A 72,089-nucleotide genomic window follows, 5' to 3' on the forward strand; every position below is an offset into this window, starting at 1 on the left:
ATCCTGCCCCTCTACTCTGCTCTCGTGAGACCTCACTTGGAGTACTGTGTACAGTTCTGGCGTCCTCAACATAAAAAGGACATGGAGTTGTTGGAGCACGTCCAGAGGAGGGCCACAAGGATGATAAGAGGGCTGGAGTACCTCCTGTATGAAGACAGGCTGAGAAAGTTGGGGCTGTTCAGCCTGGAGAAGAGAAGGCTGCTTGGAGACCTCATAGCATCCTTCCAGTATCTGAAGGGGGCTTATAAGGATGCTGGGGAGGGACTCTTCATTAGGGACTGCAGTGGTAGGACAAGGGGTAATGGCTTCAAATTTAATCAGGGGAAGTTTAGATTAGATATAAGGAAGAAGTTCTTTACAGTGAGGGTGGTGAGGCACTAGAATGGGTTGACCAAGGAAGTTGTGAATGCTCCATCCCTGGCAGTGTTCAAGGCCAGGTTGGACAGAGCCTTAGGCAACATGGTTTAGTGTGAGGTGTCCCTGTCCATGGCAGGGGGGTTGGAACTAGATGATCTTAAGGTCCTTTCTAACCCTAACTATTCTATGATTCTATGATTCTACAGCAGGTTCTCTGAAGCAAACCCCAGCTGCAAAAACAAACAGTACAAAATAAACAGTTCAGAGAATCCTCACTGAATATAATCACTGAGAACATTCCCCAGAGAGTGCTAAAGGACCATCAGATGTGTGAGTGGGGGGAAGTCTACCCCAAAGCCCAGTTTGAAGAACTCTGAGCCCCGGAGTTGTACCTTTCAGCTGGAGCCAGGTCTTGGCAGTACTGAAAATTAGCCCACCACATTTCTCTAACAATGCTACTAACACTACTGACGTTTGTCAAATCCAGTAAAACTCTTAAATCCAACTTTGCATGATTTTCTAGGCTTGTGGTCAGCAAGAAAACCATATTGAGAAATGAGAGGAAACAACCTTGAAGGACAAGTGCATCCAGTGCCTCGAAGAGCAGCAAACAGCTCCCCCACCAGTCCTTACCAGCCCAATGCTTGCTTTCCAATTCATCCAAAACCAGCTCCTCACGGATGTCCTGAGTTCAGCTGTAGCAGTCATTTTTCTCCTTCTTAGTAGCTGGTGCGGTGCTGTGTTTTCGACTTTAGCCTGAGAACAACACTGATAACACACCCATGTTTTTAGTTCTTGCTAAATAATGTTTACTCCGATCAAGAACTTCTTCAGTCTCATGCTCTGCCAGTGAGGAGGGGCACAGGAAGCCAGGAGGAAGGGGAGATAAGACACCTGACCCAAACTAGCCAAAGGGGTATTCCATACCACAGCACATCATGCCCAGTATATAAACTGGGGGGAGTTACCCGGAAGGCCCAGATCACTGCTCAGGTCAGGCTGGGTATCGGTCGGTGGGTGGTGAGCAATTGTATCCTCTCCCCTTGCTATTTCCCTTATTACTATCAGTGGTAGTAGTAGTAATGGTTTTGTATTATACCTCAGTTACTGGACTGTTCTTATCTCAACCTGTGGGAGTTACATTCTTTTGATTCTCCTCCCCATCCCTTTGGGAGGAGGGGGAGGAAGAAGGGGGGGAGTGAGCAAGCGGCTGCGTGGTTCTGAGTTACCAGCTGGGCTCAAACCACGACACTTCTTTTTGGCACCCATCGTAGGGCACAAAGGGTTGAGATAACGACAGATCTGACCAGAGTGTGTCTAATTGTATTTGTGATAAGCATTTATTCTTTCGGATTGATAGTCACTTGTCACAATGTTGATTTATTTGCTCTTGGAGTTGTTGCGCTTGATCTCAGAGTATCAGCATGTCATACCTTACTTGCAGCCAGTATTTGCTGTTTTAGTGTTTATCGGCTGGGGGGCCTGGGCTAAGGTTCTTGTTTCGCTGTACTTCATGGTAATGACTTGCAATACAATAGACTCATTGATCATGAAACTGGGCTGATATGCATCCTCAGCATGGTCATCACCTCTATACCATGGGAGGCATGTAATGGGAATTTTTAACAATTACACATCTTTCTTTTTTCTTCCCTTGTGGGGTCAACCTATGGAGGCGATATTCTCTCACAACCTCCACTCCCCCACCAGGCTATTTACAGGAGGAATAGATTCTGTAAAAGTTAAAGATCTTGAATATCCTTTCAATGCCCTTGAAAGCATCCTGCTCTTTTTGCTGGGAACCTGCTTGTTGCTATATATGCTCTCTAAGTTTTGCCTACGGCATGACCACCCTGAGAACGCCTGTCCGATCTCGGAACCTAAGCAGAGTCAGGCTCAGATCTTGTCTAATGTTAAACGACTATTTAAGAATACTACCAAGAGATCTTCCCCGAGGCTGGACAGTTATGAGTGGCAGGGTGTATGGGATCGTATGGGCAAGCACTTAAGCAAGTTGGACCCTCCAGTGCTTTGGAATTTCATTCCTGAACAAATGCAGAATCCAGAAAAATTAGCAGAACACGTAGACGAGGTGTGCTGTCATCCTGGCAATACCAGAGAGACACAACTCACTGCAGTGTGCTGGGGCTTGGCCTACACCTATAGGGACCTGTTCAATAAGGAGCAGGAAAAAGATATCCCTGGATGTGATGGCAAAGCAACAGACAACGCAGCTACTCAACCCCCAGGCACAGCAGCTACACCAACCCCGGCAATAGACACTGCAGCCACTCCAAGCCCGGTAACAGACACCACAGAAAAAACAAAGGACCAATCCGTGCCAATATCAGTTGCCCCTATAAGCAAAGGGAAAAGCAAACGAGAGCCATAAAGGGCAACTTGTGCAGTGAAGAAAGATGAAGACCCAATGCACGTACTACAGGGGAGGGCATCTGAACAAGAGTTATTAATAGAGGAATCAGAGGAAGAGGTAACTTCTTGACCCCAGACCTCAACCGAGCTGCGGAATATGCGAAAAGATTTCACCCGTCTTCCAGGGGAGCACATCGTCACCTGGTTTCTCCGATGCTGGGACAATGGGGCCAACGGTCATGAACTAGAAGGTAGGGAAGCCAAGCAGCTGGGATCACATGCTAGGGGAGAGGAAATTGACAAAGCAATTGCAAAAGAGAAACGAGCCCTCAGCCATTGGAGGCAGCTCTTGGCAGCTGTAAAAGAAAGGTTTCCCTACAAGGACAATGTTATATGTTGCTCAACCAAGTGGACCACGATAGAGAAAGGCATCCAGTCCCTGAGGGAATCAGCCATTCTAGAGATGATCTATCGTAGGCCATATGAAGGGAATGCACATGTAGATCCAGATGAAGTTGAATGTACATGACCCACGTGGCAGAAACTTACATGGAGTGCACCATCATCATATGCCCACTCATTGGCATCAATGACCTGGAGTGAGGCAGCACCACCAACAGTGGATGAAGTGACTCGTCAACTCTGAGAGTTCGAAGACAATCTCACCCCTTCCATCATTTCAGATGTGGAAAAACTCCTGACCGAGGAGTTCAAACAATTGAGAGATGATCTATCTGATCTATCCAGCTCCCCATGTGTACCAACCTGTGTCTCAACTATTAACAGAAGGTACCCTACTGCCTGAGAGAGAAGATATAGGAGGCACATGCCACGGGCCACCCTATGGTTTTACCTGCAGGATCAGTGAGAAGATATGAGATAGTGGGATGGAAAACCTACCTCAATTCTGAAGGAATGGGTGCGTGAACTGAAGAGGAGAACAATGGTCAAGGATGATCCTCCCAAGAAAGTTGCTGCTCCAGTCTCTGGTGAGCAGCTTCCCAGATGGAGTGGAAGAGCTGCTTTACTCCTACTCCTATGAAGAGGAATTCTAATCCCTTTCTACAAGACATAAGAGGACAATCTTATGATCACTATTAGAGGGTCCCTGCCTCCAGCCAGGTGGAGGAGAGGGACAATCAGGTTTACTGGACTGTGTGGATCAGATGGCCTGGCACACTAGTCCCACAGGAGTATAAAGCTCTAGTAGACACCGGTGCACAGTGTACCCTGATGCCATCAAGCTATCAAGGGGTGGAACCGATTTGTATTTCTGGAGTGACAGGAGGATCCCAAGAGCTGACTGTACTGGAGGCTGAAATTAGCCTAAATGAGAAGGAATGGCAAAAGCACCCTCTTGTGACTGGTCCAGGGGCTCCATGCATCCTTGGCATAGACTGTCTCAGGAGAGGGTACTTCAAAGACCCAAAAGGGTACCGATGGGCTTTTGGTATTGCTGCCTTGGAGAAAATTAAGCAGCTGTACACCTTTCCTGGTCTCTCAGAGGATCCTTCTGTTGTGGGGTTGCTGAAGGTCGAAGAACAACAAGTGCCAATCGCGACCACAACAGTGCACCGGTGGCAATATAGCACCAACTGAGACTCCCTGATTCCCATCTGTGGGATAATTACTGAATATGATTTAGAAATTAAACTTATATTTAAAAATGTAGCATTGCTCACACATAAAGGAAAAACGGACTTTCAGGGTAAGATGCAGCTGCACGTGGTATGCCAGGAATTCAGTCCACAGCGGTTCCCGTGGCAACATTGCTTGATGGAGGATGGAGCAGAGTGAGGATTCTGTGGCCAAACTCTGCCATAACACCAGCAGAGATGGGAACTAGGTGGTACTTAAAACTGATAAGCTGCATACTTGCTGCCCTGAGCCAACGGCCTGTCATCTTTTGACAAAATGCTGTCCTTTGTGTGAACTTTGCTTCATTATAATGCATTTTAATACGAAAACACACCTCCACCTCCAATGCTACCCGCCTCCAAAGTGAGACCACCCCTCTTTGAGCATGCTCTTTGAATTTTTTGTGGCATATACCTTTAAAAGCGAAGCGAGGAAAATTTACACCAATAACAATAAAGGTATGTATGACTAGAGTCACTCAAGTTCCACCTTGAAAGTGAAAAATAGTATAAAAAAGACCCAAAAAGTGGGGGGCATTAGGGAAGACATCATCGTGGATGAGCGGAGGAAGACCCCATCAGCAGACTACTCTCGACTCCTGGGACAAGTCGACAGGCTGGACCTTTCTTCCCCCCCTGTCGTGGTTTGAGCCCAGCCGGTAACTCAGAACCACACAGCCGCTTGCTCACTCCCCCCCTTCCTCCCCCCGCTCCCGGAGGGATGGGGAGGAGAATCGGAAGAATGTAACTCCCACGGGTTGAGATAAGAGCAGTCCCACAACTAAGGTATAATACAAACCACTACTGCTACCACCAATGATAATAATGATTAGTGAAATAACAAGGGGAGAGGATACAATTGCTCACCACCCGCCAACCGATACCCAGCCCGACCCGAGCAGTGATCTGGGCCTTCCGGGTAACTCCCCCCGGTTTATATACTGGGCATGACGTGCTGTGGTATGGAATACCCCTTTGGCTAGTTTGGGTCAGGTGTCCTGTCTCTGCTTCCTCCCGGCTTCCCCTCCTCCCTGGCAAAGCATGAGACTGAGAAAGTCCTTGGTTGGAATAAACATTACTTAGCAACAACTAAAAACATCGGTGTTATCAGCGTTGTTCCCAGGCTGAAAGTTAAAAAACATAGCACTGCACCAGCTACTAAGAAGGAGAAAAATGACTGCTATAGCTGAACCCAGGACACCCCCATAGGGACGCCTTTGGGTAAGACTTGCACTGTATCCAGTGCTTCCCCGGGAAAATTAGGAATCTCTATATAGAGTTAATTTTATTTTTATACTTTAAAGCCAGGCTGTATTATTCATAACTTTGTCACGTGGTTGTATACTTTATTATTTGCACGTGCTTTTGCAGACAGTGTATTTATCACCAGCAATCCACAAGAACCTGTATCTGTTGCTTTAATAAACTGCACTGTTTAAGTAGCTAATCGTAAATCTCTCATTGAATGCGACCAGCTCCCTCAGTGTGGCCCTGCTAGTTCATGAGCACGATTAGAATGAAGGTGCAGTGCACTATTAGTGCATCTGGAATCGTGATTATTCAATATATTGAATGCGACCGGACTGATAGTGGCAAATTGGGCATCACTCAGAATCTAAGCCTAGCCGCACCCAGCCCCTCTAATATCTGAGGACCAGCTGGAAAGCAAGGGGGTTTATTTTCTGCCAAATTATTTTACCCTTTCATGCAACACCATCCATAAGCGGATCCGTAGACTAGAGAGCCAAGGAGTGATCAGCAGGACCCGCTCACCCTTTAATAGCCCCATATGGCCAGTGCAAAAGTCTAACAGAGAGTGGAGATTAACAGTAGACTATCGTGGCCTGAACGAAGTCACACCACCATTGAGTGCTGCTGTACCAGACATGCTAGAACTTCAATATGAACTGGAGTCAAAGGCAGCCAAGGGGGATGCCACAAGTGATATTGACAATGCATTTTTCTCAATCCCTTTGGCAGCAGAATGCAGGCCACAGTTTGCTTTTACTTGGAGGGGCGTCCAGTACACTTGGAACCGACTGCCCCAGGGGTGGAAACACAGCACTACCATCTGCCATGGACCGATCCAGACTGCACTGGAACAGGGACAACCTCCAGAACACCTGCAATACATTGAAGACATCATCTAGTGGGGCGATATAGTGGAAAAAGTTTTTGAGAAAGTGAGGAAGATAATCCAAATCCTGCTGAAGGCTGGTTTTGCCATAAAACGGAGTAAGGTCAAGGGACCTGCACAGGAGATTCAATTTTTGGGAATAAAATGGCAAGATGGATATTGCCAGATTCCCACAGATGTGATCAAGAAGATAACAGCAATGTCTCCACCAACTAACAAGAAAGCAAGCCCTCTCTATCATGTGACCCGGAAGAAGAATAATTTCAAATGGGGCCCTGAGCAACAACAAGCCTTTCAACAAATTAAATGAGAAATAGTTCATGCAGCAGACATTGGACCAGTCTGGGCCGGGCCAGATGTGAAAAATGTGCTCTATACCACAGCCAGGGAGAATGGTCCCACCTGGAGCCTCTGGCAGAAAGCTCCAGGGGAGACTCGAAGTCGACCCCTCGGCTTTTGGAGTCGGGGATATAAAGGATCCGAGGCCAGCTATGCTCCCACTGAAAAAGAGATACTGGCAGCCTATGAAGGGGTTCGAGCTGCCTCAGAAGTGATTGGAACTGAAGCGCAGCTCCTCCTGGCACCCCGGTTGCCTGTGCTGGGCTGGATGTTCAAAGGCAGGGTCTCCTCTACACATCATGCAACTGATGCTACATGGAGTAAATGGGCTGCACTAATTACACAACGAGCTCGAATAGGAAATCCCAGTCGTCCAGGAATTCTAGAAGTCATCATGGACTGGCCAGAGGGCAAAGATTTTGGGATGTCACCAGACGAGGAGGTGACGCGTGCTGAAGAGGCCCCACCATATAATGAACTGTCAGAGAGTGAAAAGCAATATGCCTTGTTTACTGATGGGTCCTGCCATATTGTGGGAAAGCATTGGAGATGGAAGGCAGCTGTATGGAGTCCCCTGGGACAAGTTGCAGAAAGTGCTGAAGGAGAGGGTGAATCGAGTCAGTTTGCAGAGGTGAAAGCCATCCAGCTGGCCTTGGACATTGCTGAACGAGAAAAATGGCCAGTACTTTATCTCTATACTGACTCATGGATGGTGGCAAATGCCCTGTGGGGGTGGTTGCAGCAATGGAAGCAGAGCAACTGGCAACGCAGAAGTAAACCCATCTGGGCTGCTGCACTGTGGCAAGGTATCGCTGCCTGGGTGCAGAACCTGGTGGTGAAGGTACGCCACGTAGGTGCTCATGTACCCAAGAGTCGGGCCACTGAGGAACACCGGAACAACCAATAGGTGAATAAAGCTGCTGAGACTGAAGTGGCTCAGATGATTTTAGATTGGCAACAAAAGGGTGAAATATTTTTAGCCCGGTGGGCCCATGACACCTCAGGCCATCAAGGCAGAGATGCAACATATAGATGGGCTCGTCATCAAGGGGTGGACGTAACAATGGACACTATTGCCCAGGTTATTCATCTATGTGAAACGTGCTGCAATTAAGCAAGCCAAGTGGTTAAAGCCTCTCTGGTATGGAGGATGATGGCTGAAGTACAAATATCAGGAGGCCTGGGAGATTGACTATATCACACTCCCACCAACCCGCCAAGGCAAGTGCCATGTGCTCACCATGGTGGAAGCAACCACTGGCTGGAAACATATGCTGTGCCCCACGCCACTGCCCGGAACACTATCCTGGGCCTTGAGAAACAAGTCTTGTGGCATCACAACACCCCAGAGAGAATTGAGTCAGACAATGGGACTCATTTCCGGAACAACCTCATAGACACTTGGGCCAAAGAGCATGGCATTGAGTGGGTATATCACATCCCCTACCATGCACCAGCCTCTGGGAAATTGCAATGGTACAATGGGCTATTAAAAACTACACTGAGAGCAATGGGTGGTGGGACTTTCAAACACTGGGATACACATTTACCAAAAGCCACCTGGTTGGTCAACACTAGGGGATCTGCCAACAGGGCTGGCCCAGCCCAATCAGAACTTTTATGTACTGTAGAGGGGGATAAAGTTCCTGTGGTGCACATAAAGAATTTGCTGGGGAAGATAGTCTGTGTTATTCCTGCTTCAGGTAAAGTTAAACCCATTCGTAGGATTGCTTTTGCTCAGGAACCTGGATATAGTTGAGGAGTTATGCGGGAAGAAGGGGAAGTCCAGTGTGTACCTCAAAGGGATTTAATTTTGGGGGAAAACAGCCAATGAACTCAATTGTATGCTGTTGCCTGCTGTATAACACTTCTATAGCCCCTCAGCTGGATGCCCATCTCCACCACTCTGGGCTTTGAAAAGATATTTGCTGTCATGATCATCATCAGAGAAAAAAGTCATGGGAAAAACCGGCAGCAGCAGAACTGTCCTCAGGTCACCATCGACCGACTCTGACTTCCCTCCGATCATCACCCCAACAAAGAATGAACTTTGATGAAACCAGACGAGCTCAGCAGTGACCAGATGAGTTTGGTGGTGTCATCAGCAGACAACAATCCAGCACTACACACCATCCCTCCTGCCCTTAGAGATTGTTACTAGAGATGGAGCCTGACATCATGGACTGAATGAATTCAGCAAACTTAATAGTGCTGGTCCATGGACTAAGGAATGATATGTCTCTGTGCATATATATATCTAAAAAAGACAAAAGCGATGGTACATTGAAAAAATGTGGGATCTGCGCATGACGTGAATGGTATGGAATAAGGGTGGCTATTTTCCTGGTGTCCTGGGTTCAGCTGTAGCAGTCATTTTTCTCCTTCTTAGTAGCTGGCGCAGTGCTGTGTTTTCCACTTTAGCCTGAGAATAACACTGATAACACACCCATGTTTTTAGTTGTTGCTAAGTAATGTTTACTCCCATCAAGGACTTTTTCAGTCTCATGCTCTGCCAGTGAGGAGGGGAAGCCAGGAGGAAGCAGAGACAGGACACATGACCCAAACTAGCCAAAGGGGTATTCCATACCACTGCACGTTATGCCCAGTATATAAACTGGGGGCAGTTACCTGGAAGGCCAGATCGCTGCTTGGGTCGAGCTGGGTATCAGTCAGCAGGTGGTGAGCAATTGTATCCTCTCCCCTTGTTATTTCCCTTATCATTATTATTATTGGTGATAGCAGTAGTAGTGTTTTTTTATTATATTTAATTACTGGACTGTTCTTATCTCAACCTGTGGGAGTTACATTCTTTTGATTCTCCTCCCCATCCCTCTGGGAGCGGGGGAAGGAAGAAGCAGGGAAGTAAGCAAAGGGCTGCATGGTTCTGAGTTACCAGCTGGGCTTAATCCATGACAACAGATCTTGTCTCTCCTCCTCCATATCCCAGCCCATCCACTGACAATCCCCATGCTGAGACCAGAGAAAAATAAAACAACACAGGTCTGCAGTGACTGCCTTGTCCCTAGGGGTCTGAGTGAGCTGGGCAAGAATAAAGGCATGATATTAAGGCAAACACTCTCTACAGTGACAGATGCAGTAGAAAAGTGTGAAATAATCTTAGTAACATCCATACTTGTGGATGCAACCGAACTCCCCTGAGAGGACCAGGGTAAACTCGGGATTTCAGGGATTTGGTTTGTCTAACGGATACAAACAGAGGTGAAAAGGGAATGCAGTGATTCAGGCTGTTTTGATTACTTAGTTGATTAGGCTGCACATTGCATAATCATGCAGGGATTTTTTGGTGACTGGTATTTAAACTAAACATTTATCTGAAAGATATTAATACTAGAATCAAACTTAGGCACTAAGTGGAATATGTAGCATAGGTGTGAAACATTAAGGTACTTAAAAAACAGCTTCTGAAATTGCAAGAGGCAGTTGTAACTAGTAACATTTAAAGGGGAATTAATTATGGTATGAAAGAGAAAAGGTTATGTTAAATCACTGCAGCCTAGTCCAGAACAAGTTACTGCTATAATGGTATCTTACACCCCAGTAATGAGCTACTCTGCAAACTCCAGCTTACCTTTCCTGCTGTTTCAAGCAGTCAGCGCTCCCAGATCATGAAAAGGAATGATTTTTTCCTGCTGGAAAAATATACATCCCCACAAACAAGAGCCTTGGATGTAAGGTTTGGCAGATAAAGTCACTGTTTAAATGTCTTATTAGTTACAGCTAAAATTCACATAGGTAGAGAATATGGTGTTTAAGTTTCACCTGATCCCTCCAAGTAACAGATACATTCCCTGCAAAAACAAATCCTTTCTCAGGTGGGGTTTTCACTTGATGAACTGGTTATACCCTGGCCTTGAACAAATCCTCCTGCTTCATTAACTCCTGATCCTATTTCTAATGCTCAAGAGTCACATCTTCAGTAAGCTCCATTTTTAATTTCCCCTTATTTTGCTTCAACCTTACCTTATCTCTGAAACATCCTGGGCCATGTCTTACATGAAAAGAAACAACTAATTTGTATTTTAACTCTTCAAACACAGTGATATATTTATTTGGCTACACATGAGCATCGGGTTATGTCTGACAGGTTCAACCAGAGAGGAGAGTGCTTTGTGTTGGGGTAATCAAGATAAAGGAGGTCCAATTAAAAACACCTTGGTCCTTGTCCGAATACTCTGAAGGAAGTAAATCACTGCAGCTTGGACATCACATTTCTTTCAAAGAGCCACACAGCTTCACAAACGCAGATTTACTCTCATATCCATTTGGAGCTGTCAAACAAAACCTAACAGAAATTCAGCTCAGCAGGGTTCTTAAGTGACTAAAAGTGACTAACAGGCTCTAACAACATGGAGAAAGTCACTGCGAAGTGGGCACCAACACCCTCAGTTTCCCCCTTTGGAAAACACCAGCTGGAACCTAACCTCCAGCCAGCCCCTGGTACTGATTAATCGCTATCTTGCTGCAACTGAGCTGTAGGGAAGATTTGTTTTAAACAGATCTGATGAGAGTTCTGGAATGTGAATGATCATGAGTATATGAATCAGTTCTCACACACCACCTGATTACCATTTCAGAAAAAAAAATAAAAATAATAAAAAAAAAAACCAACCCAAAAAACTAGTGTTACACAGCAGCGCTGATCTGTGCAGCACTGCCCATAATATTCACAGGATCCCAGGGACTGCATGCAGGCCTAAGGAATACAGGATGAAATGTCAGCTTCACCTCCCAAAGAAGGGCACAACCATCAGTTTTATTTGGTGTAAACAAATGAAACACTGTGGCAAATACGGCAATATTCAAGTTAAGCAGACACACACACACTCTTAATTTCCACACAAAGGAAAAAGGCACACATCAAAATGTGCCACCAGCCTTGTCCCAGCCGTTCCTTCCTGCTAACACTGCCATCCTTGCCTTCTTCCCCAGAGCTCCTCTATCCCTTCCTCTCTTCATTCTGGCAATTCCAAACCACCACAAACCCCCACCCTTCAATCCTAAACTTCTCATGCCAGCAAGTCCTTAAGGCACCACACCAGCTCCCCTAATGCATCAGCACAGGAACAGCTTGGCTTGGTCCAAATAGCAGCAAACAAATCAAAACATCTCAGAGAAGCGAGTTAGGAACAGCTGCAATCACAAAGGAAGGGTTATGACACCAGGAAGAGTTGCCTCCATGTTATCTCCCTGAGCCCTTCTTCAGCTCTGCCTCTCCCAAAAGTCAAATGCTTCATGCTCAGCCCAGCAGCAGTGGCCAAGATGCAAAGTTGCCTTTAATTTTTGTCTGTCACAGAGCAACTTGTCATGATGAAGGGACTGACCTAGAGAAGTACCTGTGCTGTTAAAAGAGCACATTTTATTATCTACACTGTTTTAGTTGCTTTGACTTGCCAGAGCATTACAAGCAAAGATGGGAGTCACTGCAGCTGTTAAATACCTTTGGTTAGCTGCTGACATCCTGCCCTAAGTCTCGAGGTGCATGCTATAGCAGCAGCCCTAACCTCACACTTCTGAAGAATTTCAACTGAACGTGCTCAAGAGCACGATAGTGGTAGCATCTGTGTAGCCATTACTCAAATCATCCCATCAAGAATTTATCTCCTCCTGCAGCTAACCTGGAGCCTTTATTAGAAAAGGAGCAATTAAAGGATTAAAATTACCTGACATTATTAGCAGGATTGCTGTCATATTTTAGTAACAAGCATAAGCATGCATACCATCTCAATTGAGAGGTCATCAAATTCTCCCAGAGCACACTGAGCCAAGCACTATGTGAGGTCATTTTATATTCCAAAACTGAAGAATGCTAGAGGAGGGAGAGCCGAGTGTTTTACCCTACATTACACAGCCACTGCAGGAGAAACACGAATGCAAACAGGAATCCCATCTCGTATGCCCTGCATTAACCTCTAATCTATTTCAGGGTAAGCAGACTTCAATGCTTTGCTGTTGAAGTACCTTAGGGCACAAGAAAGCAGTGTGAGAATTCATGTTTGCTTCTTTTACTGCAGGCATGTCTTTCATTCTGCTGTGAAATATTTGAAGTCTTTGAAGCCTGATCCATTTTCATGCTACCTAAAGGCTGACATGAGTATAGCAATTGCATTTTTGAACCCAATACAGAAGCCACAGTGTTATTTACCACAGTTTAAAGACTTTCCTTCTCCACTTCAGGGCATAAAATAATAATACACTAGGAAAGAGACTGCAAGTTATATTGGTTTTTATACTCTTTCTTTGGAGAACATACTGTATGGGCTGTAAAGAAGGAAGACTAGTCAGGTACTTCAAATGTGACATCTCAAAGAGATGTAAAATAAAAAGAACTAATTGATAACAAAAGCAAGACCATCCATGATTTTATTATGAAAACACTCAGCAACTGTATTTAACACAAAACCAGTAACTCTTATTTTTCTTTCCGTGTACATGCTCATTATTATTCCATTTAATTTACAGAAGGGCTATGTAAAATGAAATTAAAATTAGAGAGGAAACAAAAGGGAGGTTGAGGCATAGAATTTTCTTAGCAAGCAATGATCACAGGAGACAGCACAGATTGAACAGGGATTCAACAGGAGTGACACCTAGGGATAAAGGTAAACAGTAACTTTTTCCTTATCCATTAGATTCTCCATGGGGCTTTTTTTTGTTTGTTTTAGCAAAACAGTTTAGAGTATCACAGTATACAGGAAGACTAAATGGTAAAGAATGTTTCACACACCTCCCCCCCCCCCCCCCCATTTATCCCTGCTACTGGTCCAGGATCCAAAACTTCAGTTAACATTCAATTTCCTCTCTCTCATTCATTGATAAACTATACAGGACTATACTGTACATGGAGTTAAAATTACAAAAATGTCATATTTACAAAATCTGTACACATAGTAAAACTCATAAAATCTTCATCTATGTATCACAAGTTGCGACACCAAAATATTAAAAATGGGATAAAATTATACATTTGTCTTGTCCATTTTTAAAAAGGGTTCAATATTTCAAAGACAGACCATCTATTTCCCCCAAATAGGACTGGTAAGAGAACTAGAAACCTAGAATATCCTCCTGGGATAAAATGTCACAAGCAGCATCTCCCAACTAGAAAGAAGCCTATATCCTGTCTGCTGGGGTGGGGTGTGCAGTTAGCATCTATGTACAGAAATAGTGAAACTACAATAAAGGATGTCTTTGGCTAAACCTTTGGCATAAATTAAAGTCATACATCAAAAGTTACAGAAAAGGTTTTCCTGGTGATGGCAGAGCTCGGGAATTTCCTTCTGAGATACCATTATATACAGCTGTTCTTTCTCTAAGGAAACAGAACAGAATAAGGGATTTTGGAACAGGCAACACTTTCTTCATTAAATTTTTCCCTAGTATGAAAAATTGTATTAAATCTTTTCACTAAAACATAATTCAATCATAGAAATAACCTCTTCCAGAATTTATTGTTATTGTTTCTGAAACTGCATATGAAAAAAAATTAGTAAACCAGCCATGGGAGAAAAAAAATTGTTTCAGCATATCAAGTACATATTAGTGCAGGAAGGTGGATAAATTCGATCCACTGTATAAATAAGCTTTATGCGCAGCGTACATTAAATAACCATCACCCCACTTACACCCAGTACACAGATGCTCCTCAGTAAAGATAAAACGTTTATCAAGTAATTAAAGTGTATGTAGTGCAAATATTACAACCAAGTATTATGCACGTGCTACTTGCTTGGTCTAAAGTTACACAAAGATGTGGTGCCTGAAATCATGGACATATATACATTCTTGTCACACTTGGTACAATGTCCTAAGCCACAGAAATACTGATGTGTTTATAGATACACACACACACACACACACACGTTTTCTTAAAATGTAACCACCACATCAATACAATAACACAGACTAAAATCAATACCTGCTTCCAGATGCTCCAAGGCTCAGAAAGTTTGTGCTTTTAACTCTCGCAGTCATTACGTGCCCCTCTTCCATTTCCACCTTCTGCCAGCTGAGAAAGAAGGACAGTCTCTTTGGGTCTGTGCTGCACAGGATGAGGGCAACGGAGAGGAATAAACGACGGCACAGGCACCTAAGCTGCTTTCCTCCATCAACAGTTCCATGCCCCATGATGAATGGTTGAGAGAATTTCCCCTCCACACCGTTCCTGGGTGGAAAGGCTTACTGAAAAAACTAAATCATAACATGCTTTCCATATTATAAGTGGCAGCAAATCAAGGCACGCTGTACTAATTTCGTAGCATTGAGATTAGCTGACTTTGTAGGGGATGCTCACTGGGGAAGGTCCAATGTTCTCAACTGGCTGCTGGGCCGCGTTGGGCCATACAAAGTAACAGAAGCTATGTGATTATTCTGCATCACCTGCAAAAGGACAGCAGGGAAAAAGGGAAATTAGAAGAATTGCACACCAAACAGGAACTCTAAAGAGTGAAAATAGTGAATATGGAACTGATCTGCCTGAGGAGGGGGGGGGGGGGGGGAAAAGCAAGCAACAAGCTCTTGGCTAGTTCCTAAAAATGGTCTCTAGATCTAAACATGCTCCACCACTACTCAGAACAGAGTGCATGCATCTCCCGCTAGAACGAGTTCTAGGTGCCAAACTTGAAGTTCCAGCTTTAACATGCAAATATACAACCTCAGAGAAGTTGCCTGTCTCTGCCAGTAAACTCAAAAAGAAAAAAAAAAAGGGGGGGGGGGCCTATAATTGAAATGGGAAATAAGAAGCCAATCATAAGCACAGCAAACTCCTCATCTTCTCTTGCTCAAGCAAATATGAAAAGTTTTTCTCCTAACCTCAAAGATCATTCGTTGCAGTCCAAAGCAAAAGGTTGACCCAAATGGGTTAGTGTTGTTTGGAGATGATGACCTGAACAGAAAAGAGGGGGGGGATAAAGATGGAGGTATGAGTATTGGGAACATTTTAGGGATGAATAACCACTCAGTGATACAGGGTAAATTACAGCATCTTTATCATGGCTTTCATCAAAAGAAAACAAATCTATGTTATGCAACACTACTGCTAGACTCCCAAGTGAGCCAGAGGATACCTCTGCTTCATGTCACAGAGCCATTATTAATACTCAGGGAAAAAGTAATGAACAAGTTACTAACAACCTCAACAGGAAAACTCTCTTTCACTTAACTTGAACAGGAAGAACCCTGAAAATAAACAGATCCATAGGAAGAGAGAAGCACCATGTAACTTACTATAAATTATTTTTGTGCAAGATCCTTTGCCACTCTTAAATCTACTTTGTCTCAGCCTCTACCATATGTATTTACTATATGCTGTCTATTAATCCACTGGTTTTATCATGTTAATTAAATTACCCCGTAAGATGCTGAAATAAAATAATCCAAATTTTATTAAACAGTATTTTTCAATATTAATGTATCTTGGACATATATATGACAATGGCAGACTCCTGCTGACTGCAATGGATTTTAGATTATAGCCAACACCACCACACCCCCCACACCCCCGGAAATATTTATCTTTTGGCCTTTCTTTTAACTGGTCAGTTCCTCAGATTGTATGTCTGAGACATCTGAGATGTGCTCAGTAAAGCAAACTCTGGTTGAACTGCTCTCTACACCACAGATGAAAAATAGAAAGGCTCTAGGGTAATCACTATTTCACCTCAGCTTTACTTCACATAGCTTCTGCTCTAACGATCTCACTGGCATAAAACAAGAATAAAGGGGAAAAAAGAGCACAATGATTTAGGGGAAAAAAGGGAAAAAAACACCCCCAAACCTCAAAGTCATATGAAAGCCTTTTGAAAATACCTTGTTTGCTGTATCTGAAATTGCTGCAGTATTTTCACAGTACCCATGACTTACACTTGTCCTGAGATAAATCATAGTTTCATATCATAGAATGGTAACTCTACAAACAGATAATGCCTATTTAACCCAAGACCCAGCTCAATCCCTGTAGAAACACAGCAACTGTAAGGACTATTCCATCTTCAGTCAGCCCAAAGGAACTGCAGAACCACCATGTACGTTCATAAAAGCAAAACTTCTTCAGACAGACTGCTCTCATACATACTACGCGCTGCTGCAGGATGTCACATTGTTGAAATGCATGTGACTAGTGTAAAAAATAATAATAAAAAAAATTTATTACACAAAAAGAGAGAGTCTACTTTATATGGTGCTTAGCTCTTCTCTGGATTTTACAGTTCAAGGAATGTTGAAAAATTTTTTCATTCTGCATGTCACTATTTCCTCTGAGAGCAGCTATCTAGTCTTGTTAGCAGCCAAAAAGCCTGAAACTTTAACAGCAAAGCAGCCCAAAAGTAACTAGTGCAATAAACACTCTTCCTCTGCCTAAACTCATCCTCTGTTATTAGTTCAATCCCTGCCAAGCAAAATAGAGATCTCTACCTGTGAAGTACCACCGGCTTCTCTACAGGGTGCCCCAGAAGATCCTGAATACTGTCCCACTGTAAATACATGAAAGACTTTGTGTTAAAATGAGACACAGAAAAAACTCTTTTGATCCAGGAAAAGTGTCATAATGTTTGTCTGTGGCATGCTCATTTGCCAAATAACACAGAGGTTTTATTTACACAAGTATTTTGTGACTGGAGCCGTACTCAGTAGTGGAAACTATCCATTACTAGGAAATCCTCTCAGGGTTTATTCTCGTTTTTGTCTCAAAAAAGTTTTGAATTGGAATCTATGTGTCTTACGGGTAAAATGTAGCTGTAGAGTCTTGTAGCATTTCAGGGACACCTCAGAGAACAAAGCAGCTGTGGGAAACTTCAACAAAATATCCTCTCACATACACTTGCAGAAGGAAAAATAGCATCACTGCTACCTCTCCTGAAAGTCTTTCCTTGATTTAAGTGACAAGTTCGGAAGAGGAAAGCACTATTTAATAATTGGGAATGTCCAGCAGTTTTCATGACTCTAATCAGACTTACTAAGAAGCTGCAGTTTCACACACAAGACTGAAATAAGTCAAAGCACTGAAGGGTGTAAGTAATTCAAATCAAAAAGCAAAGAATGGCAGCTTCAAGGTTGCTGACTTCAATTCTTTCTTCCAAGTATAGGACCCAAAATTCACCAAGGAAAGCCTTCATTTGGCACCCCAGGAGCCAGGAGAGAAGCACTGACCCTGGCTGAATGTTAGCTGTAGAGACTCTGCCTAACAGTTTTTGAGAAGTTTTTCAACTTGATGTAGCTCTCAAAGATGCAGCAGCAACTGCCCAGTGGAGAGGTTCATTTAGGCGGTAAGGCTGTACAGTCTTCAAGGAGCCCACTGTCATCAAGAGGTGTCACACCTGCAGTGACATTTCTCTAAGGCCTGCTGGTGCCTAAGAAACATCCTGTTACTAGCACCCTTCAGAAGAAAGTCGAAGAGCACTGGACCTCTTGTTAAATAATACATGTCTTCAAGAACTACATTAAACAGAAAAGCTCTGTGAAAATTCTGTTTAGAAATATCTCTTCCAGATAACATTCATCTAGCACTGCTATTGCTTTCCCATATCATTTATTTTACTGTTTTATTTCTACCTGCAGCTAGCTTAAAACGCAAAGCATGCAATAATGTAATAATTTAGTTTACTTGAAGTGTGCTACTACAAATGGCTTCAATCCTTAACAAAACTTTTGGCCTTCAACTTTTCTATTTTAAAAAAAGATGATACAACCACTATTATTTCTTCAAAGTGCATTTTAAATTCAGCATAGATCATGTAGATGGTTTAAGAAGGAAAGCACTCAGTTCTGCATGGACTTACCTTGCTGTATGTTGTACATGTTTCTGTCTGTGAATCAGCACCATCTATGAAAGAAAACCAGAAAAGCCTTTATAGTTTGTGCTTAAACAGTCTCCTGTATAATCCTTTATTTTGGGAGATTAGTTCAGATAGCAGGAGACATACAAGCATTAGATCACTTCATATACAAATTTACCAGCACTTACTAGCAACCAGAATTATCAACAACACTGATTAAATGCCAGTTCATAGAATCATAGAATTGTTAGGGTTGGAAAGGACCTTAAGATCATCTAGTTCCAACCCCCCTGCCATGGGCAGGGACACATCACACTAAACCATGTCACCAAAGGCTCTGTCCAACCTGGCCTTGAACACTGCCAGGGATGGAACACTAACAACTTCTTTGGTCAACCCATTCCAGTGCCTCACCACCCTCACTGTAAAGAACTTCTTCCTTATATCTAATCTAAACTTCCCTTGATTAAGTTTGAACCCGTTACCCCTTGTCCTACCACTACAGTCCCTAAGGAAGAGTCCCTCCCCAGCATCCTTGTAGGCCCCCTTCAGATACTGGAAGGCTGCTATGAGGTCTCCATGCAGCCTTCTCTTCTCCAGGCTGAACAGCCCCAACTTTCTCAGCCTGTCTTCATACAGGAGGCACTCCAACACCCTTATCCTTGTGGCCCTCCTCTGGACATGCTCCAACAGCTCCATGTCCTTCTTATGTTGAGGAGACCAGAACTGTACACAGTACTCCAAGTGAGGTCTCACGAGAGCAGAGTAGAGGGGCAGGATCACCTCCTTTGACCTGCTGGTCACACTTCTCCTGATGCAGCTCAGGATACGGTTGGCTTTCTGGGCTGCAAGCGCACACTGCCAGCTCATGTTAAGCTTCTCATCAACCAACACCCCCAAGTCCTTCTCCTCAGGGCTGCTCTGAATCTCTTCTCCACCCAACCTGTAGCTGTGCCTGGGATTGCCCCAACCCAGGTGTAGAACCTTGCACTTGGCTTGGTTAAACTTCATAAGGTTGGCATTGGCCCACCTCACAAGCATGTCAAGGTCCCTCTGGATGGCATCCCTTCCCTCCAGCATATCAACCAAACCACACAGCTTGGTGTCATCAGCAAACTTGCTGAGGGCACACTCAATCCTACTGTCCATGTCGCCGACAAAGATGTTGAACAAGACAGGTCCCAACACCGATCCCTGAGGGACACCACTCGTTACTGTTCTCCAACTGGACATTGAGCCATTGACCACAACTCTTAGTGTGCAGCCATCTGGCCAGTTCTTTATCCACCGAGTGGTCCATCTATCAAATTGATGTCTCTCCAATTTAGAGACAAGGATGTCGTGTGGGACAGTGTCAAACGCTTTGCACAAGTCCAGGTAGATGACATCAACTGCTCTGCCCCTGTCCATCAGTTCCATGGCCCCATCATAGAAGGCCACCAAATTGGTCAGGCAGGATTTCCCCTTAGTGAAGCCATGTTGGTTGTCACCAACCACCTCATTGTTTTTCATGTGCCTTAGCATGCTTTCCAGGAGAATCTGCTCCAAGATTTTGCCAGGCACAGAGGTGAGACTGACTAGTCTGTAGTTCCCTGGGTCTTCTATTTTCCCCTTCTTGAAAATGGGGGTTATATTACCCTTCTTCCAGTCATCAGGAACTTCACCTGACTGCCATGATTTTTCAAATATGATGGACAGTGGCTTAGCAACTTCATTCGCCAGCTCCTTCAGGACCCACAGATGGATTTCATCAGGTCCCATGGACTTGTGCACGTTCAGGTTCTTAAGATGGTCTCGAACCTCATCCTCCCCCACAGTGGGACTAAGGTCTTCATTCTCACAGTCCCCGCATCTGCCTTCCAAGACTTGGGTGGTGTGGTCAGAGCATTTGCTAGTGAAGACTGAGGCAAAGAAGTCATTGAGAACCTCAGCCTTCTCCAAATCCACGGTAGCCAGTTCTCCCAATACCTTCCGGAGAGGGCCCATGTTGTCCCTAGTCTGTCTTTTATTTGCTGCGTTCCTATAGAATCCTTTCCTGTTATCTTTCACATCCCTTGCCAGATTTAATTCTCGTTAAGGTGATTATACAAACCTATTTATAGCAAGTTCCAAGTTCTAACACTTTATATGCTTAAGCTGTAATCTTACATAGAAGAATGCCATCGTAAAAGAAACTGTCACAGAATGGTTTGGGTTGGAAGGGACCTTAAAGCTCATCCAGTTCCAACCCCCTGCCATGGGCAGAGACACCTTCCACTAGACCAGGTTGCTCCAAGCCCCTGTGTCCAACCTGGCCTTGAACACTGCCAGGGATGGGGCAGCCACAGCTTCTCTGGGCAACCTGTGCCAGGGCCTCACCACCCTCATAGTGAAGAATTTCTTCCTATTAGTTAATCTCAATCTCCCCTCTTTCAGTTTAAAGCCATTCCCCCTTGTCCTATCCCTACAGGCCCTTGTCCAAAGTCCCTCTCAGATTTCTTGTTGGCCCCTTTAGGCACTGGAAGCTGCTCTAAGGTATCCCAAAGCCTTCTCTTCTCCAGGCTGAACAAGCCCAGCTCTCTCAGCCTGTCTCCAGAACAGAGGTGCTCCAGCTGTTGGAGCATCTCCGTGGCCTCCTCTGGACTCACTCCAGCAGTTTCACATCCCTCTTGTGTTGTTGCCCCAGAGCTGGATGCAGGACTGCAGGGGGGGCTCCCCAGAGTGCAGTAGAGGGGGAGAATCACCTCCCTTGACCTGCTGCTCACACTGTTGGGGATGCAGCCCAGCACACAGGAGGTTTCTGGGTTGCAAGCGCACACTGATGGGTCATGGGGAGCTTCTCATCAACCAACACCCCCAAGTCCTTCTCCTCAGGGCTGCTCTCAATCCATTCTCTGCCCAGCCTGTAGTTGTGCTTGGGATTGCAAACTACATCTCTTTGCTCTAAGTTAACATGCCTAGCACAGCCACTCATTGAGACCAAACACTCCATCACACTTGGAAGGGAAGCTGGCTAAAACTGACACCTGGAGACTCGGGAGGTGGCAAGGCCTGGAATCAGCTAAAATACCACTCTTTCAAAAACAAAGATAGTTTACTTACTAAATAATAAAAAAAAGCTGCAGGCAAGGACAGCAATGCATTTAAGCTTACAGTCTTAAAAAGAAATTGTTTGCTGATGGTTTCAAGTACTGTTTTGTACATACATTTGGGGACTTCTGAATACTGAGAGCAACTTCCTGAAGCAGTGGAAATGGACCTAGGCACTGAAGTCAACATAGCAAATGGTCTTTAATTTGATTGAAAGCTCCTCTGTATTTTCCACCTGCTAAATAAACATGCTGTCTTTATGCTGAAAGAGTCGAGTGTCTGTGCAACTTGAACTCTAGCTGTCATTTTTTTGTCTGGTTGAACTACACAGAAGGGAGTTAATAAAGCTGCATCAGGCACTGCCACCAGAGGGAAGAAGATGGGTTCTTCATAAATTTTATAACATTTGTTTGCAACCTGTTACATGTCCTGAACATAAGGCAGAGACTAGAAAGGTGAGGTTAAAAAACAAAGTGAAACAGAAAAAACCCAGACACATTCAGAAGAGATTCATGGTACTACTTGAGGTGGGGGGGGGGGAAAGGCAGAAATGAATGCCTTTGAAGTACTGCACAATGACCTTAAGGGAAAACAATGTAAAAAGTGCGAACTTTCATGTTTATTCTCTTGGCTGAAGTACAAATCAACTTTCATATAAGCTTGTATATACAGACATTGTTTTTCCAGGTTTCTTTCCTCTACATGCTCAATCTGCTGTTGACAGCCACAGGAGAATTGCACTTTACACAGGGAAGTGCTTTCAGCAAAAAACAGTCAGAATGAGGAGACCATTCCTGGCCAAAACCTACCCAGCATCCAGTATTCCCTGGATAATCAAAATACTCACTTTTCTAGTACACCAGTTAATTCTACATTGAAAGAAGTCTACCTTGATCACTACAATCTTCAACCAAGGTTCCTCATGCTTTGTTGAGATCACTTACAGACAGCTGGGCACATCTTAGTATCTTGTGGAATCAGCACTACTGATTATATATATATACTTTTTCAAGTAGAGATTTTCAAGTGAACACAACAGACAACTGCACACAGAGCCAACATATTCTGGATGTTTGTTCTCATTCCCAGCTAAACCAGTTTATATTTGTAATGGATGGGAACCTAGCTGAGAGTTGATTCCCTCTCATGACTGAGACACATAACAAAGGATGTTATTTGCCACAGTGTATTTGGTATATATGTTTATGTTCATCGTGACTGTTTGTCAGAAAGAGACAGGAAAACATAGGTGTGCAGCTGTTCTATGATCTTCATACTTGGCTGCACTGGGGCACCTGGCCAACGCTCTCAGAGTGGACAACGGTGAGATCATGAGAAACTGCATGGCCCCACAAGTAAACAATTCGAGATTTGGCATAAAGCCAGTTGTTTTGATAAGGGTATAAAAGCAGGACCCTCTTGTGGCCGAGAGAGAAGCCTCGCCTATGGGTGGACGCACCACGTAGGAATTTTCCCAGTTACCTGAGACTCCCGGCATCGGCTGCAACGGGGCTTCCCAGCTTGAAGTGTGGGCCTGGATGATGATTCGGTGGTAACTGGTGATGTATTTCTTCTTAATCTCTGTTCTTTCTATATGGTAATGATTTAATGCATTTCTAACTCTCTCCGGTACTTTACTTATATACCTATATCTCTGATTTGCTTTATTGTACTTATTCGCTATATAGAGAGAGATATTTACCTAATTCACATCAGTGTGCTTGCTTTAGAGTGCTTATTGGCTTTAGTATGCTTGTTTCATAAACTCTGCATATTATACAGCTAGTGTGTGATCACTTTGTGGCATACCCTGTCTGTCAGAAGAATATTCAATATCATGAATAAGCCTTTCAAGAGCAAGCTCAGCATTAGGAAGTTTACCTGTGGATTGGACAGACCAGATCAGACTAACACTGCCTTACAATTTTTGAGCCTCCAGGTACAAGATAACTGATTTTAGCAGAGTGGCAGCATTACAGAAAGTTAGTGACATTGCAGCTAAATATTCAGATGATCCAAGTAAACAAACAAAGGTATTGTAAGTAAAATCAGAGAACTGCTAACCTGTCCCCTGAAGTAGCTTTTTCACTTAAATAGAAACCTAACCCCAAAATTTCTCCTCCGTCTAAATGACTCGCGCTGTTAGCATCCTCTGATAATGAAGGATGCATTAGAAATGAAAACTGATCATACCTCCCCTTTGAGCATGTTGTGGCATGTGCCCCCTGAAGCAGGACAACAGATGAACTACTCACCTTGCTTAATGACTAGTGGAATCTTGAATTCACAGCGATGGTAACTAGAAAGTGCAAATTGTAAAACTATTAGAAAACAGAAAAACCAACATAAACTGCATAGCACAACTTAGGGCTCTTAACCAGTTTAATGCACAAAAGTCACATGAAGAATAAAATGAAAGTGAGAGTCTCAATGCTAATAGATTAAGAAAAGTTCTCATTTCTATTTTCTACATCAAAAAAGGCAGCAGCCTGGGAATGTCCTAACAATTTTCTAGAGGACACAAAAGGTCCTTCAGCACAAATAACTCTGCTTTTAGACAGAGTGGATAGAGAAATACTCAGCTTAGAAACAGTACTATATATTTCTCTGTCACTAACTGCTTAAATCAGACAATCACTTATTCGTTAACTCATATTCCTCCTCTGAAGAGTTTACATTTAAAAAGTATTAAATATATGTTCGGAAGCATGAGAGAAATTTAATTTTTTTTTAATGACTAACTGAAATAATGTCAGGAAAAAACAGCAGCTTACCTACCGGTAAATGGACACTCTTGCTAATTCAAAGTTTGCCTCTAGCAAGAGAGTTTGTGCATTATAGCTGGACCAAGAACTACCTTACCTCATTTACTGCTTTAAGACACACTTGACAATATAAAGGTGTTTAAAAGTAAAAATAAAAATAAAAGTGCTAATGATGGCTGGAACCTCCACAAGTTACCAGATACGCTAAAAGACACTTGGGAAAAAATACTGGAATTCTATAAAGGGAACATAAAATTTCTGAGTGTTTTTAAAATACTCTTAAAGAGATCAATTCTTTACACTCACATGTTAAAGTTGTAATGACCAGGATAATTTGTATGCAGAACAAATTTCTTCACCTTGTGAGTGTTTGCATCAAAGAGAATATCCTGTTGAAGAAAAAACAGACATGAAACAATTTGGATAGAGGAAGGTGGCTTTTCTCAAACTCACCTGAGATTAGTTACAATAGTACCTCTATACAGTGGTATGTATCTATCTCATTGGAACTGAATGAACTATGAAAAGTAGGTATTTGAAAACGAGACTATTTGTAAATTCAAACAAACACACATCTCCACAGCACTCAATCACAACTGCAGTTTCATTTGCTAATGTTGGCAAATATCCTAGGAAGGTCTTGTTTTTCTGCATGGTCTTTACAGTAATGTAGACTAAAGCAAAACATAAGGAGGGACATGAAGGATGAACTTCATCCACAGCTCAGCAAACTTCCACAATTGGTGTTATGGCAGACCCATCTCAGTTCTGTGGGACAGAGGCATGGGTTTCAGAAACAACAACTAGTATATCTATGCATCAGGCATGGCAGAGGGAAAAAACCTAAGAGAATACAAAAGGCAAACGAAGAGCTCTCCACCCACCGGTGGAGATGATAAAACATTACTGTTTGAATTTGCAAGTGCTAGAGAAAAGTCAGTGTTGGTTTTCATATCCAGAGATTCTTAAGGCAGCAATCAAGAGCTTTGCAGTCTCTCATTTCCCACAGCATTTAGCCTTCTGAAAGGATTGCTGTGTAACTACATCAAAACTTTATATGAACGTGTTTAGGGAAGCTTCCCACTCACCACTCCAAGTGTGCAATAATTGAAGAAGTAGTCATTGCACTTTGATGGGACCTGCTTATGGGGCGAGGGTGAATGGATTTTCATCTGCAAGAAACACATTTTTCAGATGTATTTAATACCTCTCATATATATATTTAATAGCTCTCACAAAGATGAATGCCATTAACAACATCCCTACAGTCAAACAAAATCTCACTTAAAGCCCTTTTTCTAATATGCAAGATATTGTGCTTCATGACAGGTCATCAGCTGTTTGCAGTAGCACAATGACACATCAGCTTTTCTCTTTATGTATCTGAAGTAAAAGGGTTACTCACATGCTGCTCTGTAAAAGCATTAGGAAGGGATCAAAGTATATGCTGAAGTTTTTACATAAAATTTAAAAATTAAACAGTACACACTTGCTAAGACTCATTTGGATTCAAAAGTGCTCCAATTTTTAAACCAGTTAAAATGATGTGTGGTTTGAGTGTTGGGGTTTTTGTTTTTTCTTTTTTTTTTTTTTTGGTAGGGGATTGTTTTTTAATTTAAACAGATTTGCATCAAATTAGCTTAAAGAAGCTTTTTAATAAACAAGTTATACAACTGTTCATCCTGGTCTATTATACGTCAAATGAAGCACTCATCATTTGTGCTGCATGACAGTTTAACTTCACTGGCCTTGCAAAATGCAGGCCCTGTGATTAAACTGAGACAGGGCTGAACAGAGTCCTGCACCTGAATGACTTCCCTCACCTTATCTTCAGACTTGTAGAAGACTTTGTGGGGAGACCCCAAGGTGCTCAGCACGTCCTGGCATGAATCGCCGAAGTACACACAACGCTCAAATACCCGCATCTTGGCATCAGCTAAAACACTCGGGCCACAGCCTGAGGAATGGAAAACAACTCAAAATTCATCCTTCCTGATCAGAGAATACAGCAGCAAATCAATACCAAAAGCTTAGCATTCCTCTATTTATCACAAGCCAAACAGCTGCATTCTTTAGAAAACAGTGCCAAGCTACATTTAACCATTTATTTTTCAACAGGTTAAATGTTTCTTATCAAAATGATGTATGTGCTGACTGTTGGATAGATCCCCATCTTAAGCTCCAGCTTCAGCAGTGCTATCTTCCCTCCCTTGCCATTCACATGAACATCACTCATTTTCTTAGCCCATCTCAATTTGATCAGCTGGTTATTAGTAGTAAGTGCCAGGAATTATTTCTATCCCTAAAAATATTCTACTTCAGCAGCTAGAGATCTATCTCCAGCTAAAAAAAGTAAAGCCCATAAAGTGAAATTCCTCACCCATATTAACTGTATCGGAAAACATACATCCTTTACTCTGGATTCCCATAGCTTATTGAATCAATTGCAAGTATGTTCCTATGCAAACAATGTTAAAAAGGGATCTTACTGAGTAGCCATTACATAGATGAATTACTGAATTATGTTACCAGATGCTAAGAACTTGAAAGATTTTAGTTTGCGATCCCATTTACTTTCAGGAATGCAGCATCTTACATTTACAAGAATGCATGTACACATATGCAGCAGTTACTGCAAAATACAGGATGGGGTCTAAACACACTAAGCTTTTCACACTATGCATTATTTATGTAGCTAGTTACCCAATAAAATAAATCAGAAAAATCCAATGAAGTCATCCTTGATTTCTTAAGAAAGAGTTACTAAAAATTAATATACTTGCAGAGAAACTTGTGCTTGAACAGGCATATGTTTTACAAAGGAGTTTCTGCAAACTTTAGCAAGACAAGAACGTGTTCAGATGTCCTGGGTTCAGCTGTAACAGTTATTTTTCTCCTTCTTAGTAGCACTGGTACAGTGCTGTGTTTTCGACTTTAATCTGAGAACAATGCTGATAACACATCCATGTTTTTAGTTGTCGCTAAGTAATGCTTACCCCAATCAAGGTCTTTTCACTCTCATGCTCTGCCAGGGAGGAGGGGCACAAGAAGCCGGGAGGGGGCAGAGACAGGACACCTGACCCAAACTAGCCAAAGGGGTATTCCATACCACAGCACATCATGCCCAGTATATAAACTGGGAGGAGTTACCCAGAAGGCCCAGATCGCTGCTCAGGTCGGGCTGGGTATTGGTTCGGGGGGTGGTGAGCAATTGTATTGTGCATCACTTGTGTTTATTGGTTTGTTTTTTTTTTTCCTTTCCCCTTTTAGTTTTATATTCTCTCCCCTTGTTATTTCCCTTATCATTATTATTATTAGTGGTAGTAGTAGTAGTGGTTTTGTATTATACTTTAGTTACTGGACTGTTCTTATCTCAACCTGCGGGATTTACATTCTTTCAATTCTCCTCCCCAGCAGGGGGGGAGTGAGCGAGTGGCTGTGTGGTTTTGAGTTACTGGCTGGGCTTAAACCAGGACACCAGACTACCCCTCTGCAAGCTTTAGTCTGAACATTAGTGATATATTTTAATAATTATTTTATTGACATTTCCTTTAAGCTGCATATATATTAACTGAACTTGACACTCTACCTTAGAAATGTCCAATTTCTCAAAATCATTTATATTAATATGATGTTTTAGCCAACTCCTTCCCTAATACACAAGGATATATTCTCCCTGTCCTAGGCAGCTCTCCCTTTGCTTCTCTCTTTACAGAGGAAGATAAGTAACTTGAAAACATCTGCTTCCATTGTAATTCACGATTTTTAATTCTTTAAATTTTCTCCTTTTTAACTTTTGCATATTGCAAAAGTATCCCAAGTGTTTCAACAATATACGTACAGTTAGTAGTCAGAACAGGTCAAAGCTGAGCCTGCTAATGAAAATTTGTAAAGACATCTAATTTTTTCTTAAAAACATTGTCAAGTCTCAAGCTCTGGTGACTGAACGAGGCTCCTTTGAGGTCATTATATCTTTCTCTAATTTCTGAGCACCCCCCACCTCTGAAAGCACACATAAGAAGAAGGTACTCATCAGCCTCTGTCATTTCTACTGCTGTCTCTCACAGCAAATGAAAACAGAATTGAATTTAAAGTGCAGTCAAGGCCGCAGCATTGATGTAGTCTCTTGTTGGTATTTTTAAAAGCCTTCCAGAATTAATCACAAAAATATCAACATCATACAGCTCACTGGAACCTCAGAAAATGCATATGTACCTAAGCTTTCTTGATTTCTCATGGTTTTTTCAGTGGTGTACTTGCATCTGTTTTATTCTACACATACATCTGGAGACAAATTCCATTTCTGCAAACAGACTCTAAGGACTCGGAACTACTGAGGACAGGGCTACAGTCCTCTGTGATTTCTCCAGGGCCAGGGAAACACAGCAGCAAGTAGATTCACCTTCACAGGGGTTTTATTGGGTTTTGTTTCAATAGATCAAAATAAGGTATGTAGAACACTTTGAAGTCACCTGTAAAATCATCACAAATAATTTATACAAGTTTATCCCTCTTTTCCTGAGGGAAGCAACCAATTCCATGTTCTGAGCGTCACCAATACCTGCAGTGAGTAGGTGAAGCCGTAAACCTGAGGGTCCAGTTCCATCTCTCAGAACATCAACGTTCTCAGCATACACATTACCAAGGAAACAGCTGAGAGGCATCAAGGGAGCCCTGAAAGCAATCATAATGAACATGCATAGGATTTGCTTCATCTTCAAATTTCCCATTAACAAGCTGGTACCAGTTCACTGGAACAGAGCATGTTAATTTTGACAAAGCTGCATTTAACTCAGGCTGAAGATTAAAAGATATATCAAACACAAGGATCAGAAAGTCTGGGGAAAAAGGAAGAGAAACAAGACCGCACTCACATGCAGGACCTTTACTGTGGATGAAACAAACAGCAGGTTTCAAAGACTCCAGGAATTACAGAAACTGTATCCAGGCCTTTGGATACCTCCCTATGAGGGCATGTCATCTCAGAATTCTCTCAGGGAAAATGGAAGTTGTACATTTTTTAAGGATACCTACTCCTTGAACTAGGCATATCACCCAAATGCAGCAGAAGAGCCTTCTCTGTTATGCTCTTGGGGAGGTACTCCATAGCCCAGAACATGAAACCAGCTTGTGCAGGTACACTACAAACACTTGTGCTGTTTTACTGGGAAAGTTATGTTTTAATTTGATTACAATAATATTTGAGGAATTAATATCAGCCCCAAGATATTTCCAATGGAAGGGATGCTTTTTTGTATATTAGTTTGTATATGCTCTGCAAGTTTCACCGGAAGTAGTAAATGCTCCATCCCTGGCAGCATTCAAGGCCAGGTTGGACAGAGCCTTGGGCAACATCGTCTAATGGAAGGTGTCCCTGCCCATGGCAGGGGGGTTGGAACTAGATGCTCTTGAGGTCCTTTCCAACTCTAACCATTCTGTGATTCTATGATACTTATGTGAATTTCTCCTGTGTGTGAATGACTTGAGCTAAAAGTAAGGCTTTGAGCTCTCATACACACACCCCCCAGAGCCCCATGCAACAAATAGTGCTTTCACTGAACCCATCATGCCACAGATGGGCAGAGACAACAACATTTTCCTGAAGTGCACTTATTTCTAATTAGGAGACAACATCTACACAAACAAGATTAACTCCCTTCTGAGCAGTAATCCAAGCATGTGTTAATCTACTCCTGGCATTAAAACACAACTGTGTCTGCAAAAACTACCACCTTATCAGTTTGGGTATTTATAAGCTGAAAGGAAGAATTTACAGAAGTCCTTTCAATTTTTCCTTGAGTAGGGAACCCCAGGAACAATGTTTTTAGAAAGAACAAAACATCAGATGTTGTACAATAAATTACTGCTTAAAAGAAGACAGAATACAATACCATAGAAAACATTAGCCATATTAAAATATAACTATTCCATTAGTAATAAGACATGAAGATTAGTTTCCTCAGAACACTAAGTTCAGTCAGGTAACTGAAAATATATTTAATCTGTGGTAGATTAGGCATATGGTTTAAGACTGAAAATAAACTCTCTTGCTATACAAAAATAATAAAATGTGTAAGACCCCTGGTAGGACCCTGCCATGACATAAATAATGCCAATAAACTACAAAATTACTGACTGCCTACACCAAGTTTGATTTGTCTAGGGAGAGGCCATTAGCATGCAAAAAAAACCTAGAGTAATAGTCTAACCACACCTTTTACAAGATTCACTAGTTTCCTCCTTTACTTAATGAATTCATTCTCAGGTCAATTGGATCAGCCTATGACAGCTGAGCCAAGCTGACTTTATAGCAACATAAATCAAACCAACATTTGATTCTAAGGTTTGAAGACAATGCCTATGGAAGTTTGAAAGAGGTTGGTATCTAAAGGCATTCTGCATGCTGCCAAATTCATAAAAGACCCAAACTGAACTAAAAAAGTATATGATTGTATTTAACATTCACAAAACTCTAAATAAATAAGGAAGAAAAAGCATATTCTAACTGATCAAAATGGCACGACCAGCTGTACCTACTTGGTGTCCTGCAGACTGTTTCCATTGTAGATGTACATGCGTTTCACAGTTGCACCATGTGGAATTTGGAGAGAGGCCAGACCATGAGCAAAGTTAGGCTGTAGATATACAAAATCATTCTTGTTATGTGACATGGTAGACACTTGAGTTCAAAGTTATAAATTACATTAGAAATACAGCATATGCTTAGCAATTCAGTTAAGTCTGTAGCCAAAGAACAAGGGGAGAAAAACAACAATAAAACCCCCTTCTCGATGGTGTTTCTTCACATTGCACCACTCCTGGATTCTGAAGCTGGGGTGAAATGCTATGTTTATCCACCAAAAGGTGGCACTATTCTGACAATTAGCCATGGTGTGTACTGAGAATTCAAGTTTGCTTTGGTTTGATCACTGGCAACTAGCAATATAAAAGGATTTGTACTGATATGCTGTATTTAAATTCTAATAAATTTGCTATCTTAAAGGTAGAACTTCTTTTTTTTGTCTCCCACTGCATTAATTTCAGCCTTTTAACATTTTTGCTGATTTGTAAAATGCCTTTATCTGATGAACAGAGGCTCGTTCATTAAATAGATTTTCTGCTCTCCTTATCACCACATTCTTACATGTACTGTTTTGATAGGGATTTTGAGTGTTCTCATCAAATCAAAAGTGAGCTAAGTCAGTTTTATTCTTCTAGTACATTAAGAGCCTATTTCCTTCAACTCTGAAGATTACAGGACCTTCTTCAAGACCATCAATGTATTTTGCTGGCATGGGACAGAAAATAAACTTTGTCACACACAGTCAACAAAACCAAGATGCACAATATGCAAACTATTATCCTGGTCTACTTTAGCAGGACATCACATAAACACAAAAAGTTATTCTTAGAAAAAAACAAAAATTAACCCAGAGCAATGACTTTCACTGGTTTAGGTATTTAGAAGGGAATCTGCACTATTTCACAAATCTAGAGATGCCCCAATTTCAACCCTCAAAATACCCCAAAACATAAAAACCTCAAATACAACCTTCTAAAGTGGTCAGATGCAAGATTATTTTTTAATATACTTATGCTCTAGCAACAAAGAAATCTTCTCTAGAACCATGGAAGCGCCTGGGCCATATATACCTCATTTCTTAACCAAAACAGCATAAGTAGGCTTTCATGTTCTCTTCACCTTCAGTTTGTTACCAGCTATATAAAAACCCCTAAGTTCTCTTCAAAGCTTTTTCATTTCCATTTCCATAAGCAGAGGTTACACTGCTTTGCTAGCGAGCTTAGAACTGCTGTATGATCCTCTCTGAACTTGCAAGATTTTGACATCTTCAAATTTAATTCTGCTCTTCAGTCTTTCCTAACGTTCCTACCTGAAAGGCTCCACAGATAGTCGTTTTCCCTGTGGACTGTTCAATACTACTCTTTTCTAAACTATCCTATTTCTACCTATTTATAATCCTGGGGAGAATTTTGCCTTTTGCTCTGTGCAAACAACATTTTACTAACCTCATTTGATCAACTGGATAAAAAACTTGAAAATGCAAGATTATTTTCTCCACTGTTCTGGCAGCTATGAAGAACTGTATCATCCCCAAGAATCACACTATCTTCCTCTCAAAGCATATTCACACCAAGCATTCTGTAACTATCCTTAATTATTTTCTCAGTTAATTGAACCACACACCAAAACAAAACATGCAGATGCAATGGCTAGAATTGATTCTAGCAGTTTTATTCTAACACCTTTTAGTTTTTAGGCAGTCCTGCAAGGAGCAGGGAGTTGGACTCCATGATCCTTACAAGTCCCTTCCAACTTGAGATATTCTATGATCTTTTCAAATCTTTGGTATAGTGATTGACTTTCTTAGCAGCTCAACCATTTAATTCATAAATGCCCTGGGAACTCTTGCATGAAAGGCAACTACTCTTTGTTGGGACATTCTTTGTTTGGCTTATTAGGTTTCTATTTACCTTCCAATATTCCTGAAAACCAACTGACCTTCACTACTGCTAAATAGTAACTTCCCCTAGTTACCTACCCCCTTGCTCTCTCACATGTCAAAACACAACTACCGAAGTACCAGGCTGTAACATGAAATGTGTCATCATGTTGGTTGATTTCTCCCACTTTGTTTTGGCTCTTTATAGGTGCCTTTTTATTTTAATACAATACAGCACATGTTCTTTTTAACTGATGAGCCTAGATAATACAACTGAGAGCATTTCTATCCTCACGCAAAAGTTATACATACATTTTTGTTAGCATAGGTGGAAATCACAGAAGACCTGATCTTGTTTCCACTAGACAGTGATTTCTAAAGATTTCAGAGAATGCAGCAATATGTTCAATTATTCAGTAACTCATCTGAACATTTGGTGAATATGCAAACAGGCATTACAAATAAAGCTCATTCATCTGGCTTTCTAAAAGCACTCATGCTGAAGGACACTTAAGATGAAAATGTATTTTATGAACTACACCCTATTTTAGTTGCACAATCGCTTTGATGAGATTTAAAAACATCTGATAAAGAACAGCCTTCCAGTAGATTGCTTAATATTTATGTATTTGCATAGACACTTGTATTTTTAGCAGGCTCCTTTCAACAACACAACTGCTAGTCCAAGTTTGTGATGCAAGCAAAGCCTCTAAGCATATGCATTCTGCTAAGAGGAAGAAAATTTTTAACTTCAAAATGATTACATAGCATGAATAAGAGTACAACTGAGGAGTTAAATTCTTTCCAAATTACTGGCTTCTTTTGCTTGCAGGCAAGACATGCAGTAGGTGATACTTTGCAAGTACCATAGAGGCAAAAAGACTATCCATTAACTAAGAAAGATTGCTGACCTCATACTTTGGAGTTTCAGTCCAGGAGTCTAACTGAAAAGAAAACGACAGTCCTCTGAAATTGAGGTGAAAGAGCTGCTCAGCTGAATTATACACTAAAAGGGGAAAGAAAATAAGAACAGAGTTACCAAAAGAACCTAAGAATTTTCCAGATCCAACAGCACTCTCATCACCTCGATGAATTTACTATGTCTCAAAATGCAGGAGGAACACAATTACACATGACAATTAATAGTTTTGCTTTTAATTTCTTGCAGTAGAAACATGGCAATAAGAAAAACCTTAGATTCGTTAGAGTTGCCTAGGCAACATGCCACAAGATGTCTAAACAATGCCAGACCACCCAGGATAGAAAAATAATTAGTTGAGCAATAAGCATTAAGCTTTCAAAAGTAATCATTTGTCTTTTCTGCAGAATGTGCTGGTTAAGAGCATTTTCCCTGCTTGTCACTCAAAGGAAACTGTATGGAGAAGAGGAAATGTTTTGCTCAGCAGGAAAATTACACAAATCTCATGTAATAAATTATGCATCTTTTCCAAAGCCCACAGCCAGCTGGAGAAGTGTTTTTCCCCTAGTCATGCCAAGTGTGATTATCTGATTATACAAATGGCATCAGTTCCCATCCCCTGCAATGTTTGTTGATGCTCAGGCTTAAAGGGCATGGAATGTTTTTATCCTTAAGAAGTTCTCTCATGTCTCCCTCAAGACCATATGTCGCAACCATGTGACTGAACAAGGTACACCTTTTTTGGATTATTTCATTCATTTTTCAATTTATTTATTTACTACACAGATACCCTGCAGAATAATTCCATTCAAAATTGCTGATGGAAGCAAAAAGACTGCTGCTTTGCTGCTGCACTATGGGTGAAAGGGAGAGAGTTTGCCTTCCAGGAAAGCCACCGACACCAGCAAGACTTTTCCAGCACCTCAGGGGAACCTGGGCAACCTCTGAAGTCTCCTAGAGTTAGAGAGGTAGAAGACAGGACCCCCCCATCCTTGCAAAGCCACTGTGGCAGGAGAGAAGGATGTTTTTTTTCTTCTACCTTATGACTTCAGTTCAATCCCACAGCCCTCATATCCATGCTGAATGGCACTTCGGCAAACGGCAACATCCACGAGGACTCATAAGAGGATGTGATTTCAGCAGAACCACTGGCAAGAGCAAATGCTTCCCAGCAGGAGGTCAGGTGAGAGAATTGTGGAAATGTGGGATCGAATCTTGGCTTTGATGATGCTATTGACCTCCAAAGTGGTCATATTTCGATCAGCCCCACAACAAAGATACTACAATGGATCAAACTAATATCAGCCAAAAAGTAATGAAGCTGGTTGCAATTTTCCTAATGACTTCTTTAAAACCACTGATTTGGCAAAACCAAAACTGCTCACTGAAGGCCTGTTTCAACACAAAACCGTTGCTAACCTTTTGAAATACATTTTGAAACTACCGCCGCATCCTGTTGCAGGAAAGTTCTGCTGCAATCACCTTGGTTTTAAGTGAAAGACAACATTTTGTTTGAAGTTCTAGTGGAGGTTTAAACACAGAGATAAACACAACAAAAGACTTATAAGTTTAAATGAGCTTGCATTGGGGTTTTCAAGGAGTATTAGTATGATGGAGAAAATAAGTGGTTATGTCATACTCATTCATGAAAACTGGCATTTGGTACTTTAGTCACATTAAGAGGAAGGTTCCTCTTCCCACCTTTCTCTCCCCACCCTAGCTCAAATTTTTACGGAACATGAAAACACTGTCATCATCCCTCCCACATGCTGAAAACTATTCTGTTTTCTGCCCTTTCTGTTTCAGAAAACACAATAAGCAAATGCACTAGTGAAACGGTATTAGAGGCAACATTTTAATAAATACATTTTCATATCTACATTCCACTGGATGAAAAGATGTTATGAAAAACTATCATCAGATGAAGCAAGTGTACAAGTTTTCTTAGCTGAATGAGACAGGCACACAAGATCTGGCAAATTGAGCATGAGGACATGTGGTGACAATCTATGTTTTAAGTGATTATATACAATTTTATGTAGTAATAAACCATGCTATTCCTATCATAAGCAATGCTTACAGCTGAGTAGGTCTTTTTATCATTCATAATATCACAATTTTTCAAGTGCTTAACCACTAAATACTTGCAAATAAACCATCATCTCTTATAAACTGTCAAGGATATGGAACAACTTTCACCCTTCCTAAGTTCTACATAGTCTGTTGTATGTACTAGTTCCATAATAGATCTAACTATAGACCTCAGAGTTTCTGCCTAAGAGGAAATGTTAACATCATTACCAAAGTGAAGTTTAAAAATGCCAAGTCTGGTCCTTGGAATATTATGGCTAGAAATCCTCCAAGCTTCATTATCTCCATCTGATATTCATCTACTACAGCAGGCTTTTATGTAATGATATTACTTCAGCCACATGACCCTCCACAGTTAATAAATCCTGTTCTGTAATGTGCAAGAGATTGTCTGCAGAAAACAGGGACAAAGACTGGATATGCAGCCACCATTAATCACAAAGAACACTAGCCTATTTGGGATCAGCCTGACTACTGCAAATGGACTGGGTTAAGCTAAAAATAGAAAATAGAAAGTGATGCTCTAAAAAAAGGTATCTTGCCTATACAGAGTTAATCTTCTTTCTTGTTATGCCAGTTTGTGGCTCAAATTCTTGAGGGTTCCTGAGCAGTTTAATTATAAATATCCTCTTCAAAGTTTCACCACTAGCTTATTTTCATCACCTAACAAACCCCTGAAATACACTTTCCATATTCATATATAAACAAGGAGCTTAAAGATAGTATTTTTCCTGCTACAGAGCTGGTGAACAGCCAAGTATCTGTGAAAGAGGCAGAGTGGGTTCAGGCAGGTTAATTAAACTTGTCCTGGGTCTGGTCATGCTGCATGTAGGCTGGCTTCACACCTCCCCAGTAACCCCAGTAAAAGGAAGAAGGCACAGGGAAAGGCAAGCTAGTTATATACAGGCTCAGACTTGATCCTGCCTTAGCAGGGTACAACCACATTCTCAGAGGACAGAGCCTGAGTCCTGGCTGACTCTGCACAAGAGATCAGCGCAAATGTATGTTCATGGTATACTTAATCCCTAAGGACACTTAGAGCTGACCATGCATAAGAACACGTGAAAACAACAACATCAACAACAAAGCTCATTGTTTTCTGGTACTGGCAGTTCAAAACGGATCATTAATGATATCTGAACACACCATTCTGTGCCAGTGACTCTCTGCCTCACTATTGCACTCTAAAAAAGTCACAGTTGAACTTACAGTACATATTACATAATATCTCAGCTATAAGAATACAACCATTCTTGAACACAACTTCAGGTCATTCGACAACAGAAGTGTCTACATGTTTCTCTAGGCAGACATACATACAGGAAAGACTTCCTAGAAAGAAGGCTGTCAATCTAGGTGAGCTTCTTACTTTGGCTTACCTCCTGGATGTGTTGCTCCAAATGACTGATCAATTTGTTCTATGGTTGGAGCAATTGCCTGAGAGTTAAAATGGACACCACTGAAAAAGAAAACAAAATTAATCTGCCTTAAGAATACTGAATGGATGCTCCAAACATTTACTAATGGCAATACCACATTTAAATTGGAAGAAGTCTCCAAAATTGAAGAGTAAACTGGTAATTTAACCAAGTGCTGCATTCACTGTCCTTTTTGATAGTTATTTTGTTTGTTCTGTTGTGTTTTTTTTAAACAAGAATGATTAAAAAAAAAAAAAAAAATGAAGTCGGGATTAATAAAAAGAGAGAAACCAGTCACTAATCAAGAAGAAATCATGGGAGGTCTTAGATGACTTACCAATATTTTAACTTCACCTTAGTCAAGTCGTAAACTTCAATCACCTGAAACACAGGAAACAAACATTACCATACTTCACATATTTGCAAATCATTAAGACTAGCTAGTGCTGCTCACTCCCCTCCTTCGCAGCAGGACCTCCAGATCCTGTGTAAATCAGCACTCACCTGCACAAAGTAATCTTTGCACTAATACATCAGCATCTTGATTTCTGCAAAGATTACTCTTAAGCAAGTTCAAAGGAAGGTAATAGCAAAGGTTAGCTAATTAGGAAATCCTCTAATGAATGTCAATCAGTAAGCCATTCCTTGGGTTACTCTTATTACCTTGAAGAATGCCTGGGCAGGGTAGTGAGTCCTAACACTGACTGCACTGTTCTAACTTTCCAACTCCTTCTGAAGTAAAAGATGAACATGGCAAGACTAAGTATTATTCCATTTCAATACTACATAGAGACACCTAGCAATCTCTCCAAGCATTACAGAAGATAATCAGAAGAGCAACCCACAAATAATCAGAGCAAGCATGTGTTCCTGCGTCAGCAGGAAAAGGAAAACATGTAGAGCACATTGTAACTGCTGTAAAGAAAAGGTAAAGCACTTTTTATTGCTTTGTATAATCCTCCAACAAATCGCTGTCACTCTTCAGCTAGAATAGAAAGAATTCCCTGGGGAACTTGCTACCAAATGTGACTTTAAAGCCTAAAAATATCACCAGCTAAAAAGGAAGTCCTGGTTTGGGGAGATGCCCAGCAAGTAACTCTAAATAAAACAACTTACCATGTTTAAACCCATATATATATATATATAGGGTTTTTATATATATAAAAAATAAAAAAAAAAAAAAAATAAAAATCAACATTTAACAGTATGCCGTTGACTCATAAAAAATTTGGAAGAGTTCTCTGAAGCGCTCTGTTTTCTCAGAAGCCCACACATTTCAGGATATAAGCAACAAGCAAAGCACAAAGCAAGTAACAAATTAACATTCTGGCAGAACATGAAGAGCAACAAACAAATATTTCTTCTTAATAAATATACTTTGAATTATGCTTCTTGGAAAAACCTGGTTATCCAATATTTTCATTCAAATGCAGTTTGACACGTCCAAGTTTCCTTTACTGCGCAGCTTGTTAAAAACAAAGGCTACTTACTTTCATGAAAAGCTAGGAATGATTTTATATTTTTATGTGACCCCACACATCATCTTTTCCCCCCAGAAAACGTTTCTGAAAATAGAGGCATACTGCACACCACCCCCAGCCCCCAAAATTCCCCATCCCTGTCCTGTGCACTCTCCTGAAGTGAGAAGTATTGAAGAAACTGCAACAGACCATAGCACTAGAAAAGGATTTATTTTTTGAACTACAGAAGCTACACTGACAAAAGGATTAATGTGATTCTTGCTATGTGCAGAGAAACAAAACCTGAGAAGACTAAGGATTATTCAGCAATAGGTTTCCTACACAGCCAGAAGGCAGGTGGTTTAAATGAGTAAAACCCGATGTTTTGTCACACTCACTGTTTTGATAATTACTACTAAGACTCAAAAACATTCAGGTGACTACTAACCAGTAATAACAGATCAACACTGTGAAATCTGACTCTCTTTCCACCTCAGAGGGAGCATGCTAGGAGACCTTGTTGCTAAAATTCATAGCAATGCTTTCAGAACCTGGTCCTGGATTTACTACTTCCCGTTAGCTCACATCTCCTGCAGTGCTCTGGCTGCTGAAGGCAAGTAGAGAGACTATACACAAACCTTCCTCCCCTCTCTGAAAAAAGGGCAGAAACTTTTTAGGAATATTGCTGTGGCTTTATTCCTGCACCAGCTTCTTTGGGTCTGTCAAGACTTTACATTTTAGTAGCATGTATTTCAATCTCTTTTCCCTAACCAAATGTAATAGCAAGTGTGTATTAAATAAAAACAAACAAACAAAAAACAAACAAAAAAACCCCACACAAAGCAAAGAAAAATAAGAGGCATCCTGATTTTTCCAGCGCTGCTGAGCAACATCAAAAACAGTCATACAAACTTGAAAACAGGCATTACTTATTCTACAGCTACACTATTCTTTAACAGGTCCTGTTGCTCACTTCTGAACTGATCCTATAAAATTTCTTCCATAACACTATCTGAAAACTATAAAGTTTTCATAGCACTGTATGCATTTGCACAGCTTTACTCTTTATAGTTAAAACACAGGTATCACTAGACCACTGAACCACAACATACCAGAAAAGATTGGTTGGTTTGTTTTAAACAAACCTAAAAACACATACCAGAAGCCGTTGTTTTTTTCTTTCTTAAAAAACCAAACAAACAAACAAACAAAAAAAAATTAAGAAACATTGTGGAGAAAGATGAGAGGAAAAGCTCTAGCATAGTTCTTGGAACACTGGGTGTTGAAATGACAGACCCTCAAACACTGGAGCTGAAGAGACAATGGCATATACTAGTTATAGCGCATCAAAAACACTACAAGACTGAGACACTCCAAAAAGCATCAGTAAGCAAGCCAGGCACTTGATTATGTCAGTTTTGAGTTCAGTCTCTTTAAGAATTAAATGTATTTTATACAGCAGCTTTAGCTTACACTGATAAAGGCTCATCTGACAAAGAATTTTCAACATATTCTCTTAAAAACTGTAAATTCACATATGCAATCTGAATAATTCAGTTCTAAACCCTGATAAAAATAAAAATCCCATTATTACAGGATGATTTCATGAACAGAAACTACCATAAGGCAATTCCAAACTGAAATCTGGCAAAAAAGCATTAGTTATCCCCCCATCTGAACACAATTTGAACTGAAAATTGTTCTTCAAAATGTGTATTTTTATAGTTAACATAGATTTTGAAAAAGAAAAATGCAAACATACCATGGTGTTACAGGTTATTACTAGAGAAAAAAGTACTTCCAACAACTACTAATTTGGGTTGCTAGTCAACAATTTTATACATATATTTAAAGCATAGGAAGAGCTCAAGTTTTAGCTGATAGCACACTGCTACACTCGTACAGTCATTTGGGGGATAAAGCACAGGGCTGACATTTTGCTGCTGGTTTTATTGGAGACATAAGTAAGGGGAACACAGCTCCACCTACCAATGTTCCAAAGCTTGGAAGCATGGATGCAAGCACCATATTCCAGACTTACCCAAAAAACAAGCATTCCATTTTTTAGCATCACATTCAACCCCACACTTCTGCTTTCAGATGTTAAATAGCATGGTTGTTAGAGCAGCACACTCTCACCCAATTAGCCAAATCAACACCTTGGCACACCTCCTCACAGAGTAATTTATGCACACCAGTGAAAACCACAGTGACAATTGTTCAGCACAACTGGTCCTACTCAGGGACCACCCTGAGTAACTAAGACATTACATATAGGTATTTTAAATGTTTCAGTTAAATTCTTTCAAAATGTCAGTCTCCCATTTTGTATGGATGAAACATACCACTTTCATAACAGACTTCTTGTGAACATAAATGCCATGGGAGGTTAGTGACCTGCCTGCCCTTCATTTTGCATCTTAACTACACAAAGCATCCTAGAGAGATGTAGAACATATGGTCACCTAAAAGCACAGAAGCAGGCCAGGTTGGACAGGGCCTTTAATACTGGTGTAGTGGGAGGTATCTCTGCCCATGGCAGAGGGGTTGGAACTAGATGATCTTAAGGTCCTTTCCAACCCTAACCATTCTATGATTCTATGAAGCAGAATCGCTGAGCTGAGGACTTTGATCACAAGAACAAAAACTCATCCAGAACAAACCAAAGTCAGTGCAGGAGGCAGTTGCTCACGACAGGCCTGAATGTGGCTTTCTGGGAGAAAGCATGCACTCACAGCCACACGAGTACTCTGTGAATCTAACTCAACTGAAAACTAAGAATAGGAGGAAGCAGCTTCTGCTCCATCTTGTCTCAAGATGGACAAGTGAGACCACACTGGACCATTATACTCCTATGGCACTCTTACGGTCCCCAGTGCAACGTAAAACATCTTAATCCTATAAACAATGATTTAACCCCCAAACTGACAAAATGCAGTTCATTAACACAAGAGAGCACTATATATAGCAAATTAAATGCCTAAAAGGAACCACATACTCATGCTCTGTTAAGCATCAACATATCCTAGGATTTTGGTTTACATTGTGTGGTTTGCAGGAAGGGTGTTTTACTACCTTAAGTCTCTGATTGAAAGCATCAAACAGCAGTTTGATTCCATCCTGAGTCAGGTTAAGGATCAGGTCATGGCTAAGAGGTGACTGTAAAACAAAAACAAAAAAAGCTGTTAGGCTTTTAATTTCAAGGCTCCTTTGTTAAGATATAGATCATTGTAGGAGTATAAATTGGTTACTTTGGAAAAATAAAATATCCTCAGAAAACAACACTGTTCAATGAATGAGCATAACAAAAATACATTTGGCCAAACCTCTCATCCCCTCAGTTTCCTTATGAAAAGAAAACAAAGTGCCTGCATAAGATCTACAAGAACTCCCAAAAGGGTAGTTGTCCATTGCTTTAACTGGGGACAGGGGGGATGACACCAAACCCACCTTGAAAATTAGCATTCAAAGTTTAGCATCAGAGACATCATGCAGGAACAGTCTGTTGCATTCTTGGCACACAAAAATAACAGCCCATCTCACCAAGTCTCACAGCAGGACCAAGCATACACTTGACAAAAGGATGGTGAGAGGGCTTTCCACTTCAAAAATCAAATACTGTTGCAGCCTTTTTCAGGCCTCAAAAGGAAGCCTTCAGACTCCTCTGTTGGGAATTTATGTTTCCTTAGTTACTGTGAATCGTAACAACCAAAGGCTTAATCTGCAGTCTACTGAGTCAATAGGAGACATTCCACCAGCTTCACTGGTGTCTCTATAGGCTCTGCACCCTCTCAGTCTGTTGTGACGCTGTGGAAGCCACTCAATCCTGTACCGGTACAATCCACGTGTACACAATCAGTTGGCCCTAATTCAGCTATTTGATCATGTGCCATCTAAAGCACATTGCCTTCAAAAAGCTCTACCCTCCATGACTGTCTCCTCAGAGGAGGAAAAAAAAAAAAAAGGAATCGCACCTAGCAGTTACCCAGCAAAAGACAGAATGGGGATGAGACATCTGGGGCATATACAGGCTTCTAATGCCAGCAGCCACACCATACAGCCCTTTTCATGAATTAAGCATAAGCCATCTTAAAAATTGTTCTCTCCCCTTTGCTCTTCTGGGAGAAGGTTTTGGCTGTCAGAAGTCTAATTTTCATCCTACATTCTCTCACCTGTTTATTCTCGCATGATCACTGCCTTCTAGCCTGAATACTTTTTGTGCATTCTCACATGCGTCCTTCCCAAACCATACACTGAAAGTAATCAGATCCTAGACTTCACATTGCTAGGTCAAAACAAACCACGGGCTTTCAATCCCCTGTGATGCAGATTTCCCATTCCCCTTGGTCATCCCAGTAGCTTTTCCTGAAGCAGGTTCAGTTCAAGCTCATCTTTCTTGGAACACCAGTGATCTGGTGTATAAGCTGTCTTCCAAATGAAATCTTCACAGCCCCTTGCACAGTGGCATCAACACTCCACTACTGCCGGCAAACCTTTATGATACTGTGTAGAACTGAAGCAGCACTGCAATATAACCATGAAATAAAAAGGTCTAATGTTGATCCTGATGGTCTTTTTAAAAATCCCTTATAAATCTAATTTAGAAAGACTACAGATAGAGCAGAAAAAAACCCCACTGGTCATATTATATTTAAGTATACCGACAGAGTTGTTCTGATATGGGATATGCTCTGCATTTCACTGGGTTCTAAGCAGAATTTTCTTAAGGTTATTCCAAAATTAATGAGGGCATTACAAGTACTTTTGAGTGGGTGGGAAGAAAAACCCAACAAAAACCAACATCTGAGTAAAAGCTTGATAAGTGGTACAGCAGATAGCTTCTGTTCTATGTTGGCATATTTTCAAATAGAAGAAGAGTTTCAAGGGCACAAATTTAGTTTGTGTGACTTAATACACAAAATAGAACCTCAAGTATGAAAGATGATGCTGGGAAGCAACAAGAGAGTCCTTCCTCAAGGAAGGAACACAGATATGTTGTTACACTGCTAATCTACATAAAGCTGCAAGAAAAACAGTTATCACTGAACAATCCTGACAACACAAATCCAAAGGAACAGGCTTAGGAAAACATATCAAAAAAAAAAAAAAAAAAAAAAAAAAAAATCAATGAAATACCCCACTTAAACTGACCAAAAAGGAGCCAAAATTCTTTAGTCACAGAAAAGGGTTCATCAAGCTTTTTTGGCACAGTTTGGGCATCCAATTTATGTCAAGTTTAAAAGAGCGCTGTGGGCAGATCTAATTGCATTTAATTGTAATATAAATTTTTAAAAGGAAATACTTGCCACTGGAGTTCCAGGATCAGAAATTCAGTGCTTTACATGCAACAACTTTAAATAACATTTGATCACTATGCTCAAAGGTATTCTTTTAGAACGCAGAGAGGAAAGACTTGAAGACTGTTTAGGTATAGTTTAACTACATAAAAGTTATGCATGGCAAAGTTTAAATAAAGATTTGAATCTTCTAAGGTCTGCAGCAGCAGCTCTTTGTGCTCAGCTGCTAATGAAGTGCATGATGTTCTACATGCAGGTGAGGATATAGCCAGACAGTCAACTGCAGGCCCTGAGTGGCATGTGGAAAAAATTGCACTGGTATCAGAAACTGAATCAGAATAATATACAGGAAAAAAATATCATCAGCACAACTATTCCACAAAGTTGAGAACAACTATTTTGTTGGACTAGGCAGATGCTGAAAACATTGTTACACTTAGTACAGTTTGTGGAGAAAAACTCTAACACCCTCCTCAAATAGAATAAAAATGCAGTGTACATGGTCAAGCACAATGCAGCTTTCCAAGAGGCATAAAAATCCAGGCAGCAGTATACCTTGCTTTCTAGCACTGGACCACTAATTCTTCTATGATTCTATATAACTGAGAGGATCATGAATCTCATAATTTATCTAAACAAACCTAGAAATAATTCTGGAATGCACCGTGGTAAGAAAACCTAAAAAACCCCAAAGCATACAAACACCAAGAAATATGTTCACTGCCAGACAGATGCTCCCATGCATTAATCATAGAATCAACGAGGTTGGAAAAGATCTTTAAGATCATCAAGTCCAACCATTACCCCAGGACTGCCAAGACCACCACTAAACCATTACACTGAGGGCCTCATCTACACAGTTTTTGAACACTTCCAGGGACGGTGATTCCACCACTTCCCTGGGAAGCCTGTTCCGATGCCTGATCACCCTCTCTGTGAAGAAATTTTTCCTAATACCCAGTCTAAACCTCCCCTGGTGCAGCTTGAGGCTATTTCCTCTTGTCCTATCACTTGTTACTTGGGAGAAAAGACAGACCCCCACCTCACTACAACCTCCTTTCAGGTAGTTGTAGAGAGCAATAAGATCCCCCTGAGCCTTCTCTTCTCCAGGCTAAACAACTCCAGTTCTCTCAGCTGTTCCTCATTAGACTTGCTCTCCAGACCCTTCACCAGCTTTGTTGCCCTTCTCTGGACCCACTCTAGCACCTCAACGTCTTTCTGGTAGCTAGGGGTCCAGAGCTGAATACAATACTTGAGGTGCAGCCTCACCAGTGCCGAGCACAGGGGGATGACCACTGCCCTGGCCCTGCTAGCTACACTATTTCTGATACAGGCCAGGATGCTGTTGGCCTTCTTGGCTGCCTGGGCACACTGCAGGCTCATGTTCAGCTCCATCAATCAGCACCCCCAGGTCTTTTTCCACCAAGCAGCTTTACAGCCACTCTTCCCCAAGCCTGGAGCATTGCATGGGGTTCTTGTAGCCCAATTACAGGACCCGGCACTTTGCCTTGTTGAACCTCATACCATTGGCCACAGCCCATCGATCCAGCCTGTCCAGATCCCTCTGCAGAGCCTCCCTACCCTCCAGCAGATCAACACTCCCAGCCAGCTTGAGTTGTCCGCAAATTTACTGAGGGTGCACTCAATCCCCTCATCCAGATGATCAATGAAAATATTAAACAACACTGGCCTAACAGCGAGCCCTGAGGGACACCACCAGTGACCAGTCACCAACTAGATGTGATGCCATTTAACACCACTCTTTGGGCTCGGCCATCCAGCCAGTTTCCAACCCAGTGAAGAATCCTCCTTTCCAGGCCATGAGCAGCCAATTTGTCCAGGAGAACGCTGTGGGAAAGACTGTCAAAGACTTTACTTAAATCCAAACAGACAATGTCCACAGCCTTTCCTCATCAACCAGGCAGGTCACCTTATCACAGGAGACCAGGTTTGTCAAGGAGGACCTGCCCTTCATGAACCTGTGCTGACTGGGCCTGATCCCTCTGTTTTCCTGCATGTGCTTTATGATCTCACTTAGGATCAACTGCTCCATGACCTATCCCAGCACTGAGATCAGGCTGACAGGCCTGTAGGTCCCAGGGTCTTCCTTCCTGCCCTTTTTGTAGAAAGGCATCACAGTGGCCAACCTCCAGGCCTCTGGAACCTGCCCACTAGACCAAGACTGCTGACAGATGATGGAAAGTGGCTTAGCAAGCTCCTCTGCCAGCTCCTTCAGCACTCTTGGGTGTAACTCATCTGGCACAATAGACTTGTATACGTCTAAGTAGAGCAGGAGGTCTCTAACCATTTCTTCCTGAATTATAAGGACTTCAATCACCACACCATCTCTGCCATACAACTCAGGGAAATGAGTACCCTGAGGATGGCTGGTGTGACTAGTAAAGACTGAGGCAAAAGCAGCCCTAAGTATCTCAGTGTCGTGGGTACAGCTACAGCAGGCATGTTTTCTCCTTCTTAGTAGCTGGTGCAGTGCTGTGTTTTTGACTTTCAGCCTGGGAACAACACTGATAACACACTGATGTTTTTAGTTGTTGCTAAGTAATGTTTACTCTGACCAAGGACTTTCTCAGTCTCATGCCCTGCCAGGGAGGAGGGGAAGCCAGGAGGAAGCAGAGACAGGACACATGACCCAAACTAGCCAAAGGGGTATTCCATACCACAGCATGTCATGCCCAGTATATAAACCAGGGGGAGTTACCCAGAAGGCCCAGATCACTGCTCAGGTCGGGCTGGGTATCGGTCGGTGGGTGGTGAGCAATTGTATCCTCTCCCCTTGTTATTTCCCTTATCATTATTGTTATTGGTGATAGCAGTAGTGGTTTTGTATTATACCTTAGTTGCAGGACTGCTCTTATCTCAACTCGTGGGAGTTATATTGTTCCGATTCTCCTCCCCATCCCTCTGGGAGCAGGGGGAGGAAGAAGGGGGGGAGTGAATGAGCGGCTGCGTGGTTCCGAGTTACCGGCTGGGCTTAAACCACGAGAGTTCTTTGTGGCGCCCAACGTGGGGCAGGAAGAGTTGAGATAAAGACAGATCTGACCAGAGTGTGTCTAATCATATTTGTGATAAGCACTCATTGTTACTAATCGGTCATGTTGATTTATTGGCTCTCAGAGTTGTTGCGCTTGATCTCAGAGTTTCAGCATGTTGTACCTTACTTACAGCCACTATTTGCTGTTTTAGTGTTTACCGGCTGGGGGGCCTGGGTTAAGGTTCTTGTTTAACTGCACTTCATGGCAATGACTTGTAATACAGTAGACTCACTGATCATGAAACTGGTCTGGCTTGCGTTCCCAGCATGGTCATCACCTCTATACTTTGGGAGGTATATAATGGAATTTTATAGCAATTACATATCTTTTCTTTCTCCTCAGGGGGTCAACCTATGAAGGAGGCATTCCCTTACATCCCCCGCTCCCCCCCCAGCTTATTTGCAACAGCAGTTGAGAGTTCTGAAGGTTTTGGATGGCCTTTGAATACCCTTGAGACCTGCCTGCTGATTGTGCTGGGGATCAGCATGTAGGCACACATATGGAGTGTGTTTTACCCACGGCCATCCCACCCTGGGAACACCCTATTTCATCTGATCTCGAAAGTTAAGCAGTATCGGGTTCAAATCTGGTCTAGGGTTAGACGACGATATAGGAGGACCACCAGGAGATTTTCCCTGAGGCTGGACAGTCATGAGTGGCAGGGTGTGTGGGATAGTATGGGCAAGTATCTAGGCCAGTGGGCCCCTCCAATGCTTTGGAACTTCACCCCTGAACAAGTGCAACAACCAGAAAAACTAGTAAAATGCTTAAATGAGGTGTGCTGTCGTCCTGGTTATACCAGAGAAGGACAAATCATGGCAACGTGCTGGGGCTTGGCCTACACCTACAGAGCCCTGCTCAACACTATCCAGCACCTTCAAAGAGAAAAAATGTCTCTGGATCTGATGGCAAAGCAACAGACAACGCAGCTACTCCAACCCTAGTGACAAGCACAGCAGCTACACCAACCCCAGTGACAAGCACAGCAGCCACTCAAACCCCCACAGCAACAGACAACACAGCTATTGGTGTTACTCAACCACCAAGCACAGCAGCTGCACCAACCTCGGCAATAGACACTGCAGCCACTCCAGCCACAGTGACAGACACTGCAGCTAAAACAAATGGCCAATTTGTGACAATATCTGTTGCCCCTGTAAGCAAAAGCAAACGAGAGGCACAAAGAGCAACCCCTGCAGTGAAGAAAGATCAAGTCCCAATGCACTTCCTACAGGGGACAGCATCTGAACAGGAGTTACTACTACAGGGATCAGAGGAAGAGGAAGAAGAGGTGACTTCTCGACCCCGGACCTCAACCGAGCTGCGGAATATGCGAAAAGATTTCACCCGTCTGCCAGGGAACACATCGTCACCTGGTTGCTCCGATGCTGGGACAATGGGGCCGATGGTCACGAACTAGAAGGTAAGGAAACCAAGCAGCTGGGATCACTTGCTAGGGAAGGAGGAATTGACAAAGCAATTGCAAGAGAGAAATGAGCCCTCAGTCTTTGGAGGTGGCTCTTGGCAGCTGTGAAGGAAAGGTTTCCCTACAAGGATGATGTTATGTGTCGCTCAGCCAACTGGACCACGATAGAGAAAGGCATCCAGTCCCTGAGGGAATCAGCCATTCCAGAGATGACCTATCGTAGGCCGGATGCAGAGAATGCATCCGTAGACTCAGATGAAGTCGAATGTACACGACCCATGTGGCGGAAACTTACAGGGAGTGCACCGTCACCATATGCCCACTCATTGGCATCAATGACCTGGAAAGACGTAGCACCACCAACACTGGATGACGTGATTCATCAATTCTGAGAGTTCAAAGACTATCTCACCCCTTCCATCATTTCAACTGTGGAAAAACTGCCCCAGAAGTTCAAACAACTGAGAGATGATTTATCCGATCTATCCAGCTCCCCACGTGTAACAACCCATGTCTCAACTATTATCAGAAGGCACCCTACTGCTTGAGAGAGAAAACAAAGGAGGTACACGCCACCCTATGGTTTTACCTGCGGGATCACGGAGAAGACATGAGAAAGTGGGATGGAAAACCTACCTCAGTTCTGGAGCAACGGGTGTGTGAACTGAAGAGGAGAACAGCGGTCAAGGATGATCCTCCCAGGAAAGCTACTGCTCCAGTCTCTGGTGAGCAGTTTCCCAGATGGAGTGGAAGAGCTGCTTTACTCCAGCTCCTGTGATAAGGAATACTAATCCCTTTCTACAGGACATAAGTGGAGAATCTTATGATCACTATTAGAGGGGCCCTGCCTCCAGCCAGGTGGAGGAGAGGGACAATTGGGTTTACTGGACTGTGTGGATCAGATGGCCTGGCACATCAGTCCCACAGAAGTATAAGGCTCTAGTACACACTGGTGCACAGTGCACCGATGCCACCGAGGCATCAAGGGGTGGAACCCATTTATATTTCTGGAGTGACAGGAGGACCCCAAGAGTTGACTGTACTGGAGACTGAAATCAGCCTGACTGGAAGTGGCAAAAGCACCCCATTGTGACTGGTCCAGGGGCTCCATGCATCCTTAGCATAGACTGTCTCAGAAGAGGGTACTTCAAAGACCCAAAAGGGTATAGATGGGCTTTTGGTATCGCTGCCTTGGAGACAGAGGAAATTAAGCAGCTGTCCAGCTTTCCTGGTCTCTCAGAGGATCCTTCTGTTGTGGGGTTGCTGAAGGTCAAAGAACAACAAGTGTCAATCATGACCACAACAGTGCACCGGCAGCATTATCACACCAACCAAGACTCCCTGATTCCCATCCATAAGCTGATCCGCAGACTGGAGAGCCAAGGAGTGATCAGCAGGACCCGCTCACCCTTTAATAGCCCCATATGGCCAGTGCAAAAGTCTCATGGAGAGTGGAGACTAACAGTAGACTATCGTGGCCTGAACCAAGTCACACCACCATTGAGTGCTGCCGTACCAGACATGCTAGAACTTCAATATGAACTGGAGTCAAAGGCAGCCAAGTGGTATGCCACAAGTGATAATGCCAATGCATTTTTCTCAATCCCTTTGGCAGCAGAATGCAGGCCACAGTTTGCTTTCACTTGGAGGGGCGTCCAGTACACTTGGAACCGACTGCCCCAGGGGTGGAAACACAGCCCTACCATGTGCCATGGATTGATCCAGACTGCACTGGAACAGGGGCAAGCTCCAGAACATCTGCAATACATTGATGACATCATCGTGTGGGGTGATACAGCAGAAGAAGTTTTTGAGAAAGGGAGGAAGATAATCCAAATCCTGCTGAAGGCCGGTTTTGCCATAAAACAGAATAAGGTCAAGGGACCTGCACAGGAGATTCAATTTTTGGGAATAAAATGGCAAGATGGATGTCGCCAGATCCCCACAGATGTGATCAACAAGATAACAGCAATGTCTCCACCAACTAACAAGAAAAAAACACAAGCTTTCTTAGGTGTTGTGGGGTTCTGGAGAATGCACATCCCAAATTACAGTCTGATTGTAAGCCCTCTCTACCACGTGACCCTGAAGAAGAATAATTTCAAATGGGGCCCTGAGCAACAACAAGCCTTTGAACCAATTAAATGAGAAATAGTTCATGCAGCAGCCATTGGACCAGTCTGGGCCGGGCCAGATGTGAAAAATGTGCTCTATACCGCAGCTGGGGAGAATGGTCCTACCTGGAGCCTCTGGCAGAAAGCTCCAGGGGAGACTTGATTCGACCCCTCAGCTTTTGGAGTCAGGGATACAGAGGATCCGAGGCCAGCTACACTCCCACTGAAAAAGAGATACTGGCAGCCCATGAAGGGGTTCAAGCTGCTTCAGAAGTGATCGGAACTGAAGCGCAGCTCCTCCTGGCACCCCGGTTGCCTGTGCTGGGCTGGATGTTCAAAGGCAGGGTCTCCTCTACACATCATGCAACTGATGCTACATGGAGTAAGTGGGCTGCACTAATTACACAACGAGCTCGAATAGGAAATCCCAGTCATCCAGGAATTCTAGAAGTCATCATGGACTGGCCAGAGGGCAAACACTTTGGGATGTCACCAGAAGAGGTGGTCATGCGTGCTGAAGAGGCCCCACCATATAATGAACTGTCAGAGAGTGAAAAGCAATATGCCTTGTTTACTGATGGGTCCTGCCATATTGTGGGAAAGCATTGGAGATGGAAGGCAGCTGTATCGAGTCCCCCTGGGACAAGTTGCAGAAACTGCTGAAGGAGAGAGTGAATCGAGTCAGTTTGCAGAGGTGAAAGCCATCCAGCTGGCCTTGGACATTGCTGAATGAGAAAAATGGCCAGTAATTTATCTCTCTACTGACTCATGGATGGTGGCAAATGCCCTGTGGGCAGTAGTGATTTTGTATTATACTGGACTCTTATTATCTCAGTCCATGGGAGTTACATTCTTTTGATTCTCCTCCCCATCCCTCCTGGAGCAGCGGGAGGCAGAAGGAGGGGGAGTGAGCGAGCAGCTGTGGGGTTCCAAGTTACCGGCTGGGCTTAAACTACAACACTCAGCCTTTTCCTCATCCTCAGTCACTAGGTTTCCCCTTGTATCCAGAAGAGGATGGAGGCTCTCCTTGGCCCTCCTTTTATTGGTCATAGATTTGAACAAGTACTTTATTAACTACAAGAAACTAGGTTTTCAATTTGCAATTCAGTCATTGTAAACCCCATAAATCTGTGTCATGTTAAACAAAAAATGATTATTCAATTACATCAACTATGTACCCAGCATTAAACACCAGTCTAGCTTGTTCCTTAGCCACTCAGCATTCACTGCAAACACACAGGCCTCAATCAGTCTTTTGGCACAAGCCGACATTCTAGCACTTTGTCTTTTTCCTGATGCAAAGATCTGTAATCTACAACACATGAATATCATCTTCTGATTAATGTGCATTTCATATAATGTACATTTGGAGAATCACAATCCTCCTTTTTCCCATCTCCTCTTCCCTTCCACTTCCTTCATTTTATTTCATCTAGCAGCTAAGTTTCACTTCTATTCCCCTTTCTGAAGAAGTCAAACGTACTAGGAACTTAATGCTTAGTTACGAAGAACAATTAAAACATCTATAGCTGGTTTAAATTATTGCATCCACTTTCTGCAGATCCAGAGACAAAGTATGGAAGCCTTTTCAGGGGATTCATCACCACTGATGAAAACAAAAAGTAGCGAGTTATTCAGTACTTCAAAAATACTGCAATGCTTGACAATGATAATATCAAGACTAGAAATAAATCATCCAGCTACTTACAGAACATTTTCCTTCTTAAAGGAAAAACAATACTATCCCACCACTGCATATACAAAACTGATACCTGTTAAATCACTGCGCTGTGCTGAGTATTGTTACACTTAACATGAAACTTCTAAAAGCTACACCTCTGATGTGGTGGCAGTAATTGGGTAATTCAATTTCAAATAGCTCCACAATTCATACAATATGTATGTTAGCATGACACTACATCAGCATACACCCTTATGCCTTAATTCTGCAACACAAGGAGGTGAGTGACCCGGCCAGACCATGCACTACTCACCTGCTCACTGTAGAGAACCTGGATGTTTTTGATAATGCGACAGTGTTTCTGAAGGATTGCTACAGCCTGAGCCAACGGCATTCCTGTGAATACAAACAGTTGGATTTCCTCAGTTCCAAGACCAGCTAACAGTTCTTTTTAACAGAAAGGTTACAGATGAGTTAACAGCTGCCATCAACAAACAGGACATTACAACAGAAAGGTATGCAACCAACAAATAAGCCTGCCTGACTCACTCCATCTGCGCAGACCTGTTTTTTCCAAACAGAAGTATCATTATTTACCTATCAGTTTGTTAGGCATATATAGAAGTATCTCTAGCCACAAAATTAAACAGCAAAGCTCAGGTATAAAAAGCACAGATCTTTATGCAATCTATGCATGAAATTTTTTAATTTCTGGGGTCAACAATCCAGTAACTGATAAAATAACCAAACTGCACTAGAGGTAGCTAGAACACTGTTACACATTCAATAGGCTCCCAGACCACATTATATGACAGACCCTCTATTAAGCTTGATAAAATACTGAGTAGTCCTGCAGGATAGATACAAATACTAAAGCACAGCAATGATTCCCCCTAGACCTAACAGGCCACATTAGCTGCTGATACAGCTACATTTGTGTCAAGGAAGGAACTTTATCTTCTCAGTTTAGTAAACAATTTGGTTCAATTGAAGTAATACACTTAATAGTCATTCACCCTCTAACACAATTTCAAAGGCTACTTTTTTGGGGTTTTGTTTGGTGGGGTTTTTTTGGGGGGGTGGTGTTTCCCTTCAGCGTGTATCTTATCTTTACGGCTATAAATTTTTGAAAGTGGAATGAAGCAGCTGATTCTGCAGAAAGAATAGCTCCATACCATCTGTCCTGGGTTCAGCTGTAACAGTTATTTTTCTCCTTCCTAATAGCTGGTGCAGTGCTGTGTTTTCAACTTTAGCCTGAGAACAACGCTGATAACACACCGATGTTTTTAGTTGTTGCTAAGTAATGCTTACTCTGATCAAGGACTTTTCAGTCTCATGCTCTGCCAGTGAGGAGGGGAATGGGAAGCCGGGAGGAAGCAGAGACAGGACACCTGACCTAAACTAGCCAAAGGGGTATTCCATACCACAGTACATCATGCCCAGTATAGAAACTGGGAGAAGTTACCCAGAAGGCCCAGATTGCTGCTCAGGTCAGGCTGGGTATTGGTTGGCAGGTGGTGAGCAATTGCATTGTGCATCACTTGTGATTATTGTTTTCTTTTCCTTTTCCCCTTTTAGTTTTATATTCTCTCCCCTTGTTATTTCCCTTATCATTATTATTATTATTGGTGGTAGCAGTAGTGGTTTTGTATTATACCTTAGTTACTGGACTGTTCTTATCTCAACCTACGGGATTTACATTCTTTTGATTCTCCTCCCCATCCCGCTGGGAGCAGGGGGGAAGAAGAGGGGAAGTGAGCAAGCAGCTGCGTGGTTCTGAGTTACCAGCTAGGCTTAAACCACGTCACCATCTCATCCTTTATCACACTTAAATTCTTTGTTGCCTTTCCAAATGAAACCTGAGTGTGTTCCTGGGTTCAAAGCAGGCCTTTATAAAGAGAGGCTGTGAGCTCATAAGTGTGAAGTTTTATTTCCCTACTAATCACTGCAAGTCAATTTAGATTAGTTATCTGACATTTTATTTACATTCCTTGCCCCGTTCTTCTTTATTTCTAGTTTTTAAACATTAAGAAAGATGCCTTGATTAGGAAAAATTTACCACGACACCTATACTTTTATTGAGGTAACAATTCAAGCATTTGAATTTTTAGTTATCAGCTACACCTCTCAAACTCAGACTGTACATCATGTTCCAAAGCAGCTTTCAAGCATTATCTACAGTACCAAAATGAGAAAGTTCCCTTTCTCTCTCCATAGATATATACATGGAGATATATCACATGCACCCCTAGATCACCATAGGTACTGCTTTAACATAATACTAGCACAACACAAAAAAAAATTTAATATTTTCACTGTCACACTAAACTACAAGCCTGTCACACCCATACCTTGTAGCTTTTCTGCAATTATGAAATCAAATTTTAGCAAAACAGGCTTATAGATAAGAGCTACAGTAATTAAATTTGAAAATACCATATACAACTGTTTCTATGAGATTTTTTCACATTAGCCTAGAAATGATTTTTTTTGCAGCTAGAAATTATACACCAGAAGATAATATAATACCAAAAAGAATAGTTATTAGCTTAATAACAGTAATAAAATTAAAATGCACAGAGCCACACAATAAAGCAGCACTGTTTCCTATTATCTAGGAAATAGCAGTTACATTGTAGTCTCAGCAGCTGAGTTTTAAAGAGACAGTTATTATGTATTAGATAATATTTTCAAAATGGAACATAAACAACAGCAGGAAGCTGAGATCAAAAATGCTGTTGTGAAAGTTTCACATTTCTTAACCTAGTAAGCGCTATGATTAAAAAGTAAAGGTAATTTAAAAGTATAAAAACCATTTTCAAAGTCAGTATTTCTAGGAGACTTGTAAGACCATGAGCTCTTTAAAAAAAAAAAAACCCAACAAACAAACCAAACAAAAATAACAAAATGAAAACCACACCACCAACACAAACAAACGGCAAAGGCTCAAGCAAAGCCAGCGAATAAGCTGACAATCTAGATCCAGTGTCAGAAGTAGGTAATGTTTCAGTAAAAAAGCATGTGCTTAAAAAAAGTGCACACAAACATGAAATCCAGTCTGTAGTCTGATGTAAAGTGATGCAATCTTGGGTTGATAAGTGTGCAAACAGATGGCTCATGTGACTCAGAGCTTTCTCAAGCTGCAAGCGAATGGACATGGACTGATTTTGTTCAGTGTTCAGCAACTGAGTATCAAGCAGATTTTGCCACACAACTGCTTAGCAAAGCCGCAATGAGGAGCTTAAGTTCTCCAAGAACAGTTTACAGAACCTAAAACATGTGGAGGAGCCAGTATCCTCCCTTTACCTCCATCAGCAGAGAGCCAAAGGAAGAGTAAAGAAACTGAGTTATTTTTCTCCACCCTTCTCACACGCACACACAACACCCCCTTTTCCTCAACATTCATCAGCCTTTGCAGTCAAGAAGGAAAACAAAGAATTCTTTTTTCCCCTGCTCACCAGGCAGGGGGAACAGGGATGCAGTTTCCAGCACATCAGACAATCAACCAAACTGAGCCATAGCAAATAATACCCACAAAGATCAGTTCTAGGACTCTCTCATGGGAGACTTTTCCCTTTTTTAAATACTGGGGTGATACAAGTGGCAAAGACACTCCTCTCACATGCACTGGTCATGAACAACAAGGCTTGAAGCATTAGCCTATGCTAAGACTAAGTGTCTTGAAGGGGAGGGGGGTAGAGGAGTGAATAAAGATTAAAAGAGAAGACAAGAAAATCTACGAGAAGATGAATCATAACACATTAAATAAAAAGAAGTGAAACTTAGTAGGAAAAAAATAAAAAGCAAGAAAAATGCAAGTATACCTTAGAAATCATACAACTTGAACACTAATACAGCTATAGGCACTACAGAAGAAGTATTTAATTGTTTTCATTTAAAACAGCAGGAATGTAGCCCAAGAGGTGCAGTGACACAGGTACCTAACTGAACACAAAATTCAGCCTTGCTTGAATTTTTTATGCTCTGATGACATAGAGTCAACACCAGAGCCAGAAACAGAATCTAAAAACTCACATAAATTTTCCTGGCATTTCCCCTCAGTCATCTCCATTGCGGACACAATACTGGAAGGCAGAGTCAGCAGCAGTTCAGGAATACTGCTATTAGCTTTGTTAAGAGCAGATCTAAACAAATCGTGAGCAGAACAGCCACAGCCCCATTTACACCAGCACTTCCAGCCTCGTTACCACTAACACAGCTCAAACAGCTTTATCAGCACGGTCAATTTTCATACATCACAAGACAAAGTTAAATATCTTAATACCTAGTCAGCCTCCGGCTCTGTACCAGCAGGACATGCTAATTAGACACATCACATAGTGGCTATGTTTACTCCAAGAATTACAGCTGAGTTTCCTCCCTCTCACATCTATGCGTGTGTGCGCACGCACGCGCGCGTACACAGAGACACAGTGTGTAATTTTAACCATGAGACTGCATTAACAGGCTTTGGGGATTCTTAGAAAAACCAAGATCATTTTCTCTCTTCCCTTTTTTCATTTTTATAAGGAGAATGGGGGGAAACCAGTATTTATGAAGATTGTCATGGTATATAATTTGTGATTGCATTTCTTTTCAGGTAACATAGGCACTAAAGGATCATGGAAGGTCTCGCAGAGCCAAGAGAGCACAGTAACATGTTAGCAGTATCAAGAGATCACTGAGATTTCAAAGGGTGGGACCTGAGGTACTATAATTAGACTCCAAAAGCACTTCTAAACCTCCCTATAACCATCAAGTTGTACTTGACTTGGAAGTCACAGCAGCATAAATAGCCTTTTGTGTTCAATGGGTTCCATATAAACAACTTCAGGTCACACCACCACTACTTTGGTGCAATCCAAGCTTGTGGCAGCAGTGTAACAGCGATTTTAGGCCAAAGTCTGTCTCCCTGCTGTCACAGGTGAGAACAGCAGCAGCAGCATAAGTCAAGTCCTGGCAGACACAGGCAGCTGCCATGCAGAGCCCTGTTTGCATTAACCAAACTACTACCACCATTAATTGTGCTCTAGACAAAGCAACAGCAAAGATGGAAAAACAGAAGAGTCCAATGCTGGTATCTCAATCAATCACTCTGAAAATGCAACAGCTACAGTATTTTCTAGAGTTTTAAGGACTAACACTATCAGCTTAAAAACATGGGTCATCTGAAGAATCCGCACTGAGTTTCAACTGCACATTTAAGTGCCCTGGGCTGAGCATCAGCCAAATTTCCAACAGCTGGGGAAAAGTTCTTTCTCATCACAGTAAACAGAGCAATGACTGGTAGGGAAGGACCTCTCACAGACATGAAACACACGTTATTGGTGGGGAGAAATACTGGTTATCTAACCTAGAGAAAAGCTCTCAAAAGTTTACTTCCTCCACTATAATGTTGCAATTCAGCAACACCACAAAGAAATTGTGAAACTCAACTCATTTATGAAGGATTTGTACAGAAAAAGCATAGTATTTAAGTATTAGCACAGTTGAAGACGCTGGGTGTCACGTGACATATATTCAGGTGACAATCAATACACACGTCTCCTCTTTTAGGAGTCATTTAAAAAATTGCTAGTCCAAGATGGCAAGGCAAGACAAAACAAGGAAGGGAGAGAGGGAGGAAGGAAGGAAGGAAGACGCTGATGAACAAAGCACAACACACTGTGCAAAACCTGAAGATGAGACTTAAAATCCTCAAAGCTTATAAATTAGTATTTTTAGTGATAGAAAAAGGCAAACCTTGGCGCTCTCTCTCCCTTTAACTCTTGCAACTTCCTGAAAGCAGTAAGAGAAACCTTACAGGTCATGAATAGACCCGAACCACCCCCTCATCCCCACAGGGACGGAGGGGGGCGCACACTTACCCAAGGTGAACTCCCATTGCTCGTTCCCCAGAGAACGCTCAGGCACCACCTCCAGATCTAGCATTGGCTCAGGTAGCGCAGAGGTCGCAGGCTAGCACGGCAGGTTACCCAGTCGCTGCGCTGGACCTCTGAGGGAAGCGGGAGGGAAGAAAGCTCGATAGCAGCCTGCGCCCCGACCCCCCCCCGGGGGGGGCAGCGCTGAGCCCACAGCGGAGCCCCTGACACCGGGCGGAGCAAGGAGCGCGGGCACGACCGCCGCAGCAACCAGGCCCCCCCCATCCCCGCCGCCTCACGGCCCCGCTCGCTGCACGCCCTCCCTGCCCCGGCCGGGCACCGAGCGCGGGCAGCCGCTGCCCCCTCCCGCCGGGGGAAGAGGAACCGCTACCCCCGAACATACCAGCAAAACCCGGCCGAGAAAAGAGCAAAACACAACCCCTCCTCGCGCGCTGCAAAACCACGACTCACCTCACTTGCGGCTGCTGAAAAACTGCCTTGCAGCTACCGTCAGGCGAGCCCGCGCATGGGGCGAGGAGAGGGCGTGGCCAAGGAAGAGTACGCCCCGCCCGCCAGCCGTGGTTGAAGGGGAAAGGTATTGGCTTGGGGAATGGGAGACAAAGGGCTTGAATCCCGCTGAAGGAGATTCAGGGTTGCCTTGAAGGTGGGGGGTGCAGCCCCACTGCCACCCCCTGTCCTTGTCACCAGACCTACAACACCAGCCCTGATTACACCCTGCCACGGTAAGCTCAGTGTCAGGAAAACCTGGTTTCAATAAGAGTAGCTCATGAGGCAGAATGAGGTTTAAAGCTTTATTCGAATAAACGGATATTCCTGCCAGACACACCTGGTTCAGTGTTCTCAAATTTTCTTAGCATTAACATTGTATTTATACCTATCCTGTCCACGGGGTCCCTCCCCCTTTCTCCTTTGCCTTAGATAGTTGAGGGTTACAGCTACCCAGTCCACCTATATTTATGCTATTCTGCTTGCACAAGATGCTACCAAAAAGTGGAAGTCCAGCAATGCTTAGTAGTCATATTGCCACATTGTCTGCAGAAGTTGTTTTCTGTGGGTAAAGCAGTTTCTGTGCTATGCTTAGCATTGATATTGCTACATGGTTTGCAGAAGTTATTTTGTGTTACTACAGCAGTTTCTTGTGCTTATTCAGTATTCCTGATAATATTTTTGGCAAGGCCACAGCTTTTCTCCACACTCAGGATTAAAAGAAGAAAAAAAAAAATACCAAACAAACAAAAACAAACCCAAAAACCTCCCCAAAATACAAAAAACCAAAAAAACCCCAAATAAAAACCAAAACAAACTACCAAACCCAAACCAACCTAGTTGCATCCAGTTTTTCCAGGTGAAAGGCCGGGGGGGGGAAGAGTTGAGAAATTAGTCAGTGGCATGAGCGAAGTTACCAGAACAAGCTTAGGAATGAAGAAAGTCGTAAGGAGGTCATTGGCTTTGCAATGTTATTTGAGAAAACAGGGGTACTGCCACTCCCATGCTTTGTCCCTAGAGAAAAGCCCATGTTTCCCCTGGGGTGGTGATCACCACACATGAACCTGGTTTGCTCAGAAGACCCCATGTGCAAGCAGCCAGCATCAGCACAGCTAACAAGGATAACGAAGCTCTCCCATGACACTGAGATACTGACACCGCCTTGGACACCCCACATCAGACCAGCACCCATTTTTACGGTGGAAACTTGATCCAAGATGAATGGCACCAGGCCAAACATTGCCCAATATAAGAAGAGAATTAAAAATAAAGGAGAAAAGCAAAGACTTGTGCCAGCCTCATACGAAGCGACATGTCTGGTGGAGAAGGGCTGCACAAGTAATGGAAAGTTAAAAGGATCCAGAAGGTGTGGAAGCAGCTGTAATTCCTTCTGCTGGCAGGTCGAGGCTCCAGGAGGAGCAGGGAGTGGGGGAAGATGCCTTTTTTCCACATTTATTTGAAAGTGGTAGAAGGAAAACTGCTCCTTGAGCAAAACCCATCTGCTGTCCCCTCTCTTCTACTGCATCCCTTGGGATGGTGATGCTCGGTCCTGGCTTGGCCCCATCCCACATGCCCACCACATCTCAAGCAGAGGTCTGCAGCAGGCCAGCATAATTGCACAGAATATCCATCCCATGGAATATCCTGCAGCAAGACAGAAAACACCAGTTAAGAAAACCCTTCACGCAGCTTACCACGGAACTGTGGGTTTCTGATATTTAATACAAAAAAAATTCAGCTAGGTTTTCCACTGCATCTCCTTCCTATGGGCAGACTAAGCCATCACTATCAAGGAGAATCAAAGCATTAAAAAAGAAATCCCAGTCACATCTGGGAGCAGGACCTTGGCCAGGGTCTGCTCTAAACACCACAGCACCTCCCTTCAGGTCACAGAGCTATCAAAGCAGGCAAGATTTCAATGTATATAGCGCAGGGCGAGCCCCAGGGAAATCAGCTTTCCCTTGAAGCCAGCTGCACATTGCTCTATTTATTATTTGCTGGCTTTTCCTTTTTTAAATCCAAGCACGGTGACATCTTAATATGCTGAAAAACACAGAGGTGCTGCCAACTTTTCCCCTTCCTTCCAGCCCTCTGACACATCGTTGTTGGCTCAAAAAGAGAAATTAGCCTTTCCTTTCCTGGGAGCATGGGCTGATCCTTCATCATGAGTCACCTGCAGTGATCCAACTCCAATGTATATTTATATATGTGTATATATATGGTGATATCAATAAGGGACCTACTTGAGAGGAGAAATACCTAGCTATAAATCTTGCATACCCCATTTATTTAATAGGACATGAAGGACACACCAGCACCCACTTTTAACCGGGCCAGGGCACATGCACCCCTCGGGTAGGGATGCTGGATGGAAAGCGGGTGGATGCAGGCTTTGCAGGAACTCTTCTCCAACTCAGTCCTGTGTTTGGTGATGCCCTTTGGATGCAGAGTGCTACAAACTGGAGAATGCCAGAGGCTGGGCTCCATTAAAACAAAAACAGACCAAAAAAAAAAAAAACCAAACCAAAACCAGCATCCTTTGAAAAATAATATTGAAAGTACAAGCTGAAATCCCTGTGTAAGTTTGGAGACTGGAAAGCAATGAGGATAAAGGTCAAATATAACTGGGGAACAAAACAAATCCCAAGCTAATTGATTGAGGCCAGGCCGGATGGGGCTTAGAGCAACCTGGTCTAGCGGAAGGTGTCCCTGCTCATGGCAGAGGGTTGGAACTAGATGAGCTTTAAGGTCCTTCCCAACCCAAACCATTCTGTGCTGTCATGATTCTATAATTTCTGAATGTGCCTCTATCCTCCCTCAGTTTTCACCCATCACACCCTCACCGAGACGAGGTGGAGGCAGACTCAATGCTTCCCAGGAGGGTGCTTTTGCTCTGTAAAATAACCACCAGTGTATTGACAGGGGCTGCTATCCAGGGAATGTGCCAGCCCCCTCTGCGTCTCCGAGCTTAAAACACACCCCTGAAATAACTGGGAGGGCAAAACAAAGCTGCTGGGGGAGGCAAGGGCAGCAGCACCGCACAGACGTGTTGGGTATTCTCTGGTTGAGTGCAGGGACTGCCCAGAGTGAGCAGGGAGATCCTGGGGCACAGGCATGGAGCAGCAGTAAATCCCAGATGGCTGAAAAAGAAGCATGACCAGCAGGTTGAAAGAGATGATTCTGCCCCTCTACTCTGCTCTCATGAGACCCCACTTGGAGTAATGTGTACAGTTCTGGTGTCCTCAACATAAAAAGGACATGGAGCTGTTGGAGCAAGTCCAGAAGAGGTGTCGTGGTTTAAGCCCAGCCGGTAACTTAGAACCACACAGCTGCTCGCTCACTCCCCCCCCTTCTTCCCCCCCTGCTCCCAGAGGAATGGGGATGAGAATCAAAAGAATGTAAATCCCACAGGTTGAGATAAGAACAGTCCAGTAACTAAGGTATAATACAAAACCACTACTACTGTAGGCTTAAATTTTAAACAATAGTGTGTGCGCCTTTAACATAGTAGAATAAACCAAACTGTTCTAACAAACATGTAGAGAGAAAGGAATGTTCGGCTGACGGGGGAAGGAACATCACGGGACTGATAACAACTAAGGAGACAGTAAATAAGACCAAGGATGCTAGCCTTCAAGATAGCAGAGTGGCACCCAACGTGGAGCAAGACTGGAACAGAGCAGAAGCAAGGACATACCAACCGCTAACTCAGCACTAGGACCTTGTAAGTGTGCGCAAGCACTGAGGTCATTCAGTAAACACAGTGAGGAAGACTATCAGCGACCACCAGAGACCCCCACTCAGCAAGAAAGCACATGCTTAATTAGGATGCAAATATTATAATTAGTTCCTGGAAACTGTGTAAATATGCATGAGTATCCTAAATATATAGCTGCTGCCGGCAAGTAACGGTCATGCTCACCTTTGCGAAGCTATTCGTGTGTGCGCCCAGCGCTGCAATAAAGAATGCCTGCTTTCTAAAATTCCAAATTGAGTCTTAGAGAGTTTCTCTGACTTTTACGGTAACATTACTACCTCCAATAATAATTATGATAAGGGAAATAAGGGGAGAGACTATAAAACTAAAAGAGGAAAAGGAAAAGAAAACAATAAACACAAGTGATGAACAATACAGGCTCACCACCTGCCGACCAATACCCAGCCCGACCCGAGCAGCCATCTGTCCCTTCGGGTAACTCCCCCCATTTATATACTGAGCATGACGTGCTGTGGCATGGAATACCCCTTTAGCTACTTTGGGTCAGGTGTCCTGTCTCTGCTTCCTCCTGGCTTCCCATGCCCCTCCTCACTGGCAGAGCATGAGACTGAGAAAGTCCTTGGTCGGAGTAAACATTACTTAACAACAACTAAAAACATCGGTGTGTTATCAGCACTGTTCTCAGGCTAAAAACACAGCACTGCACCAGCTACTAAGAAGGAGAAAAATAACTGCTACAGATGAACCCAGAACAGGAGGCCACAAGGATGATAAGGAGGCTGCAGCACCTCCCATATGAAAACAAGCTGAGAAAATTGGGGCTGTTCAGCCTGGAGAAGAGAAGGCTGCATGGAGACCTCATAGCAGCCTTCCAGTGTCTGAAGGGGGCCTACAGGGATGCAGGAGAGGGACTCTTCATCAGGGACTGTAGCAATAGGACAAGTAGTAATGGGTTTAAATAGGGGAGATTTAGGTTAGATATAAGGAAGAAGTTATTTGCTGAGAGAGTGGTGAGGCACTGGAACAGGCTGCCCAAGGAAGTTGTGAATGCTCCATCCCCGGCAGCATTCAAGGCCAGGTTGGACGGGGCTCGGAGCAACCTGGTCTAGTGGAAGGTGTCCCTGCCCATGGCAGGGGGGTTGGAACTAGATGATCTTACAGTCCTTTCCAACCCTAACTATTCTACGATTCTATGATTCTAACTAGATGATCTTAAGGCCCTTTCCAACCCAAACCATTCTGTGATTCTATGAAAATCCCACCACAGCATCCTGAAGGAGAGCAAGCACAGTCACAGCTGGAGACAGAGCACCTCCTCGCATCCATGCCTACCACCAAGCCTGAGCCCTCTGCTTCCCTAGGTGCAGAAGAATACCCCCCGTGCACCTACAGCATCCTCCCCGGATTCCCAGAGGGGCTGGTTCCCTTTCAGATTGCAGTTCTCATTCCGCCAAGTAAGGGGGGGAAAAAAAAAAATCCAAGAGAAGAAGAAAAATAAATAAATAATTTCCAAGTCACTCGAAAGTAGAAAACTCACCCAAGGCTTCATTTGTATAGATAGTGGTTGCAGTACCAAAGACAAGCAGCTTGAAGGTAGCTTTCAAGCCCCTTGCTGTAAATGCAGCAGAAGGATGGTTTACACAGGGGACCATCAGAGAGGCTGGAGACTTACTGGAATCACATCCCTCTCCTGGCTTTCTCCTCTCCTGGAGAAACCATCCCAGGTGAGATTCAGCTGCTGAGTTGGTTTGGAGGGTTTTCTTGCACAGCTGAGACAGCAGTTACGAAAATGCCCAGTTCCCCCCATTGCCTACTGTGCTCCAAAGACAGCAAGCTGCCCAGGAGCACTGGCATGGTTTTCCCTTTGGACACGTTTGTGCTGGGGGTTGTGTCCAGGGGCCAGGAGCGGCCAGTATCCCTGGGGATGGAGCTGCCCCACACGTCCCCACCACACACTGGGTGCTTTGGGGCTGGCAAAGGTCATGAGTGAAGATCTGGGCAGCTGAAGCCAAACACCTCGAAAGTAACTGGAGCAGCCCTCCCATGCGCCCAGTGACACCAGGCCAGATGGCATTTTCAAGGCAGATGGGGTAAAGCACCATCATTTCAGCAGCCATTTGACACAGGCAAAAACATTAAAAAAATAATAATTATCCTTCTCACTCTCCAGATTATGGAACAATTCTTAGAAAATACCAGAGCTTGGTCCCAGGGCTCAGGAAGCAATACACAGCTTTCTGAAGCTTATATTTATTTTAAAGACTAGTTCAGTTGTTAACATCTCATAGCATCACAGACTGGTTTGGGTTGAAAGGGACCTTAAAGCTCATCTAGATCCAACCCCCTGCCATAGACAAGGACACATTCCACTGGACCAGGTTGCTCCAAGCCCCGTCCAACCTGGCTTTGAACACTGCCAGGGATGGGGCACCCCTGGGATAACTTTTACTTCACTCTCTATATGTGTGTTCACATGAACTGTATAAAATATCATAATATTCTATTTATGCCATGCAAATAAATGAACAACATAATTATTTCAGACTGAAGGAATGGCAGCAGTATGTCCATCCAGATTCCTGCTACCAAAGGCTTTCAATGCCATCACAGCTTGGGGTGGGATCAGCAGCTGTAAGCAATTACTGGGTTTTGCCTTGACTTTCCCAAATTCCACACACCTGTGGGGTTATGTTAGCAGAGAAGAGCCAGGCTTTGTGATCCAGCCAGACAAAAAGGGGGAGGAAAAAAAAAAATAAAAATGCAAAAGCAACCAGGAGGGACCAAAAACACACTGGGGCATGCAGCCATGTGTGGGGAAACATGCCAGTGGCTCACAGTGAAGGCAAGCTACCCTCTCCTGATGTGATTCAACAGCAACACCAGGAACACCACAAATCAGTCTGTATGGAAGTCTGCCCTGGGGCTGCCAAAACAACATGCTGGAAACAGACCCCAAACTTGGCAGAACTGTTTCAGCTGGGGAAAGGATATTTGCCATAAAGCTCTGAAGTTGCTCTTATTTTTTAGGAGGCACATTTTCTGCCAAAAAGCTTCGGGATTGCAGTTTGAAGCAGTTCCAGCATTTGCAGCTCCTCTGGCTACAGAGTAAGGGGGGCTTTGCTCATGTGCTGGGGAAGTGCTGGGACTCTATTCGGGGGTTATCCCACCTCTTTGGGGGGGTTTAATCCCACAACCAAGAGCTTTGGGTGCCCTGGGTCACACCGAGATGGGCAGCACCCATAGACCTAGCTGGAGCAGAGAGATGCCTCCCCATCAGTGCTAGGGTGGGGGTCCCTGGCTGGACAGTGCTGAGCGTGGCCCTTCCCATGAATACCCCTGGCTCTGGTTTTCTCTGGCTCAGCACTTCTCCCCCCTCACTTGCACAAAGCAGGCACAGCTGGGATGTTTCTAATCACCCAGAAAACAGCTGGAGCAGAGGGCAAGGTTAACATGGGCACAATATGCAGCATAAGTATACGGGCAGGGTATGAGGAGCTGCCCCCTCTACATGTGATGCTGCAGCCGAACAGTAGGAGGGCAGAAAAGGCCTTTTTTGATGGGCTGGTGTCCTGGGTTCAGCTTGGAGCAGTCATTTTTCTCCTTCTTAGTAGCTGGTGCAGTGCTGTGTTTTGAAATTTCAGCCTGGGAACAATGCTGATAACACCAATGTTTTTAGTTGTTCCTAAGTAATGTTTACTCTGACCAAGAACTTTCTCAGTCTCATGCTCTGCCAGGGAGGAGGGGAAGCTGGGAGGAAGCAGAGACAGGACACCTGACCCAAACTAGCCAAAGGGGTATTCCATACCACTGCACATCATGCCCAGTATAGAAACTGGGGGGAGTTACCCAGAAGGCCAGATCACTGCTCTGGTCAGGCTGGGTATCGGTCAGCAGGTGGTGAGCAATTGTATCCTCTCCCCTTGTTATTTCCCTTATCATTATTATTATTATTGGTGGTAGCAGTAGTGGTTTTGTATTATACCTTAATTACTGGACTGTTCTTATCTCAACCGGTGGGAGTGACATTCTTCCGATTCTACTCCCCATCCCTCTGGGAGCGGGGGGAGGAAGAAGGGGGGGGAGTGAGGGAGCGGCTGTGTGGTTCTGAGATACCGGCTGGGCTGAAACCATGACAGTTCTTTGTGGCGCCTAACATGGGGCACGAAGAGTTGAGATAAAGACAGATCTGACCAGAGTGTGTCTAATCATGTTTGTGATAAGCATTCATTGTTACTACTCGTCACAATGTTGATTTATTTGCTCTCAGAGTTGTTGCGCTTGATCTCAGAGTTTCAGCATGTTGTACCTTACTTACAGCCACTATTTGCTGTTTTAGCGTTTATCGGCTGGGGGGCCTGGGCTAAGGTTATTGTTTCACTGTACTTCATGGTAATGACTTGTAATACAATAGACTCATTGATCATGAAACTGGTCTGGCTTGCATTCCCAGCGTGGTCATCACCTCTATATTTTGGGAAGTATATAATGGAATCTTTTAGCAATTACATATTTCTTTTTTTTTCTCCTTGGGGGGTCAACCTATGAAGGAGGCATTCCCTTACATCCCCCGCTCCCCCCCCCAGCCTTTTTGCAACAGCAGTTGAGAGTTCTGAAGGTTTTGGATGGCCTCTGAATACCCTTGAAACCTGCCTGCTGATTGTGCTGCGGATCAGCATGTTGGCACACATACGGAGTGTGTTTTACCCACGGCCATCCTGTCCTAGGAACATCCTATTTCGTTTAATCTCGAAAGTTAAGCAGTATCGGGTTCAAATCTGGTCTAGGGTTAGACGACGATATAGGAGGACCACCAAGAGATTTTCCCTGAGGCTGGACAGTCATGAGTGGCAGGGTGTGTGGGATAGTGTGGGCAAGTATCTAGGCAAGTGGGCCCCTCCAGTGCTTTGGAACTTCACCACTGAACAAGTGCAACATCCAGAAAAACTAGTAAAACACTTAAGGTGTGCTGTCGTTCTGTTTATACCAGAGAGGGATGACTCGCTGCAACGTGCTGGGGCTTGGCCTACGCCTACAGAGCCCTGCTCAACACTATCCAGCACCTTCAAAGGGAAAAAAACGTCTCTGGATCTGATGGCAAAGCAACAGACAATGCAGCTATGCCAACTACAAGCACAGCAGCTACTCAAACCCTGACCACAACAGACAACACAACTACTCCAACTTCAAATACAGCAGCTACACCAACCCCAGTGACAAGCACAGTAGCTACTCAAACCCCGACAGCAAGAGACAATATGGCTATTCCAAGCACCGCAGCTATATCAACCCCAGTGACAAGTACAGTAGCTACTCAAACCCCGACAGCAACAGACAATGCAGCTGTTGGTGTTACACAACTCCCAAGCACAACAGCTGCAGCAACCCCAGCAACAGACATTGCAACCACTCCAATCCTAGTGGCAGACACTGCAGCCACTCCAACCACAGTGACAAACACTGCAGCTAAACCAAATGGCCAGTTTGTGACAATGTCTGTTGCCCCTGTAAGCAAAAGAAAATGAGAGGCACAAAGAGCAACCCCTGCAGGGAAGAAAGATGAAGACCCAATGCCATTACTACACGGAACAGCATCTGAACAAGAGTTACTACTACGTGGGTCAGAGGAAGAGGAAGAAGAAGAAGAGGTCACTTCTCGACCCTGGACCTCAACCGAACTGCGGAATATGCGAAAAGATTTCACCCGTCTTCCAGGGGAGCACATTGTCACCTGGTTGCTCTGATGCTGGGACAATGGGGCCGACGGTCACGAACTAGAAGGTAAGGAAGCCAAGCAGCTGGGATAACTTGCTAGGGAAAGAGGAATTGACAAAGCGATTGCAAGAGAGAAGAGAGCCCTCAGCCTTTGGAGGCGGCTCCTGGCAGCTGTGAAGGAAAGGTTTCCCTACAAAGACGATATTACGAGTCGCTCAGCCAACTGGACCACGATAGAGAAAGGCATCCAATCCCTGAGGGAATCAGCCATTCTAGAGATGATCTATCGTAGGCTGGATGCCAGGAACACATCCATAGATCCAGATGAAGTCGAATGTACACGACCCATGTGGCGGAAACTTACACGGAGTGCGCCATCATCATATGCCCACACATTGGCATCAATTACCTGGAATGATGGAATATCACCAACAGTGGATTGCCTGATTCGTCAACTCCGAGAATTCGAAGACAATCTCACCCCTTCCATCATTTCAGCTGTGGAAAAACCGTCCCAGGAGTTCAAACAATTGAGAGACGATTTATCCGATCTATCCAGCTCCCCACGCGTACCAACCCATGTCTCAGCTATTAACAGAAGGCGCCCTACTGCTCGAGAACGAAAATATAGGAGGTACACGCCAAGGGCCACCCTATGGTCTTACCTGCAGGATCACGGAGAAGACATGAGAAAGTGGGATGGAAAACCTACCTCAGTTCTGGAGCAAAGGGTGCGTGAACTGAAGAGGAGAACAATGGTCAAGGATGATCCTCCCAGGAAAGCTGCTGCTCCAGTCTCTGGTGAGCAGTTTCCCAGATGGAGTGGAAGAGCTGATTTTACTCCAGCTCCTGTGATAAGGAATACTAATCCCTTTCTACAAGACATAAGAGGAGAATCTTGTGATCACTATTAGAGGGGCCCTGCCTGCAGCCAGGTGGAGGAGAGGGATAATCGGGTTTACTGGACTGTGTGGATCAGATGGCCTGGCACATCAGTCCCACAGAAGTATAAGGCTCTAGTAGATACCGGTGCACAGTGTACCCTGATGCCATCAAGGTATCAAGGGGTGAAACCCATTTATATTTCTGGAGTGACAGGAGGATCCCAACAGTTAACTGTACTGGAAGCTGAAATCAGCCTGACTGGGAGGAAGTGGCAAAAGCACCCCATTGTGACTGGTCCAGGGGCTCCATGCATCCTTGGCATAGACTGTTTCAGGAGAGGGTACTTCAAAGACCCAAAAGGGTATAGATGAGCTTTTGGTATCGCTGCCTTGGAAACAGAGGAAAAGAAGCAGATGTCCACCTGGCCTGGTGTCTCAGTGGATCCTTCTGTTGTGGGGTTGCTGAAGGTCGAAGAACAGCAAGTGCCAATTGCGACCACAACAGTGCACCGGCGGCAATATCGCACCAACCGAGACTCCCTGATTCCCATCCATTAGCTGATCCATGGACTGGAGAGCCAAGGAGTGATCAGCAGGACCCGCTCACCCTTTAATAGCCCCATATGGCCAGTGCAAAAGTCTAATGGAGAGTGGAGACTAACAGTAGACTATCGTGGCCTGAACGAAGTCACACCACCATTGAGTGCTGCCGTACCGGACATGCTAGAACTTCAATATGAACTGGAGTCAAAGGCAGCCAAGTGGGATGCCACAATTGATACTGCCAATGCATTTTTCTCAATCCCTTTGGCAGCAGAATGCAGGCCACAGTTTGCTTTCACTTGGAGGGGCATCCAGTACACTTGGAACCGACTGCCCCAGGGGTGGAAACACAGCCCTACCATGTGCCATGGACTGATCCAGACTGCACTGGAACAGGGGCAAGCTCCAGAACATCTGCAATACATTGATGACATCATCGTGTGGGGTGATACAGCAGAAGAAGTTTTTGAGAAAGGGAGGAAGATAATCCAAATCCTGCTGAAGGCCGGTTTTGCCATAAAATGGAATAAGGTCAAGGGACCTGCACAGGAGATTCAATTTTTGGGAATAAAATGGCAAGATGGATGTCGCCAGATCCCCACAGACGTGATCAACAAGATAACAGCAATGTCTCCACCAACTAACAAGAAAGAAACACAAGCTTTCTTAGGTGTTGTGGGGTTCTGGAGAATGCACATCCCAAATCACAGTCTGATTGTAAGCCCTCTCTACCATATGACCTGGAAGAAGAATGATTTCAAATGGGGCCCTGAGCAACAACAAGCCTTTGAACAAATTAAACGAGAAATAGTTCATGCAGTAGCCCTTGGACCAGTCCGGGCCGGGCCAGATGTGAAAAATGTGCTCTATACCGCAGCCTGGGAGTATGGTCCTACCTGGAGCCTCTGGCAGAAAGCTCCAGGGGAGACTCGAAGTCGACCCCTTGGCTTTTGGAGTCGGGGATATAAAGGATCCGAGGCCAGCTATACTCCCACTGAAAAAGAGATACTGGCAGCCTATGAAGGGGTTCGAGCTGCTTCAGAAGTGATTGGAACTAAAGCGCAGCTCCTCCTGGCACCCTGGTTGCCCGTGCTGGGCTGGATGTTCAAAGGCAGGGTCTCCTCTACACATCATGCAACTGATGCTACATGGAGTAAGTGGGCTGCACTAATTACACAACGAGCTCGAATAGGAAATCCCAGTCGTCCAGGAATTCTAGAAGTCATCATGGACTGGCCAGAGGGCAAAGATTTTGGGATGTCACCAGAAGAGGAGGTGACGCGTGCTGAAGAGGCCCCACCATATAATGAACTGTCAGAGAGTGAAAAGCAATATGCCTTGTTTACTGATGGGTCCTGCCATATTGTGGGAAAGCATCGGAGATGGAAGGCAGCTGTGTGGAGTCCCCTGGGACAAGTTGCAGAAACTGCTGAGGGAGAGGGTGAATAGAGTCAGTTTGCAGAGGTGAAAGCCATCCAGCTGGCCTTGGACATTGCTGAACAAGAAAAATGGCCAGTAATTTATCTCTATACTGACTCATGGATGGTGGCAAATGCCCTGTGGGGGTGGTTGCAGCAATGGAAGCAGAGCAACTGGCAACACAGAGGGAAACCCATCTGGGCTGCTGCATTGTGGCAAGATAGCGCTGCTCGGGTGCAGAACCTGGTGGTGAAGGTACGCCACGTAGATGCTCATGTACCCAAGAGTCGGGCCACTGAGGAACACCAGAACAACCAACAAGTGGATAAAGCTGCTAAGATTCAAGTGGCTCAGATGGACTTAGACTGGCAACATAAAGGTTAATTACTTTTAGCCAGGTGGACCCATAACACCTCAGGCCATCAAGGCAGATATGCAACATATAGATGGGCTGGTGATCGAGGGGTGGACTTAACGATGGACACTATTGCCCAGGTTATTCACAAATGTGAAACATGTGCTGCAATTAAGCAAGCCAAATGATTAAAGCCTCTCTGGGATGGAGGATGATGGCTGAAGTACAAATATGGGGAGGCCTGGGAGATTGACTATATTATACTCCCACCAACCCGCCAAGGCAAGCGCTATGTGCTTACCATGGTGGAAGCAACCACCGGCTGGCTGGAAACAAATGCTGTGCCCCACGCCACTGCCCGGAAGACTATCCTGGGCCTTGAGAAACAAGTCTTGTGGCGACACGGCACCCCAGAGAGAATTGAGTCAGACAATGGGACTCATTTCCGGAACAACCTTATAGACACTTGGGCCAAAAAGCATGGCATTGAGTGGGTATATCACATCCCCTACCATGCACCAGCCTCTGGGAAAATCGAATGGTACAATGGGCTGTTAAAAACTACACTGAGAGCAATGGGTGGTGGGACTTTCAAACACTGGGATACACATTTGCCAAAAGCCACCTGGTTGGTCAACAGTAGGGGATCTGCCAACAGGGCTGGCCCAGCCCTATCAGAACTTTTACATACTGTAGAGGGGGA

General features: G+C 43.4%; 1 protein-coding gene across 7 annotated transcripts; it reads right to left on the reverse strand.

The window, feature by feature from the left end:
• Positions 1 to 13,951: 13,951 nt before the first annotated feature.
• On the reverse strand, positions 13,952 to 58,479 carry LOC115618939 (UPF0183 protein C16orf70 homolog). 7 transcript variants are annotated; one of them, XR_003994869.1, is made up of 18 exons: positions 58,255 to 58,479; positions 52,701 to 52,783; positions 41,892 to 41,975; positions 37,694 to 37,737; positions 37,318 to 37,397; positions 33,840 to 33,934; positions 31,004 to 31,101; positions 29,028 to 29,140; positions 26,290 to 26,423; positions 25,555 to 25,638; positions 24,773 to 24,855; positions 23,957 to 24,000; positions 18,636 to 18,679; positions 17,272 to 17,330; positions 15,673 to 15,745; positions 15,155 to 15,240; positions 14,780 to 15,038; positions 13,952 to 14,330 (listed from the first exon to the last, which is right to left on the reverse strand). XR_003994869.1 is itself a non-coding variant. In XM_030510904.1 (17 exons), exons 1-17 carry the CDS (start codon positions 58,316 to 58,318, stop codon positions 14,969 to 14,971), a joined length of 1,338 nt encoding a protein of 445 aa, XP_030366764.1. In that variant the 5' UTR covers positions 58,319 to 58,479; the 3' UTR covers positions 13,952 to 14,968. The 7 variants fall into 7 exon arrangements, 5 of the variants coding, with proteins under 5 accessions (XP_030366764.1, XP_030366766.1, XP_030366765.1 ...); XM_030510904.1 differs by having other exon boundaries at positions 13,952 to 15,038; XM_030510906.1 differs by lacking the exon at positions 41,892 to 41,975 and having other exon boundaries at positions 13,952 to 15,038.
• Between the last annotated feature and the right edge of the window lie 13,610 nt (positions 58,480 to 72,089).

This window comes from Strigops habroptila, chromosome W (assembly GCF_004027225.2).
Source record: "Strigops habroptila isolate Jane chromosome W, bStrHab1.2.pri, whole genome shotgun sequence".
Lineage (NCBI taxonomy): Eukaryota > Metazoa > Chordata > Aves > Psittaciformes > Psittacidae > Strigops > Strigops habroptila.

Coding starts and splice junctions, on each gene's coding strand:
- LOC115618939 (XM_030510904.1), bottom strand. CDS start 58,318: ATGCTAGATCTGGAGGTGGTGCCTGAGCGTTCTCTGGGGAACGAGCAA. Junction 52,784..58,254: donor GCAATGGGAGTTCACCTTGG/GTAAGTGTGCGC, acceptor TTGTATTCACAG/GAATGCCGTTGGCTCAGGCT. Junction 31,102..33,839: donor CTGAAACTCCAAAGTATGAG/GTCAGCAATCTT, acceptor GTATATCTACAG/CCTAACTTTGCTCATGGTCT.